Here is a 72,089-nt window from a genome sequence, read left to right on the forward strand (position 1 = left end):
TAGAGCATGGTGTGGGAGCTATGCTGTCACAGCTGAATGAAGAGGGCATAGATCAACCTGAAGACTTCATCAGTAGGAGGTTACTTCCAAGGGAACAGAAGTGGAGCGCAATAGAAAGGGAAGCTTTTGCTGTGGTATGGGCGCTAAAGAAGTTAAGACCCTACTTGTTTCGGACTCACTTCCGGGTTTGGACAGACCACAGGTCCCATAGATGGCTAATGCAGATGAGGAGAGAGAATCCCAAACTGTTGAGGTGGTCCATCTCCCTACAGAGAATGGAATTTACAGTAGAGCATCACCCTGGAACAGAGCATGCCAAGGCTGATGGTCTTTCCAGGTTTTTCCGCCTTAGTGATTGGGTAGTTCTCCCCACTTTCAGGGGGCACGTGTTGGACCTGGCAGCTCTTGGCGTGGTTTCCCTGTACTTTTTGCTTCTGATCCCCTGATTTTGGATCCTGTGCTGTAATTCGTTTTTGCTGGTTTTGATACTCTGGGAACTTTACCACTGCTAACCAGTGCTAAAGTGCAAGTGATCTCTGCCAAAAGGATATTGGTAATTGGTTTTCCTTGATTGGCACAGTTGATTTACTGGTAAGTCCCTAGTAAAGTGCACCTTGGGTGCCCAGGGCCTGTAAATCAAATGCTACTAGTGGGCCTGCAGCACTGATTGTGCCACCCATGAGTAGCCCTGTAAACATGTCACTGGAGTGCGATGACCCCGACCGACGCTGCAGGCCGACACCGCTGCAGCCTCTCATTGGAGTTCCGCAACTCCATGAGTCCCGAAGTGCTGTGTCACCGACCCACTGGATTTATCGACCCCGCTGGATCGTCAGAAACCCACGCCGCATCACTTCCCTGCTCTGCAGTAAGGAACCGACGCCTCATCGGATCCAGCGACGCCTCACCTTCCCGACTCCAGGCCTCAGCTTGTCTCCTCGTTTACCAAAGGTATTGTACTTAAGGGTACATGGGACTCCGTGACCGACGACATTGGCGTCAGACTGTTGGGAACGACTCCGTCACGATGTCGTGATAACACCAAATTGAAGCATTTGTGTTTCTAAGCGCTATCTTGAAGTTTAATCTTTGAAAATTCATAACTTTGCTTGTGTATATTGGATTTTTGTTGTTTTAGTCTTGGTTTACTCAATATTGGCTATTTCTCTAACCCGGTGTTGAGTGCTTTTTTGGTGTTTTCACTGTGTTACTGTGTGTATTGTAACAAATACTTTACACATTGACTCTGAGATAAGCCTGACTGCCTGTGCCAAGCTACCAAGAGGATGAGCAGGGGTTATCTAAACTGAGTATCTCCCTTACCCTAACTAGAGTGAGGGTCCCTACTGGGACAGGGTATAAACTGACTGCCACCTAGAGACCCCATTTCTAACAGTGGCTAATTACCCGATTGGGTATCCAGGAGCTTGCAGGTCCCGGAGGCTTATTCGAACAGCCAGATTTTGAGGGACCTTTGGAATTCTGGAAGTGAGGTGATGGTCCGGAGGTGTGTTGGGAGGCTGTTCCAGGTTTGTGCTGCAATGTGAGAGAAGGAGCGTCCTCCACTTCTGCTTCAGTAGATGCAGGGAGTAAGGGCAAGTGACAAGGAGGCAGAGTGTAGTCTTTTTGATTATTGGTGGAAGTTCAGGTGGTGGTTAATGTACGTGGGTCCTTGGTTGTGTACAGCCTTGTGTGCATGGGTCAGCAGCTTGAAATGGCATCTCTGATGTACAGGGAGCCAGTGCAGTTGCCTAAGGTAGGGTGTGATGTGGGTTCATCGGGGAAGGCAGAGGATGAGTCTGGCTGCGGCATTCTGATTGGTCTAGAGGAGGGGTCTTCAAACTGGGGGGCGGCCCCCCCCTAGGTTGGCCTCAAGTAATCCCAGGTGGGTGCCAAGCTCTGGCCAAAAGAAACATTATACAGATAACAGTGCTTTGTTTTAAGCAGAAACATGTTATTGCATTTTTTAAAAGGTAACTGTACTTAACTGCAATGTTTCAATAAATCTCAACCTATTTAAACATTGCTATTTTAATAAAATAATTGTGGAAAATTCTGAGGAGGGGTGCTGATTTCTATTTTTTCAACTGATGGGTGTGACATTAAAAAGTTTGAAAACCACTGGTCTAGAGTCTCTGTAGGAAGTGTGTGCTGATTCCTACAAAGAGGGTGTTGCTGTAGTCCAGTTGTCTGGTGATGAGGGCCTGTGTCATGGTGCGTCTTGCATGTTGAGGTAGCCACTTGATGATCTTGCGTAGCATCCAGAAAGTGAAGAAGCAGGTGAGGGAGACAGCATTGATCTGTGATTTCATGTTGAGCTTGTTGTCAATGATGATTCTGAGGTTCCTGGCGTGGTCGAAGGGAGTGGGTGTGAGTCCCAAGTCTGATGGCCACCAATCAGCAATGCTTGTCATGCATCAGTGGAAGCTGGTGCTTATGGTGGCGGGGTCGTCGGTGAGTGAGAGGATGAGTTGGGTGTCGTCCGCATAGGAAATTATGTTGAGACCGTGGGATTTGACGATGTTGCCCAGCAGGGTCATATATGCATTGAGCAGCGTGGGGCTGAGGGATGAGCCCTGGGGGACACCGCAGGTGATCTCCTTGGGTTCAGAGATGAAAGGTGGGAGATGGATCTTCTGGGTTCTTCTGGTGAGGAAGCAGGTGCTGATGTGGTGGAGTCTTTCAATCAGCTTGTGGTGAGATAAGGTGTCAAAGGCTGCTGAGAGGTGGAGGATCAAAGCTGCTGTTTGTCCTCAGTCAAGGAGGGTTCGGATGTCGTAGGTGGCTGCGACCAGGGCAGTTTCGGTGCTCTGATTGCTGCGGAAGCCGGATTGGGAGGCATCAAATAGTTGGTTCTGCTCCATGTATCTTATGAGTTGCTAGTTGATCATCTTTTCCAGTACCTTCGCTGGGAATGGGAGCAGGGAGGTTGGGCGGTAGCTTTTGGGTTCGGTGGAGTTGGCGGAGGGTTTTTTGAGTAGTGGTCTCACTTTTCCGTGTTTCCAGGTGTTGGGAAATGTTGCAGTGTTGATAGAGGTGTTGAACAGGGTGGTGAGCTCCTGGCCGATCCTTTGGTTTTCAAGGATGAAGATGTAGTGCGGGCATGGGTCTGTGGGAGCTCCCGAGTGGATGGATTTCATGGTGGAGGTGATGTCCTGGGTAGAGAGGATGTTCTAGGTGGTCAGTATGTGGTTCATGTCGTGGAAGTCCCTAGGTGTGGGTTGGAAGTTTCTGTATATGGTTGTGATCTTGTCAAGGAAGAAGTGGGCAAGGTTTTCACATAGCTCCTGTGAGGGTGTGATGTTGTTTTCACTGGCAGCCAGGTTGGAGAATCCTTAACGATGTTGAAAAGTTCCTTGGTGTCGTTGGTGCTGGTTTCAATGTGTGTGGCAAGGTTGAGGGAGCTCTTAAAGGCTGCTCTGTCGGAGTTGTCCTTGCTGGTGCGCCATCCCCTCTCCAGCTGTTTGCTGTCTTGTTTCACTGTTCTGAGTTCTTGGCTGTACCAGCTGGCCTTTTTGGAGGATTTTCTCTGGATGTTGCTCTTGATGGGGACAATGATGTTGGCGCAATTGGTGATCCAGGCATTGAAGTTTTTCACTCCCTGTTCGAGGTTGATGGCATAGCAGGGTTGGAGGTGTTGAGGGCGTCCGCCCAGCTGGTCTCTGAGATTTTGTTCCACCTCCAGTGGGGTGTGCTGGTCATCTTGGGGGTGGAGATGCGGGGGCTGGAGATGCTGAAGTGGACGATGGAGTGATCAGTCCATGTGAGTTCTGTAACATAGCTGTATTTGATGCAGTTGCTGGAGGTGAAAATGAGGCCCAGCATTTGTCCTGCGGTGTGTGCGGGGTCCTGGATTATCTGGGTCAATCCAAGACTGCTCATACTGTCGAGAAAGTGTGCAGTGTTGTTGTTGATGGGGTCATTGATGTGGAAACTTAGGTTGCCAAGGAAGATGTAGTACTTGGAGCCTAAGGCTAGGGGCACAATGAAGTATGCAATGGTGTTGCAGAAGCTGGAGTGCAGGCCTGGGGGTCGGTATGCAAGGGTGCCTCTGATGGTTGTTTTGTCATCCATGAGGAGCTTGAAGTTGAGATGTTCCATGTGGGTGATGCTGCACTGTATGGTCTCTTTGTAGAAATCCCAAGAAAAGAAGGGCGGGCGACTGCTCTGCCTTGTTGAAAGCTCTTTACCTTTTGTGTAGATCAATCTGGACGAGCCATCCACCAGTCAGATTTCAGGCACTAAGGCAATAAACCACTAAGAGGTGTGCAGAGCTGCTAACTTATCCTCAGCAAACAGTGTTTTTTAGCTTTGCAAACCGAACAGCTCTAAATGTTAAATTACTGGAGAAAGAAAACCCTCAAAAGAATGCTTTGCAGCAAAAAAAAACAAGCAAAGACCCACTTGTAATGGGAAAAAGCCCCTGCAAAGAAAGTTTTGGTGGAAAAATTGTATCAGCAAGGACTCTCGTCCAAAGGTTACTTCTAAAAAACGTTGCAAAATGAGAAGTGCAATGCGAGTAAGCTTTGTAAACCTATGGGGGCGAATTTTAAATTGAACTTTCTCCAAGTAGGGGCTCATTAGAATCATAGTCCAATGGATACCGCTGCCTATATTTTCCTTTGATTTTTTATCTTTTCCTGTGTATTTATGTTTTTTTAGGTGTACTTTTGCATTGTAAACAATTTGTAAACTCAAAAATAACTAGTCATTAGCTCTGACCACAACCGAAACTCCTTTAGTGCCAATGGGATATCTATTTGCATTAAGCACACGCTAATCCATGCATAACCTGTCAGGATGACTAGTGCTATACATTTGAGTTTCTCCAGTGTGGACACCTTTATATATTTTGGGTCTAATTGCAGGGAATGTGCAAGACCTAAGAACTGTAATACTGGCCCTAAAGTCATTGTTTTCATGGCTGATGGTGGAAAGGGTGAGAAAAGAGACATAATACAACAGTGGTGTATATTTGAAAGCTAGGGGATAAGAATGAAGGTCTCGGACTCTTTCTATGGAAGAATTCATGTGTTAAAATGGTTTCTCCAATATCTCTCACAGCTATATGTTTGAAGGAGCAAAAAACTAGGTGCATGGCTCTCTGAGCCATGACTTGCATTCAACTCAGATATGGAAACTGGGCCAGAAGGAGCGTGACACTATGTTCGCCAGGTACGTTTGGGTGCTGGTTGCCATGTTTTCTTTAGAAAATGAAAACTACCTAATCTTGACCTCTGCTTTCTTGGTCAGTGGATCATCCAAATGTGTTAGATGAACACCTGGGGGTGCTGAAAGGCCATGACTGTTAATAGATGCATTTCTCATCAGGAGCAAGGCCACAGCTGGCTACATTGGGTCTTCATCACTCACTTGTCACAACAGTGTGACTCACAAGTACGGTAGGTGCAGAGAGCTCTGAAGTTTCAGAAGTCAACATACAGTAATTTCCATTTCTCCAGTTTTGAGATTTGGAATGGGATTTCTTGATTTGTCTTCCCACTGGAAATATGCAAAGGTTGTTTACTTCACTATTGCTCGACATCATTGCAAAAGTCAAGATGAATGGTCATATGAGTGCACAAGTGGTTGGGACATGATGGAAAGTGTTGGACAACTTCTCTTAAGAGGGCCTATTGGACGTAAATGAATAGGCATTGGAAAGCCAGAAAATGTAAGGTGAAAGAAATGCTTAATTTGAGCCAGTGCTTGACGGTAGGGTCCTCCGTCGCTTATTTTTAGGGACTGGCAATTATTTACCCTCGTCAGACTTTGACCCACAACAAGAGAGAGAAAAACACAAAAGCGGGGAAGAAGAAGGAAGAGATACATGGAAAAACAGTTTCAAGATGAGAAAGCAGCAATGATAAAGAATCTGCAAACGTGAGATAAAGGGGCAGAGTATCTGGTGGTGGATGAAAGAGGCATGAGGTAAAATTAAAACTATGCAGTCCCGGTATTCAGCACCCCAACATTTAATAGCACCAGCTGCGGGGTACTGTGTAAAACACTGGGGCCCAGCACTTTTTCTTTTACAAATGAAGCACTGGGCGGAAGGTGTCAAACAAATCCATGTAGAAAGTTTAATGACTGTGAACAAGCATGAAGACGAAATGGGTACACTTCACGAGGAGGCCAGGTCTCATAGGGACAATGGGGTGATCCAACCTGCCAGGAAAGAAACCAAGAGTGTAAGAAGATGCAAGTAAACGTAGGACAGAAAATCCCTTCGCAAAGTTGGTAGCCGAATGCTCTACATCCCTAAATACCAGGCTGGTTTAAGTGAAACAGTCACCCTCAGCACTGTCTCCCGGGGCCGTACTGCGAACTACAACCCGCTCTGCACTATCAGCCCAACTTCGTCCAATGAGCGAACAAATCCAAGTTTCTCCAGATCAGTTTAGAGTTTCTTCCACGCAATCTGCTTTTTATTTAAAAACTGGGGCTAAGCCAACTGTTCACAAAGCAACTCTCCTAGTGCATTTGTTAAGGACGTCGGTTTTACTGAAAGTGCCGAGGAGTAACTCATGAAATATTTCTGTAGTTCATGGTCTGGCACACAAACAAGGAGCATTGTTTCTCAGCAGCAGCAAACATTGCGGCCCTGCGGGAAAAACACTTCCAATAAAACATAATAGTGTGTTCCCGCCCCCACAGATCTGTGCGGGTCACATATAGTCCACTGCCAAACAACCCCCCAAAATATGATATTAGTTTTATTAGCACTTTATATGTCTTGGTTATGTTGCAGAGTTTTTACCATGATATCATTCATGACTGTGTGAACAGTGTGTTGTTTCCTCGGGTGCTTTCAAGACTGTTGGGCTGAAAATACCTCAGCCCCTCCAGCCCTTACATTAGTCCTTTTCCAACCCACCCGGGTTTTGGCTCGATCCCATCCCGCCTTTATTCAGCCCAGCCGGGTACTTTACACCTGACGACGCTCACTATTTCGACCGCCCAGGCCTGAGACTCACACCCCTCATATTTTGACATAAATCATCTTCTTTAATAAGTGGAACCTTCCAAGTGAGATGAACTGCCAGCTGTTGGCAGAGGAGTCACAAAAGCTCTTTGCTAAAAGCGATGAATCAGCAGGGGGATGTGTGATCTTCCCTGCATCCTAATGGGTTCAGGGGCTGGGCCCAGCCTCGGATCTTTTTCTTTCATAGTAGCTGTTGCTTCCTGCTTTTCATTCCTGGTGCTTTCGTTTTTCTCACATGGGGTGGGTGTCTGCTCGCACAGTGTTCTGTTCTCTCAGCTATAATTACACCTCTCTGTTTGAGATTATTTATCATTCTCATACTGAGTGTGTTCTCCAATATGGTGGATCCACTAACAAACACAGAAAATGTGATGGATTGAAAACTTCAATCAATCATAACCACTGGCGTTACTCTCACTAGTATTACATACGTTTGTGTTTTTGCTCACTGTGCATTAAATAGCCACCATGGTGGCTTTACAGTGCCTTCTGAAGGGTTGGTCCTCTGTGTCTCCTGGGTGGACTGTCTGCAATATTTCCTTGTGGCTTAACAATACCTCCAGTTAGGGTGGGTCTCCTCGCTCCATGGTGGGCTTCGTATAGTATTCCACCGGTGGTTCAACAGTGCCTCATCTGGGATGGAACTTAATACACTTCCAAGTTTATTCCACACATTCAAGCTGGCCACACTGATGCACGTGAACGCCATTTTCTATACATTATAATTGTTGCCCCAATAATGGTAAGCAGGTGCATGCACAGCTGCATTCATTCTCACATCTTGAAGAATCGCATGCTTTAGTCCACACACATTTGACGCACTTTGCTTACATTTGTCTTTAAATGTCACACACCTCATCTAGCTGCGTCCGATATAGGCCAAACTACAAGCAATACCATTTCAACAATGAACTCCAAAGGGTGCCTAGGAACCCAATGCATATCAGAGAGTTTCCTGGCCTCGTTAGGGCGATGAAGCTGGGGCAGTCCTGCTCAGAATGTGAGGCCATTTGTGGGAACGTTTTCAGAAGCCCCACGACAATAAAAGGGTAACTGGAATGAGACTGTGACCATGGGCACCTGTGAACCCACTGCAGTTGATTTATTCCTCACTCTGGGTCTGTAACTACCCTCTTACTGACCTTCTTCGGGAAGCAGGCACACCAGCATCTCAAACCTGTACCTCCGGACACTATGTGAGCTTGCACAGCTTTAAAAGCAGGCCTTTTGAGCCTCCTGTTCCGGCCTGCCCAGATTTGAACCAGCCCTTTCAACTACAAACTGAATCTTCAGGTGTGGTATCGAGGGAGTATTGTCCAAACCAGGCCCAGACGCTGAATGTCAACTCTGCTATACATCAGACGTAAATTGCTTGCCCTAGAAGCTCATTATTCTGTCAAGCCATCAAAGGTGCTTTGGACTTATTTAAATATGTCTTGGTCTTTTGTGATCTTCATGGACCATGTCCCACTAATTTGGTTGGTCTGTAGTCTTTCTAGTTTCGAGCTGACCATTGTAAGGGTAATCTTACTTTCTCAGTATCCTTGCTTTGCTTTGTCAAAGAAACAAAGGACCTCATTACAACCCTGGCGGTTGGTAGAATAGTGGAGGTATTACAGCCAACAGGCGGTACCTACCTCCACTATAATGACATTGGCAGTTTGGTCAAAGCCAAACCGCCAATGTACCACACCGACCGCCACGGCGGTAATGACCACCGGGCTGGGGAATACAGCCTCCAGCCCGGCGGCCGTCACTAGGCCGCCCATGGCATTATGACCCCGCCCACCGCCATGGTTTCAGTGGTTTCCATACCGCCACTGAAACCATGGCGGTAGGCACTATAAGTGCCAGGGAATTCCTTCCCTGGCACTGATAGGGATCTCCCTGCCTCCCTCCCCTTCCCCAGAGTCCTCCCCCGTCTTCCCCCTCCTTACCCCCAGCACATTTCCACACATACACGCACATACATAGACTCCCATACACACATGCATACACACATTCACACACGCATTCATACACACTCGCAACAACACTCACTAACATACATCCAGACATACACGCAATCACACAACACAACATTCACGTACACTCACACCCACTCATGCACACACGCATTACACATGCATGCATGCATTCACACACACTCACACACCCCCATACACGCACACAACACCTTCCACCCCCTCTCCTTTCGGAGAACCTGACTTACCTGCTTGCAGCGGGTCCTTCGCCAGGAGATGAGACGCGGCGCAACAGCATCCGCCAGCAAAACATCGCCAGGTAGGCGGTGTTTTGCTGGCGTGTTGCTGCTGCTGGCAGCAGCGCCACCTTACCGCCATCCGCCGCCATGACCGTCGACGGAATTCCGCCAGCCTTCTGGCGGTATTCCGTCTACGGTCATAATGGCATGGAGGGTTGGTAGCCATGGCTACGGTATGTTGACGGCCGTCGCTGTTGCGGTAGGCAGCATTTGCCACTAATGTCATAATGAGGGCCAAAGTTCTTCGGGTGGTAAGTGACATGTACCAGCTAACCTAGCATTTACCTTTCTTCTCCAGCCTGAAAGGTATTTGACATTGAATACCCACAAAACCTTTCAGATAGAAAGTAGGAATCCAACAAAATGTCTAGTATGATAAATTGATGAGCGGGCTCATCAAACACTCAATGTAGTGATAATTTCCATGTATGGCCTTTAGTTTCTTAAATCTCTATGTGATAGCACCCTATACTAAGGGGTGGACTTATGAAGAAAAGTCTGTGATCAATCTGGGTGGTGTCAGGGTGTGGTCCTAATGGTTATCTGGATATTATGAGTTAGTTGCACGTTATATGCTGAAGAATAAATATGTTAATTGCAAGCTTTGTGTGTGGTGTGTTCTTATGCATGCTACTGGGCTGGGGAGGTCGCAACAAATGGTGAAGAGTAGGGGATACATGCCCCAAAAAAACAGAAGTGCTCTCTCTGAGAGTTTGCAGGAAGCAGCAAACTGCTTGTGCGTGCCATGTGCGCCCAAGTCGAAACAAAGAAAACTGCAGATGGCGCATGTGGAATGCAAGAGCTGTTCCAGCCCAAACGAGGCCTCTTGTAGAAGTTGAAGGGCCATCAAGGAAGCACAGTTGGAAAAGCCCACCAAGACTTTCTGGCCAGGCTGAGGAAACAAGAAGGTGCTGCCCCATAATACTGAGCCATACAAAGAAAATGCTAAAGGTAGTGACAACCATGTACAACATAAAGGGCAGAGACAACCAGATATAACGCTAAAAGGCAGCGATAACCAGATATGAGAAATACATGTATGCTCACTGTCATTACCTCACCTGGTTCCGAACAAGGAGGCAACGCTGGACCGCTTATCCCCCTGGAGGGCAGCTCATGATCAAGGACCCCTAAACCCTTAAATCATACACTGCCCTCAAAGGAACGGGAGGTTGGGACAAAATAAGAAAAGACAGAATTGCAGCACCGGTCCTGCTCTGCTGCCTTACAACACTGCGGAAGAGGTTCTGCACTCTCTGGACCTTTTATGTTGGTGTGGATATAGAGCACTGGAACTAACAAAAATACTTTACCAAAAGTTCTCAGCATACAAAGATTACATAGTTATTCACAATACAAATAACTATGTAATTACAAGCTTCACCATGAGAACAGGTACAAATCAAGATTTAAGGCTGGAGTTTCTGGCACTCCCAAGAATCATTTTACACTCAGTTGTCTGTACAAATTTGTATACATATATGGTGTGGTCTAATAAAATTACAACAATTTGTCATGAATTAATGATAGGGAGGATTTCAATTCTGATATAATTCAAGTCCAGAGCGACCACTCTGTAAAGGAGTTCAGAGCACTAAAGCTATTGAAACACAGGTAGTGCTCGATTTCCAGAAAGCTAGCTTTCTCTATTCAGAAATCAGTCTTATAAATAGCATAAGGCTTAATGTAAGGAATAATGCACACTAACCTGTGATTAAGTACTTAGCCTTGTCTCTCCTACTTAAAACTGGAATCCAGAGGAAGTCTTTGTAGCTGTAGTATAGAGAACTGAAGAAGAGGAGGAATCGCCACACTGGAAGCAATGACGACAGAAGTGTTGATGGCGTCGGGGTCACAGGAGCTGCTGGGAGGCTTTGGCTGAGGAAGGCTAGAGCACTGGAGGAATCTGGTCGACTCAGGAGGTAAGAGCAGGGGTGATGCTTGCTCAAGACAGGAATGAGGCCAAGCACAAACTCACGCTTCCGGTGCCATTTAAATACTCTATGGGTGTGGCTGACTCCTGAAAGGCATTTGGCTCACATGGGAAATAGGAAGGTTCCAACGGGCCCTGCAAGAGAACACCTGTCAGCCTAATGGTTTTGACCTTCAAAGCAAGTAGGTTCAATCAATTAACTATAGCAGGTGGAGTCAATAGGTCATGGCAGTTGGAACCAATAAACAGGAAACATATGTCTATTCCGCGCAAGTGTGCAAACCGAAAAAATAATTGAACATTGGTTCCAGAATGTTCTAATGATCTGGGCAGGGGCCTGCCAAGAGGTTAAGTGTGGTGGGACCATGGGCCCTGAGGGTGTTTATCCTGGTGTCTCTGGAGGTCATGAAGTGCCAAATGGGACATACAACATGAGCCCTGTGAGCCAGACCCACAGTACAGAGGGCACAAAGGGAGGTTGTGACACTCACCAGTAATACAAAAGTCACAATTGAAGCATCAGACACACCAGGTGAGGCCGATACATTCAAAGTAGCAAGTAGCATCCACTACGTTCTGAATCTCGCCTCGAGTGACGTGCCTCAAGCCTATTGCCTACCATTATCAAAGCCACAAGGTGGGTCCGAAAGAGAAAGGTGCCCAAATAGCATAATGAAATGACTCAAACAGAACAAAAAGAGGAAAGCAAAGACCAGGGCATTCAAGAAACAGAAAATTCACTTACTGTCAAGAGTGAAGAGGGTGCAGCACAGCCACTGACACCTGAAGCGAGAAAGGTGAAGTACACAGCAGCTGCTGGTGAAGTACATGGCGGCTGCTTTCCTGAAACCTCCACCGCCATTTGATCTAGCTAAAAAACAGAACATTGGCTCCAGATGGTCCATTTGGATTAAGACTTACGACGATTTCATAGATGCTCTGGAAGAAACAGATGATGAGAAAATCATGAAATACTTTAATAATCTTACTGGTGAAGGAGTGAAAGAAGCAATAAAGATACTCTCACAGACTAGAACAATGTATTACCATAAAAAAAAGGAGCGTTAGGACCCAAATTCAACCTGATGCCAAACGTTGACTATGAAAGGTACATTTTCAATCAAGTGAGCCAACAAGTTGGTGAAACGATGGATGAGTTTGTTGAAAGACTTGATGTGCTCATCAAACATTGCAAATTGAGTGAATTTAATGATCAAGAAGCCATGTGCCTCACAGACATTGATGGTTGTTTGTCAAAGTCGTTCCGAAGACCCATGTTGTGAGAGACCCTTAGTTTAAAAAAGGTATTGATGGCTCCTAGAGCTGAGAAAGGAGCCGATTGTAAAGCAACTGGCATTGAAGTAGGAACAGCAAAAGGCAAATTTGCATTGGTCATGAAGAGTAGACACCAATGTCAAGTAGTTTCCCGTAAGTCGACATCCTCAAATAAGGAAAGACTGTGTACATGATGTGGATTTTCATTTCAACACAAGAATAAATGTCCAGTCACTGGACAATCGTGCAAAGAGTGTGTAAAGAAAAAACACTTTATAACCCTCTGTAAGTCGAAAAAAAACTGAAGTGCGTCACGGCAGGAGGAGAAAATGGACACCGGAATGTTCCGGAAGCAGTCTCACCACACCCACAAAAACAAAAAAACAACCTCAATTGTGACAGGTCAAAACCAAATGAAGTTGATCGCTATTAAGTTCATTCTGCAAGAGTTCCTTGACATCACCACTGAGCAACAGTGAAGAGGGTGAATGTGCAATGACCATAAATAAAGGAAAACAACATAAATGAGTGGGTCTGGCTGCTTTCAAGGAAGACAGGAAAACAGCAGAATCAAGTGAAGTGAGAAAGCAAAAGAACTTGTATGGACATTGCCCAAAAATCAAACTGAAAGTCATTGATGCACTGATCATGGTGCACTGATCAACACCATGCCAGTTGAACACTTTCACAATCTGTCTCCTGTACCACGACTCAAAGCATTAAGTATGAAGGTGTACAAGTAGGCTGCTTACAAACCATTGTGGATTCAAGAATCATCTATAGTGACGCTGCGGCACAAGAAGACATCTGTGCAGATACAGTGTACGTTACAGTTCATACCTACTTAGCTTTTACAACTGCTGTTGACATGGGGCTAATATACATCAATTACAACCTAAATACGCAAATTCAAATTGTGAGTCAATTTCTGTCACTGCTGCATGGCCTAGGAAGGCTTAAAACGATGAAGGTGCAACTTCACATGTATGAAGACACAAGGCCTGTTACACAGCAACACCGCAGGATAGCCTTTCACCTACAAGAAGCAGTCAAGAAGGAGCTAGAATATTTGCTGAAACATGATATTTTTGAGTGCTCTACTGGTCCCACACTATGGTTGTCACCCATCGTAGTATTGCTAAAAAAGGACAGTGGAGGTGCAGTACACATCTGCATGGATATGCACCAAGCTAACAAAGCAATCAGGAGACACAGACATTCTGGTCTGCTTATTGCTGGTATGATCATGCAGTTAAATGGAGCCAAAGTCTCCTCTCATCTTGATCTGAACACGGCCTATCACTAGCTTGAACTGGAGGAGAACTAAAGGTACATTGCCAATTTTCCAACCAAGGTTGGTTTATTTAGATATAAAAGATTAAGCTTTGGAGTGTCCTCTGCTGCAGAAATATTCCAAGATGTCATACGTAGGATTATTCAGCCCGTAACACATGCCTTCAATTACAGTGATGATATACTGGCATTTGGTGCTACGGGGAAGGAGCATGACAAGACACTCAAACAAGTATGTCAATTACCTCTAGGTTCAGGACTCACCTTAAACCCTGAAAAGTGTGAATTTCACAAAATAAAGTTCAAGTTCTTTTGACATGTATTTCTGATGGTGGCATGACTCCCGATCCTGATAAAGTAAAAGCCCTATCAGCCACCAGCCCTCCACAAGATGTCACCATGGTGCGATCTTTCTTGGGCATGGTCAGTTATTGTTCAAGATACATTCATGACTTTGCCACAGTAAGTGCTGCTTTGCAAGACCTGACTAGGCAAAATATCCAGTTCTGATAGTCCGCTGAATGTGACCGCAGTTTCAAGAATATAAAACATGCAATTGAAAATGTGACTGAGATGGCTTACTTCGATCCTAAATTGTACACTGAGATCACTGTTGATGCAAGCCTGGTGGGGTTGGGTGCAATCTTTGCTGAACATAGTGGATATCCGAATGCTCAAAGACACATTGTGGCATATGCCAGTCGAAATTTGTCTGACATGGAACATGCCTATTCCCAGCCGGAAAAGGAGTGTCTGGTGGGGGTATGGGCCTGTGAACATTTTCATGTGTGTCTGTATGGAAAGCATTTCACAACCGTCACTGAACATCGGGTGTTACTCCCCATTTTTGCCAATCCTAACAATACGATTCCTCTGTATATCCACAGATGTGGGTTGTTGCGTCTACAAGACTATGACAACGCAACTGTGCACAAGCCAGGCAGAAATCAAAACCCTGCTGATTATTTCACATGAGTACTTTTACAACAGCACAGTTCAACATCAAAAACTGCTAAGGAGTACATCAACTTCATTGTAAAGTCCAGCACGCCTGCAGCTCTGTCCATTGAGCAGACCATTGGCGTATCAATGATGATAAGGACATGTGTGCTCTTAGAGACATCATTGCAACACAGTCATGGGAATGAAGCGCTCGACCCTTAAGTGATGGTGTTGAATTTCAAAAATACTGCAATGTCTGAAATTAAATGTTTGTGACCAGAGAAGGGAATGTTCTGGGGGATACCGGATTGTCTTACCTGTGATTTTCAGACAGCAAGTGATTGAACTCACCCATGAAGGCCAACGTGGCATTGTGGCCACCAAGAGGGCATTGAGGGATCATGTGTGGTTCCCTTGCTTGGATGAGAAAGTAGAAAGAGAATTGAAAGAGTGTCATTTATGCAACTGTCTGTTTCCCAAGATGATCCAGCATCCCCTGACAATATCCGATCTCCATGCATATGCATGGGAAAGGATTGCTGCTGACTTCTTTGGGCCTCTGTCCGATGGCCATCACTTTATGGGGATCATTGATGAGCACTCCTAGTTTCCTCTGGCAGAAGACATGTAATCCACAACCCATGACAAAGTAATTGAGCGGCTGGATAACATCTTTTCTTTGTGGGGAACACCAGACATTCTCAAGTCTGACAATGGTCCACCGTTCAACAGAAAGGAGTTAAAGGAGCTTATAGCTGGTCTTAACATCAGACATCAGAAAAGCACACCTTTGTCAAAAGTGTCATGGAATGATTTATGTCGACCCTGAAATGGGTGATCAAGTTGCATAAATAGAGGGAATTGGTCTGAGTCAGGCATTATGCCAAGCCTTCCATGCTTATTGGTCAACTCCTCATTCCACTACAGGTGAGAGACCTGCTATTCTAATGTTCTGGACAGCCATGAAAATTAAATTAGCACAGTGGACACCTGAACAAACTTTACATAATGCGACTCATGCCACTGATGCTGCTCAGAAGCATCGGATGGATATGTATGTACATCGACGTTGTCAAACTCGAGACGTTGTGTTCAATGAGGGTGATTTAGTCCTCATCAAGCAAAGTGAAAGACAGATTCCCCATTTGATGCTGAGACTTTAACATGAAAGGGTCATATGATAACGGCGCATCAGCCCGATAAAACCATCACGGGGGACCCATCCCACTTCAGACATCTGTCTCGACAATCATCAGGCCCTACTGATTCAGAGGAAACTGCCTCTCCTGAAGACTCTAATCAAACATTCGACCCTGTCCGCATAGGGTCCACCCCAGGTACAGCTCAACTAGCTCATACAACACGGTCTGGCCGAACTGTGTGACCACCTAGGCAGCTGTTCAAAGAAATATGATGCTGCTATCTGTTTCCATTTTTCTGTTTGTGTCTTTTTATTTAACGAGGGGGGAGATGTGGTGTTTTAGAACTGTACGTGTTAGGACCCCGTACTAAGGGGCAGACTTGTGAAATAAATTACGTAATCAATATGGGATGTGTCAGGGTGTGGTCCTAACAGTTATGGTGATATTGTGAGTTAGTTCCATGTTGTACGCTGAAGAGTAAATACGTTACTTCCGAGCTCCATGTGTGGTGTGTTCTTATGAATGCAGGCTAGGGAGGACACAACACTGAGTATGGAACCGAACCTAGAATCTGAAAAGGAGATCAGATAGGCAGTCAGAGCAAGGAGACCGAGTCCAGCTAGAGCCTACCTGAAGGAGGAAGATGCTGATGAGTTTCAATGTATCCCCACAGAAGACCCCGCCCCGGCAGGCTCCCCTGAAGATTACATGCTAGGACCCAGCTGCCAGGTGCTGCATCCCCATTTGCTGAGGTCCTGAGGCTAGACCATACTCTGAGGTGAGCGCTGGCCAATGGTTTGGTTCAAATAAAAAATACCTTAAAAATTGATCATGCAGGGTATAACAAGTGACCGGCAATAAAATTGGTGTTTCCACTAATTTGAGATATTTTTTGCACTAGACTCTAAGGTACTGCATGTGGGGATCATTTAATATTAACTCACCCAAAGAGGCATGTTTGTAGCCGTGTGCAGTGAGCGACAAAACTAAAGTATTTAAATCTTCAGACTGCGGTCCTCACTGGTTTGTTTCCTAGAGGGGAACCACATAACTTTCTATGGTCCTGCTTTGAACAGAGGCAGGCCTCCAGTGTACTCCCACAGCTTACTGTGTACTGGTACAGTGCGCAAGAATAAACCCGTTTTGTTATACTTAGAGTCCTGTCGGTGTCTATGCACTTTTGTAGAGATATTTTACCATTGGTGTTCTGGGTGTTACCTTATTCTGGAACCAGAGCTGATCACCAAGTACACCTTTTTTAACGCTAGATCCTCGGGAAGGTGAAATCATTGTCCATTCATCATTATACTTAACATGAAAAGGTACATTAATCACAACTTGCAACTAAACGCTAGACATAAAATGTTAGATGGCAATATTGAGCTCTTTTAGTTTGGGGGTGTGGGTGGTGAAATTACTGCGCTGGGGAACCAGCTGGCACTGTGTTTTGCTCTTCCTAGATCCCCTTAGATAAGGGAATTCTATAGTAATGCTCAAGTGCAGTATGCAAAGGCCATTCCTTCTCTTGGTTTTGAAGTTTGGGAGTTCCCTTTGGTAGCTACTTTGCCAGCCCGTGGAGAGGGGACGGAGGAGAGTACCCCCACAAAGAATTTGCCACTGTTTGAAGCAAAAGCCTTAGATGTGATAGAGCGTTCCGACCTAATAAATTACCTGTATTTGGACGCTCTTAGGTCGATGAATCTTTTGACCAAGTGGGGCTCTCTTCACCCGAGAGTAATCAATTTAATCAAATCAATAATCAATAACGAACATAAGCAATACCTTGATCAACATAACACTTCACAATTAATCCAGAAAACATTTCGGCGAACCATGACCTTTCGGTCATGAATAACCACACCAGTTTATTCAAAGTTAATGCATTTATTTCCCTATATTAACAAAGCTAGCACAATGTAAATGTGTCTCAACACCAAATGATATATGTAAATGAACATTAATAGCTGTCCATAACGGCGGAAAAGATGCAATCTATGCAGCATTTGAATAACAATGCCTTCGATAATAGCAACGCAAACCACTAAAACTATAATCTGTAATGGGCTAATTGCATACATTAGTCAGCATAACAAGGTCTCAAATTGCATCGTGCGAAAATGAATCCTCATCTAACCTCAAATTAGCATCTGCATGTGGGATTTCATGCAAAAACAATTTAGCAACATTAATTTGGAAAACTCCTAACTAAGGCTCTTATCAAAAATCAGCAGTTGGTTACCTAAAAAGAAAACACAATGCAATTGTACATATTTCCTTTCATATTTACCAAATTCAATCAGCATTCAAGGAAGTCTTCGTCTCACAGGTACCGGTTTCCGATCAGCATTGGGACGGGGCAAAGGGGCAGGGTGGACGGGGCAATTGCCTCACAGCGGCAAGGTAAAAGGACAACTACTACTTCATGCAAAGGGCAAATCAAAGTTAAAGTCTCTAGGGCGAGAACTAATTAAAGTCTCTTTCTCTCGATTAGAGAAAGCATCAAAGTCTCTTTCAAAATGGCGTCGCAGCAAGATGGGCCATAATAGCTGCAATGTCCTGCTAAATGGCGGGTAATGTCTGCAATGTCTCGTAATGGCTGGTAACGGCAATAATGGCTGCAAATGTCTAAAAATGGCTGCTTTCTTCTTGTGCACCTGGTTTAAATAGACAACAGTTCAAATCCAGTAGGGTCTTCCATTGGAGGGTTCATAGGTTGGCTTCAAATTGTCCAATCAAAAACTACAGTTCACAAGCTTCTACCTAGGCATACATTATCCTTGGAGTCGGGAACGTAAGTTGCAACATATTTTACCAATTAACTCACTTTCAGAGCTTCCATTGTCCGCACCTGCAGATTGACCTTGGAGCAAAGAAGAAGATGCCAGGCTGGCACGAAACCTTAAAGATAAGCATGTGAATGGTCTCACTGGAAAAGTACAGCTTCAAGCAGGAATACACGTTTATTCGCACATTGGAAAAACACGAGCATCTAAACCGTGAGACAAGGCCACTAGGCTAAAGCCTCCACTAAAGTTATGCTAAGCTAAACATTTCAAACAAGCAAATCGTAGCACACGTTAACAGTTAGGTCAGATTGGTACAATTCTAATACATCACGTTATATAAAGTACGCTTATAAATGTTGGCAAACTACTCTGAGGGCACATTTTGTCCCCGTACAATCTTTATTAGTTCGGTTAAAGTCACACTTGATTATTTCAGCACTACGTTTATGCGCTAATAAATGTAAAACCTTCATTTCTGCGTCATCAGATGCAAAAAACCTCCAAGCAGAGCCCATGGCCGACCACAAGCCACAGGTAAGTGCGAGGCGATGCACCCCAACAACCGCAGTATCAAGGGGGTGGTGATTTGCTTGGAGTCAATTTCTGAGGAGGAAAAGCATGAGTCATTCCTTAGAAATGCGTGTCGGTGGCCCCTACCGATAACCACCAGCTCAAATTAAGCACTGTGTGCGGACACAGAAGAGGGGATGCTCTACCAGGATGGCTAGATTTCTAAAAAAAAAAATAGATACTAACAAAATACATAAAATGCAATTTTTAAACCCAGTATCATAACTATTAATTTAATTGATTTTTAATAGCATTTGCTAAATAGCCCTGCTCTGGAAAACATAAAAACGTGCCTCCCACTGTTCTCAGTCGACATTCTGTAAAAAACAGGACACAAGCCAATTTTTTTTAAATCTGCCAGGACAGCTGGTGAAAAACAGCTCAGTCACCCTATGCTGTACTCCACATTTTTCCGATCAGTTAAGTGGGAAAGTCTTTCATAGATCTTCCTCAGACCCAGACACAAGCCCACCAACCATACTTTCAAAATGTAGAGCCCACCCTTGGCCACAACAATAATGAAGTTGAATGTAGAGTTGTATCGCCAAACCTGGTTGCAATCGTTCATAGAGCAAAATCATTTAAGGTGTTTTGTATCTCGTCTGTCTTTCGTAGTGACAGGAGACCTTGCCAGCCACCTTCAGCAGTATTCCACGGACCGATCAGGAATGGTGCTCCAACTGCCTAGATGCAAGCACAGATTCAGGGAGCAGTAAGTCACACTTCAGAGCACAGTGCAGGGAATCCTCGGTCACAGGCCTCACCACACCACACCACCTCTGTGTAGATTCATCCCTGTGCTAGAGCGGGCCAAGTTCTTCCTGCACAGCTACTCATAGTCCTCCTCTTCTAATCAGCCTTTTCTTTTTTGGAAGGATACCTCAAGCACCCCTCCTCAGTAGTCATTTGGCTTGTTCCCTCAATGTGGTTTCAAGGCTGCTGTTCCTGACAGGTTGCAGAGCTTCCAGGTTCCTGTTCCATAAGTTGGCAAGGGAAGTTGGCAGTCATGATCCCCAACCTTGCAGCACAAAAATATTTTTTGGACTTTTGACACAGTCGAAGAGAAATGCTGATACATTTAAAATTGAGATCTGATAGAGATTTCTAGTTGCAGATTACCTTAGAATTTACCCCCAGGCGTCAGACTGCATCTTGAGATTTTTTTCTTCGAGCAATATCCTTGCGCATCTGTAGGTGGTGTCTGTCGACTCCGTGGGCCTCGTTAGCGTCGTAGTCGATGTGATGATGTTGGGAGTAGTACGTAGATGCCGCCTCAGCGCAGTGACGTTAGTTCTTTTCTTTCTGCGCCACGTGCTTGGTCAATTTTTGACTGACTTTTACTCTTTTGTCAATTTTTTTTGAGTTTTTTGGTGAATCGAGTGATGTCCCTGAAAACCAGCTTCAACCCGTGTGAGGATTGTCACCGCATGATGTGGGTGACAGATCTGCATTGGGTCAGTTTGTGGTGCCTGGTGTGCGACCATGACCCGAAGTTGTGCTCCAAGTGCCGGGCCATGCATCCGAAGGCCTTGAGGGAGCAGTCCCTCAAGCTTATGGCGGCACCGGTGCTCGACTTCCCATCGCTCTAGGGGAAGGTCTCAGACTGGTCGCGGAGCCACCACCACTCTTCTTCTTCAAAGTCTTCTGGTCAAGGTAAGAAGAAGAAGTTGAAGAAATCCCGTCATCCTTCGACTTCACTCTATCACTCGGCTGATGCGACGCGGGAAGAGCGTCAACGCTCGAGGCCTCTGCCTTCGGAGCCTGCTTTTGGGTCCGCTTTGCGCCTCCCTGGGTTTCCGGGAGCTAGGGTGACACCTACCCAATTGAAGGAATTTGATGAGGCCATGCGCCTCATTTTTGGGCAGTCTGCCTCGCTACGGTGCCTTTGGACCCAAGGGGTTCGGTTGGGGGGCCTTCAGATTCCACCACCGAAGACCCCTCCTGATCTGCTCTCGGATCTGCACTGGTGCCAGTCATACCATCGAGATCTTCCCCGGTGCCGGTTTAATTGTCGACGCTCCCAAACTGGGTGGTGCCCACCATCAACATCGACCTGATCCTAATCCCTGACAACTCAGTCGGACCATCGTCGGCCAACGCCGCCTCCTTTACCCCAGGTTGGATTCTGACCCTTTTTCTTATGGGTTCGAATTTGGGGAAGGATTGGAGGTGTTCCTGGACCCTTATAAATACCAGGATGACCTTAACTTGGACTGGGCACAGGAGCTGGGCGAGGCCAGTGGTCTGGATACCTCTCCAGATGCTGGCATGCTGTCTCCTCCTACCACGGCTAGGGTGGAGGGAGCAACTTATCCCATGGTGGTCAGTAGGGTGGCTGAGGTCCTCGGCCTTGAGCTGCCTACTGCTCAGGTCACATCTAATCTCCTGATGAAGGTGATTCAACCAGGGGCTTCCACATCTGAGCCTCTTCTTCCATATAATGAAGCCCTTACCGATGTCCTTTTGGGTACTTGGTCCAGACCCAACACAGGGGCTCCTGTGAGCAGGACAATTGCAAGCCGCCATTGGCCCACCCCGAATGAGCCTAGATTCCTGCTTGAACACCCCGTGCCTGAGAGGCTTGTCATCCAGGCATCCTCATCCACGGGCGCATTCCCTTCTGCACCTCCGGATCGGGAATCAAAAAGGCTGGAACAATTTGGGAAGAAGATGTTTTCTTCCTCCAGTCTTGCGCTGTGGTCAGTGAACACCACATGCCTTTTGGGCCGTTATACTCACTCTCTGTGGGATATGGTTGCACAAGTTCTGCCGCAGATACTGGAGGAGGCCCATGCTATCGTTTTCCATGCTGTCACTGATGGGAGAGACCAGCAAAGTTAATTGTCTGATGTGGGCTGGACACAACCAACTCTCTGGATAGATTGGTTGCAACGACGGTGGCTTTGAGGCACCACGCCGGGTTACGTACATCTGGTTTCTCAGGGGATGTCTAACAGACTCTTAGGAACATACCCTTTGATGGCTCCCGTCTCTTTGGAGACAGGGCGGACTTGACGCTGGAGAGGTTCAAGGACTCCAGGGCTACAGCTCGGTCCCTCAGCCTTTCCACTGCTCCTCCTCCTCAACAGTCCGCCTTTCGACCCTTTTGCGGCCACGGAAGGGACTCCCTGTCACGCCCCTTTCCCAGCCACTGAGCCACCCATGCTGTTCTGCCACTGTGAGGCTGGGGATGCAGAATCCCATGTGGTTGTGGGACAGGGAACCAGAGGTCTGTCCAATCCACCCCTGCCCCTGCTACAGCCTCCAAACCCTCCTAGTCCATCCCCTCACTCTGGTCCAGTTGGCGGCAGGATTTGCCATCACCTGCGCCACTGGGAATCCATCACTATGGACAGGTGGGTTTTGCAGATTGTTCGAAGGGGCTACTCCCTCCCCTTCAAATCTGCCCCACCAGCCATGCCTCCATCATTCAGCTATATACCGGAGAATCATTTGGGACTTCTCAGCCAGGAAGTCATGGCTCTCTTGGCCAAGAGAGACATAGAAAGGGTCGCTGCACCAGAAGTAGGTCGTGGTTGTTATTCCCACTACTTTCTGCTGCCCAAAAGAAGACAGGGGCCTACGTCCTAACCTAGACCTTCAGGAGCTCAATCTCTTCCTCAAGAAGGAGAAATTCAAAATACTCACCCTGGCTCAGGTCCTATCTGCCTTGGACCCAGAAGACTGGATGGTAGTGTTGGACTTGCAGGATGCTTATTTCCATATTCCGATCCTGACTGCCCACAGACATTACCTACGATTCGTGGTAGGTCACAAGCACTTTCAATTTACCTTGCTCCCCTTCGGCCTTACCAGCGCCCCTCGGGTGTTCACGAAAGTTATGGCGGTGGTTGCAGCTCATCTGTGCAGGTTTGGGGTTTCAGTCTTCCCCTACCTTGAACACTGGCTGTTGAAGGTGGACTCACCCCAGAAAGTCATCTCCCACCTTCAGACTACGGCAAGCCTCCTGCACACGCTGGAGTTCACTATAAATGTGCCGAAGTCACACCTGACTCCGCCTCAGACACTCCCTTTCATCAGAACTGTTCTGGACACAGTGCAGTTTCAAGCCTATCCTCCCGAAAAGCGTGTCCAGGATATTCAGGCTATGATTCTGATCTTTCATCCTCTATCTTGGGTTTCGGTAAGACTGACTCTGAGGCTGCTGGGCCTCATGGGTTCCTGCATCCTGCTAGTAAAACATGCCAGATGGCATATGTGGGCTCTGCAGTGGGACTTGATGTTCCAGTGGGCGCAGCATCAAGGAAATCTTTCCGACATGGTCCAGATCTCGGATGGGACTGTGAAAGACCTGCAGTGGTGGCTTTCGAATCAGCATTAGGTCAACGGGAGATCCCTCTCCCTTCCCCAACCAGATCTATCCAAAGTGCCGGACACGTAATTTTTGGGAAGGGGCGGCCACATGGGAGAGGCGGAGATCAGAGGCCTCTGGCCTCCAGGGAGTATGGGCTCCATATCAGTCTTCTGGAGCTCCGGGCAATCAGGCTTGCGTTGAAAGCATTTCTCCCCTTTCTCAAAGAGAAAGTAATGCAAGTGTTCAAGGACAACACTACTGCCATGTGATACTGCAACAAGCATGGCGGAGTAGGGTCCTGGACCCTTTGTCAGGTGATGCTAAGCCTCTAAACATGGCTGGCACATCAGGACATCACCCTGGTGGTTCAACATCTGGCAGGCTCTCTGAACGCCAGAGCAGACAAACTCAGCCATCGATGCATAGCCGAACACGAATGGAGTCTCCAGCTAGAGGTTGCGCAATGTCTTTTTCAGCAGTGGAGAGAGTCTTGGCTAGATCTGTTTGCCTCTGCTCATTGGAGTTTCCAAGGCGCACTCGTTCTGAGACGCTTTTCATCTCGAGTGGAACTCCAGCCTCCTTTATGCCTTTCCACCTACACCACTTCTGTCCAGAGTTCTCAAGAACATCAAGAATGACCAGGCTCAAGTAATCTTGGTGGCTCCGGACTGGGTATGGGAGAGTATGGTATCCAGAGCTATCGAGCATGACCACCGATCCTCCACTCAAAAAGCCCCTTCGGGAGGATCTTCTGTCGCAGCAGCAGGGAACGGTTCTCCACCCGAACCTGTCCAATCTCCACCTTCATGCGTGGAGATTGAGCAGCGACAGTTGACGGCTTTTGACCTTCCACCCAAAGTCTAGTATGTAATCTTGCCAGCCAGGCGTCCCTCCACAAAAACAGTATATGTCTGTTGTTGGCATACATTTGTGGCATGGTGTACCAACAAATCTGTTGATCCCCTCTCTGCTCCTCTTTCTGAGTTTTTTTTTTTCATTCTTTCTTTGGCCCAGCAGGGCTCTGTTTTGGGCACCCTTAAGGGCTATTTATCAGCTATCTCAGCCTTTCTTAGGCTGCCTGATCAGCCTTCACTCTTTAAGTCTCCTATTGTTAGTAGGTTCCTCAAGGGTCTCACCCATTTGTTTCCTCCCACTCCGTTTATCATGCCTCAGTGGGACCTCAACCTTGTCCTTACTTAATGTGTACTCCCTTTAAGCCGATGCACAGTTGTCGCTTACGGCTCCTTACTTTCAAACAGTTTTTCTTGTTGCCATCACTTCTGCTCACAGACTGAGTGAGCTTCAGGCTCTATCTTCTAAGCCCCCATTTTTGTCTGTGCATCCTGACAAAGTGGTGTTCCACACTAAGGCTTCCTTTCTTCCCAAAGTCGTTACACCTTTTCATGTAGGCCAGTCCATCACTTTGCCTACTTTTTACTCACCTCCACATCCTTCTCATGAGCAGGAAAGATTCCACCGCCTGGATCCAAAAAGAGTGTTGTCGTTCTATCTCAATCATACTAAAGATTTCTGGGTGGATGGGTGGACGATCAACTCTTTGTTGGATATGTAGGTGCGAAGAAAGGGAAGGCGGTGCAAAAACGTACTATCTCACAATGGGTACTTTTTTGCATCAAGATGTGCTACGCTTTGGCAAAAAAGCAACCCCCTGAGGGCTTGTGTGCTCATTCAACCAGAGCAACTGCTGCTTCCACAGCGTTAGCACACTGAGTTCCTGTCCTGGATATCTGCCAGGCAGCAACATGGGCATCTCTGCACACAATTACTAAACATTACTGCCTGGACAGTCAGGTCTGTAGGGACGGCTACTTTGGTCATTCTGTCCTGCAGGACTTTCTAGTATGATCTTGGTTCGCAGCCCGCCTCCGAGAATGGCATTGCTTGGGTGTCTATTCTAAGATAAGGAATCTGCAAATAGAAGTCTCTATCAGATGTACATGTAAATGTTACTTAAATTTGGTAACAATATATCTGGTAGAGACATATTCTAGTAGCAGATTCCTTACTGACCCACCCATCCTCCCCACTTGCGAACTTATTTCTAGGGCCAGGGCTTCCCCTTTCGGCCTTAGCTATGGTGCACAAATTTCTGTGTTCTTCGCGGCTCTGGGCTTTGGTTTAGAAAGTCGTGAAAAGACACTGATATCACTGAGCTGAGGCGGCGTCTATGTACTACTCCTGACGTCATCACCGTGACTACGATGCAAACGATGCCCGCGGAGTTGACCAACGCCACCTACTGACACAAAAGGGTATTGCTCAAAGAAAAAATCTCCGGATCCAGTCTGACGCCTGGGGGAAAATTCTAAGGTGAGAAATCTGCAACTAGAATATATCTCTACCTGATATATAGTTACTGAAGGTAAGTAACTTGTACATCTGCTCCATATGTCTACTCAATTTACAGGGACTCTGCATTTTAAAGATCCAGCTTTGAACCTGGTTTCTGGCATATTTTGTATTTTTACTTAGTCTTCCCAGATTGGTCAACTCACAGTCTGTCCTCTAGTATCAGAAGGAATGAGGGGTGGGGCTAGGAGCTCCCTGTCAGTAAGACTCTGAACAATGCCACAAATGTGGAACCGGCTTCCTCTCTCACCCTCTTTGTTGGGGGGTAACACCTCTGGGGATGAATGGTGCAGGAAATGGTCAAGAAATGCTCCTACAACTCACAAGCACCTTAAGGTGAGGGCCATTCTAAAATGCCTCACATATTCTTTGGGGGAGTACTGCAATTCACAATGGTGTCTGGTAAACTCTCTTGAACCTCCATCGTATGCATCATTCACATCCTGGAGTACCACAATTGATCCCTGGTCTGTAACAGTTGTGCACAGCACACATGACTCACCCTCACCATGCTACACATACATAGTATATGCACACGCCACATACAAATGTGGCATGTATGTACCACGCAGATGGAACAAAGGACCCTGTTGTAGGTGGCTGGCAGACAAATGAGGGCAGTAGGCAACTTTTTGGATGCAAATATCAAGGCTTGTCCTTCATGTATGATCACTTGCTGCTACAACTACCATTCCTCCACAACCAGGTGATCTGACAGCTGTCACGTCTGGTAAAGGAGATAAGTAAATGGTGTGACCCTTCAGACCACGGATCCCAGCTCTGGGTCTCTTTCAGTTTCGTTGCAGGACATCTGCATACGCTGTGCTGTAAGGTCAAAAATAACTACAGCCTTACTATGAGGAACATAGGACAGGGGTGTATGCTCTCCCAAGCCATGCAGGGAACCTTTTCCTTCCCATTATCATTTCATCTTTTTATGAGAACACAAACACCCCTAAGGCTTGTTTCAGTCTCATTCAGTCTCACCTGTAACGTGCAGCTTGAATTTCTGAGGTACAGAACCCTAAGTGACTGATCATACCTATGCTGTCTAGAGTCTGACTCATTAAAAACAGAAAATGTGATGCATGGAATTATTGAATTGCTCACAACTGCTGGCATTTTGTGTTGGAGGAATCCATGTGTTAATGAAAGTGTGTATTTTTGTATACAGCGCTTGCACAGCACCAGAGCATATGTTGTGCTTCAGATACAGGGATCTTCTTTCTCAACAACAAAGCATCCCCTGCTCCCAAGCTCATTTCAGTGTCTGCACATCACATAGGCAGGGAGCATCTCTCAGCAAAAAAATAATCAGAAGCCAGTGCAGTGCCTCTAAACCAAACTGACAGGGAACGTCTCTCTAACAAGTGGCCCAGACACAAAATCCCAATGCAGTGCCTTCACTAGCTACACATCTCAGAGGTAGGGAGCACTTCAGAGGCCTGGAGCTTCTACCACTAGCAAGCAACCTCTAGCACAAGAGTGCAGTGGATTGTGTACACACGTCACAGGCATGAAGGCTTCTCAGTCACCAACATACCCCCCTAACGCAGTGCCACAGTGCACTGGCTAAACACCACAAAGGCAGGAAGGCTTCTTGGTCACCAACATACCATCCTCAGTGCAGAGTCTGCACACCTCAGAGGCAGAAAGGCTTCTCGGTCACCAACAGACCATCCTCAGCATAGGGTCTCGGTGCGGAGTCTGCACACCTCTTAGGTTATGAGCTTCTCTGCCACTGCAAGAACATCTCCAATATCAACTCGTGATCCAGTGGCTACACACCTCGCAGGCAAGGATCTTCTTTTGTGGTACCCATTGGTGCTCTTTTAATCTTGTGCAGATATTAGAGATGTACTGCTTTGTGCTGCCATCACTTCTTCCTGTCAGCATTTTGTGAAAGGCTTGGTAGCTTGATCCCTGCCCTGTTGTGGTGCATTACTGTACAGTATGCATCGCTGTTCAGTGTACACTGTACGTAGACATGCAGTACTTTGAACAGCGGCACAGATGTGTGCACGCAATCTATACAGCTGCATAGCATAATGACACGTACACAAGAGCAGCACAAGGTGCAGTGCACAGAGTACACCACTCAGCAGTGCATGCAGAGGTATAGCACTGTATATGGTACTCAGGAGCTCCCCAACGGGTCGTGTATACAGGAACGCACTACTGTCTATTGTACACATATTAAAGAGTTGCAGTGGACACAGGAGCATTGCGCTGACTAGCGTAGAAGAAAGCACATCACTTCGAAGTGTATGTTGGTGTATCCAGTACACTGCATCCAGACTCACAAAGGTGGCTCGAAGTATGCTTCCGTTATTGTATTTATTTTATAATAACATCAAATAACACCTATTTATTTTACCTGCAGTTCGGCTGTCCAGATAAATGGTGATCTTTTTTCTGTCTGCTTTTTAGGGTCGAGTCTGGGAGTGCATGCACTTCCGCATGCGTCTCGCTTGCAAGACTCTGTTGTGTACAGTAAAGGGCTTTGAGCCCACATGTCGCTCAACATTTGGTGGACTATGTTGCTTTCTTCTTTGCAGCCTTGTAATTCGTCAAGGCAGGCATGGTATGATTTCCATTCCTCTGTGTGGAGCAGGAACCAAGCACTGATTGATTCAACTTAATGAGTGCCCACCCGCTGCTCCTGATGTGATTGAGATACCATTTTGTTCTTTTTAACTTCTAGTGCCCTGCAAACAGAAGGCTTGTGCCTGGCAAAAACGTGCCCAGCAGGACAAACAAAATTGCAAAGTTTTATTTTTTAAAGTTAACTTTCTTTTATTTTGCCAAGTCGTCTTTTCTCACTTTCCACTCATGTTTTCTTTTGCTTGTTGGTGCTCTTCTCAAAAGATGACAATTAACTTGTTTGAAATATTGCAAAGCTACATTGTTTAGTTATTATGCGTAATTTCTGAAATGGCACTTTAACCCATAAAGGCGGATTGGAGTTTGTGGATTCGGGTGTACTGCACCATAATCGTGCAATACACCCGAATCCACCAACTCCAATCCGCCCCACTACAATCCATCTGATTTTACCCCACACCATTCTGCCCCACTCCAATCCAAACCACTCACCCCAATTCAATCCACTCCAATTCATCCCACTCCAATCCACCCCACCCTAATAGGCCCGACTCCAATTCGCCCCACTCTAATCAAAAACATTCTGCACCACTCCAAAACAATCCGCTCCACTCAAATCCCAACAAATCTGCCCCACTTCAATCCAAAACAATATCTGTTACTCACATCTACCCCTACTCCAATCTGCCCCACTCCAATCTAAAACAATCTTCCCCACTCCAATCCAAAACAATCTGACCCACTCCAATCCGCCCCAATCCAAAGCAATCTCCCTCACTACAATCTGCTGCACTCCAATCCAAAACAATCTGCCCCACTCCAGTCTGCCCCACTGCAATCCAAAACAATCTGGCCCACTCCAATCCAAAATAATCTGCTCCACCAGACCACTTGACTTCAATCTGCCCCACTTTAATCAAAAGTAATCAGCCCCACTCCAATCCACCCCATTGCCATCTGCCCCACTTCAATGCAAAACAATCTGTCCCACTCCAATCCGCCTCACTCCAATCCAAAACAATCTGCCCCACTCCAATCTGCCCCACTCCAGTCTGCCCCACTCCAATCCAAAACAATCTGCCCCACTCCAATCCAAAACAATATACCCCACTCGAGTTCATTACACCTCACCTCACCTCACTCCAAACCAATCCACCCCACTCCCATCCAATCCATTCCACACCAACCCAATCCAACCCACTACAATCCACCTAATTCCTATCCACCCTAATACATTCTGCCCCAATCCAAAACAATCCGTCCCACTCCAATCCAAAACAATCTGTCCCACTCCAATCCAAAACAATCTGTCCCACTCCAATCTGCCCCATTCCAATCCAAAACAATCTACTCCTCTCCAATCTGTCCCACTCCAATCCAGAACAATCTGCCCCACTCCAATCTGCCCCACTTCAATCCAAAAGACCTGCCCCACTCCTATCCATTTCAATCTACCCCACTTTATCCAAAACAACCTACCATACTCCATCCCTCCACACTCCAATCCCAAACAACCAACTCCAATCCAAAAAAATCTGCCCCTCTCCAATCCACCTTAACTCGCCCCACTCCAATCCACCTCCCTCCATCCCAACTCACCTCACTCCAATCCACTCCACTACAATAAAGTCCAACCCACACCAATCCAAACCACCCCACACTAATCCAATCCACCCCAATCCGGCCCAGTCCAGTCTACCCCACTCCAATCCAATACACCTCACCCCAATCCAATCCAATCCACCCCACCCCAATCCAATCCACTCCACTCCAATCAAGTCCAGCGCTCCCCAACCCACCTCACTACAATCCACCCCACTCCACTACAATCCACTTTAATCCAACCCACTCCAGTCCAATAGAGTCCTCATGAATCCACCCTAATCCAGTCCAGTCCATCCCACTCCAATCCAGTCATCCCACTCCAGTCCAGTCCATCACAATCCACTCCACTCCAATCCACCCCAACCCAATCAAATCCACCCCACCCCTCCCCACTCCATGCCACCCTGCCCCAATTCAATCCACCCCACACCAATCCAATCCACCCCACCCCAAAACAACCCACACTCATCCAATCCACCACACTCAAACTAATCCACCCCGCCCACCCTAATCCACTTCACTCAATTTAATCCACCTCTCTCAATACAATCCACTTCACTCCAATTCACTCGATTTCACCCCAGCCAAATCTGATCCACCCCAATCTGATCCACGCCCCTCGAGCCCATCACAATTCCAGTCCTCCCTACTCCAGTCCAATTCACCCCACGGCAATCCAATCCACCTCACATCAGTGCAGTCCACCCCAGTCCAATCCACCCCACCCCACCCCAATCCAACATAACCTACCCCAATTCAATCCACCCCTTCCAGTTCAACCCACCCAATCCACTCCACCCCATTTCAATCCACTCCACACAGCTCCAATCCACCCCACACCATTCCAATCCTCCCCACCCATCCAAGTTCAGTCCACCGCACTCCAATCCAATCCATCCAGCCTACCCAACTCCAATCCACCCACTCCAGTCCAATCCACTTCACTACAATCCACCCCACTCCAATTCACCCCAATTCAATCCACCCCATCCCAGTTCAGTCCAGCCCACTCCAATCCATTCACCCCACCGCACTCCAATCCAGCACACCTACCCCAATCCAATCCACCCCACCCTACTCCAATCCAATCCATCCCAGTGCAACCCAGCACACCCCAATCCAATCCACCCCACCACATTTCAATCCACCCCTCACTCCAATCCACCACACTGTACTCCAATCCACCCACTCTATCCCAACTCAGTCCACTCCACCCCATCCCATCCCAGTGCAATCCATCCCATTCCGATCTATCCCGCCTGCCCCAGTCCAATCCAATCCACCCCATCCCACCCCAATTCAATCCATCCCACTCCAATCCTATCCAGTCCACCCTACTCCAGTCTAATCTAATCCACCCCTCTCCAGTCCAATCTAATGCACCCCACACCACTCCAATCAAATCCACACCTTCCAAATCCACCCCACACCACCCCAGCCCTATCATTCTAACCCAAACCCTTCCCCAATACAATCTAATCCACCTCACTCAAATCCACTCCAGTCCCATCCACCTCACTCCATTTCAATCCACCCCACTTCAATCCAATCCACCCCAGTCTACCCCAGTCCAATCCACCCCAGTCCAATCCACTCTACTCCAATCCAATCAAGCCCCACTAACTCAGTCCACTCCAACGCACTCCACTCTATTACACCCAACTGCACTCCATGACACTCTCTGCCACTGAACTCTACTCCACTCTACTTAACTCTACAACACTCTACTCCTCCTACTCCACTCTACACCATTGCAACAAATCCACTCTACAACACTCTGCTCCCCCACTCCTCTCTGACACTCCACACCACTAACTTTTAGCCAATGTGAACAGCAGCCACAAAGGTATTTAACATGGCAAAACACATTTCCAAAGCTAAAAATGCTTGTATAGGCGAGACCTATTAGGTTTGCCAATGCTTGTTAAAGTTATTGTTATAAAGTTCACATGTGGAATTGTAAAATTGTAACTGAGTGACATCTGAGTCTTTGGTTAGGTGGTGATTTATTTGTGTGTTCTTCATGAACAATAACATTCATGGCACAACTAAAAGGCTTGTTAATTAACAATATCACCAGTAAAGCAGCTACATAAGCAAAGATTTTTCTTTCAAGCACATGGTGGTCACATTTATCTGGTGGTATGTTTTCTTTTTTATTTTCATATTTGAGGCACATCCTTGCATTAAAACACAAAGAAGAATGCAATCATTACACTAGCTTGCCAAGGCCATACCTTTTGTTTTTTCCAAATCGTATATATTTTTGTTGGTTCTGTTTTGGTAACCTATTTCATACACCCTACAGCAGGCTCCTCTTTGTATATTCTTTAGTTGCTTTACTTACATCTAAGGGATAGGCAGACCTAGCACGCATATGTTATATATTTCTTGTACTGCTGTGCCATAGTACCAGTGTATATTAATTTTAGTCCATGGACTCGAATACATGGTTCACAAGGGTGGAATTTCAACAGCATTAATAAAGTATTGAAAGAAAGAAAATATTGGCATTTCTCAAACAAACAAATTGCATAGCCCTTCTCTACAAAACGTCTGAGCAAACGTCAGGTTTTTCAGGAATTTTGGGTCACATAAGAGAGGCCGAAGTTTATTCAATCCTTGCATTCCTGATTTTTAGATGGTGTCCCTGCATCATTTAAAGTCAGGCGAGGTTAGGAATGGAGTTCAGCTGATTAGGCCGAGTTAGATTTACAGGGAATCGTTTCTGAGTCCTTGGGTGGGCAAGAATCTAAGCAGCAGTATAAAGCCTCTGCCTGCACTAACTCGGGGGGCTGGCGACAGATCACGGTGTTATGGCGTATTTGCTGACAAATAGTTAACCACCCGCTTTTGTCCCTGATCTTTTGTGGTGTTTCACTTTGCGCCCCCGCTGTGTGTACCTTGACTTTCCCACTTGCCTGAACTGGCGTGCTGAACCTTGAACTTTCCTTCCCTTGTCTTCTGGATTTCTTAAAGCATGGCTACTCTGCTCAACCTTCTAGGCTTCCAGTCCTGGTTCCAGGTCGGACACTATACACGTCATCACGTCATCACTTCTCCACGCTGGGAACAGGTTAAGTTTCATACTGATGTCACACGTGTTCTGAGTAAACTGATTATCTGTGTTGTGTTCTTTTTCATAGAGTACCGAGTGATGGTTGGGTGAAGGTCCCGAGCTGGTATCCAATGTCTCTGGTGTTTCTCCCTTTCCCCATGTTCCCTGGTTCCTAATTTAGGTTGTTTAATTCCTTGCTTGAACTGGAGCAGACGGAAGAGTGTAATTTTCGGGGGCTGCTTCTTGTTACGTTACATTTCCTCCCAATTCCTGACAGGAAGCTGGGTTTGGAACAGCATTCATAGTTAGTTTTCTCTAAATGAGAAGGTGTTAGTATCCTGGTCCACAAAAGATTTAATTACAAAGTTGTAGTTGGAAAAAAAAATCCAGAAAGAAGGTGATTCCTAATCCTGGAAAATCTGATTGAAAATCTTAGCATTGGCAGTATAGGGCTTCCACACATTAACAAAGACCCGGGCCTAAATGACCTCTGTAACTCATTGATCACAGCAACCTATGCTATTGCAGGAGATATCTACGTTGTCCTCACCCGCATTCTTGATATAAACAGCAATACTAAAATATGAGATCAAGAGGCAATGGTGAATTTCACACGCCTTACAAAACCTTTCCAGTAGTCGAGTAACCTCCGAAGAGAAACGTACATTGATCTTAGAAAGTAAATCTCTTCTTTCTTAATGGATTGATGAAAGCACATCTAAGCCTAGAAATAAAAGACATTTTATGTCAAATTATCAAATCATTGCAGCTAGAAAAGGTGGCAGGTGCACATGGCTTCACATTTTTTTTCCCGTCAAACTTTTCCAAACTGAACTCCTTCCTCAAATACTTAAAGTGTGTTATTCCAACATAAAAACAAATGCTTTTCCCAGTCTATGAAACATGCATAAGTAATTGTTTAATAGTTATGTGCAAATATGGTGAAAATCCCCAGAGCTGTTAAAGTTACAGGCCAATCTCACAATGAAAATACAAATTTAAATCCTAACTAGAATATTAGCAGAAAGACTGCAACGTTTAGATACAAACATGGTTGATGTCAACACGCCTGGTTTTATCGTAGGTTAGGATGACCCCCAACAACCTACGGCCACGAAATGACATTGTTCGCCTGTGAAACTCCCACAATTGACCAGATTTACTGCTCCGTTTGGATGCACAAAAGACATTTGATAGCGTCAACGGGAGTTATCTTTTTAAAATCTTGGAAGCATAAAACGTTAGAGACACCGTTTCTTACAGTATATTTATTGATTTTTCCAATGACAATCCAGGTCACATACGGGTATGTTTACATGATGCTGCACAATTGCTATGACAACAGCAGAACTACTTTTACACGCTACATAAATAGACATGGAGTCGGGCATGTGATGCCGGTTTCACATTCCGCATCTTCACTACAGCTCCTCTTCGTTACATAGCTCCAGGTGACTGCTTACAGGAACCAACCCGTCCCCCATAAATCACAGGGGATCACAAGATTCCTCGCCGCCACCAAAAGTCTATGAATGACTGCAGTGACGTAAAGGCACCTAGATGTCCTTGGGGTCGGTTGACAACGGACATCTCAGCGTACATATGTGCAGAGCTGCCTGTCCACGCCCCCAGGGTCTTACCAGAGACCTCAGCCTCTTTGCCACTATCAACCCCGAGGTCATAAACCTCCTCTTTGTTTTTTTTTTGGCATGAATATTATACACTGCTGGCGTAGCACGTGGAGTTCTATTCCAATCGGCATTCTGATCATTTTGGAGATGGTCTGTCCACACTCGTGCCCACAGCGGTTTATCCTGAAACATGCCCAGGCCATATGTGGAAAGCCTGCCTCCAGCTCGCCGTTTCTCTCGTACCCAAAGGGCCAGATGAAGAAAGCTTGCCTCCAGCTCGCTGCATCTCTGGCACCTAGAGGGCCAGATGTGGAAAGCCTGTCTCCAGCTCGCTGCATCTGTGGTACAGCACCTAAAGGACCAGATGAAGAAAGCTTGCCTCCAGCTCGCCTTATCTCTGGCACCTAGAGGGCCAGATGTGGAAAGCTTGCCTCCAGCTCGCTGCATCTTTAGCACCTAGAGGGCCAGATGTGGAAAGCTTGCCTCCAGCTCGCCGCATCTCTGGCACCTAGAAGGCCAGATGAAGAAAGCCTGCCTACAGCTTGCTGCATCTCTGGCACCTAGAGGGCCAGATGAAGAAAGCCTGCCTACAGCTTGCTGCATCTCTGGCACCTAGAGGGCCAGATGTGGAAAGCTTGCCTCCAGCTCCAGCTCCAGCTCCAGCTCCAGCTCTCTGGCACCTAGAGGGCCAGATGAAGAAAGCCTGCTTCCAGCTCGCTGCATCTCTGGCACCTAGAGAGCCAGAAGAAGAAAGCCTGCCTCCAGCTCAGCGAATCTCTGGCACCTAGAGGGCCAGATGTGGAAAGCTTGCCTCCAGCTCGCTACATCTCTGGCACCTAGAGTGCCAGATGAACAAAGCCTGCTTCCAGCTTCCTGCATCTATGGCACCTACAGGGCCAGACATGGGAAGCCTGCCTCCAGCTCACCGTCTCCCTCGTACCTAAAGGGCCAGATGAAGAAAGTCTGCCTCCAGCTTGCACCCTCTCTGGCACCTAGAGGGCCAGATGTGGAAAGCCTGCCTCCAGCTCGCCGCATCTGTGGCAGAGCACCTAAAGAACCAGATGAAGAAAGCTTGCCTCCAGCTCGCCGCATCTCTGGCACCTGGAGGGCCAGATGTGGCAAGCTTGCCTCCAGCTCGCTGCATCTCTAGCACCTAGAAGGCCAGATGAAGAAAGCCTGCCTACAGCTTGATGCATCTCTGGCACCCAGAGAGCCAGATGAAGAAAGCCTGCTTGCAGCTTCCTGCATCTCTGGCACCTAGAGGGCCAGACGTGGAGAGCCTACCACCAGCTCGCCCCCTCTCTGGCACCTAGAGGGCCAGACATGGAAAGCCTGCATCCAGCTCGCCGCATCTCTGGCACAGCACCTAAAGGGCCAGCTGAAGAAAACTTGCCTCCAGCTCACCGCATCTCTGGCACAGCACCTAAAGGGCCAGCTGAAGAAAACTTGCCTCCAGCTCACCGCATCTCTGGCATCTAGAGCGCCAGATGTGGAAAGCCTGCCTCCAGCATGCTGAATCTCTAGCACCTAGAAGGCCAGATGAAGAAAACCTGCCTTCAGCTTGCTGCATCTCTGGCACCTAGAGGGCCAGATGTGGAAAGCTTGCCTCCAGCTCGCTACATCTCTGGCACCTAGAGTGCCAGATGAACAAAGCCTGCTTCCAGCTTCCTGCATCTATGGCACCTACAGGGCCAGACATGGGAAGCCTGCCTCCAGCTCACCGTCTCCCTCGTACCTGAAGGGCCAGATGAAGAAAGTCTGCCTCCAGCTTGCACCCTCTCTGGCACCTAGAGGTCCAGATGTGGAAAGCCTGCCTCCAGCTCGCCGCATCTGTGGCAGAGCACCTAAAGAACCAGATGAAGAAAGCTTGCATCCAGCTAGCCGCATCTCTGGCACCTGGAGGGCCAGATGTGGCAAGCTTGCCTCCAGCTCGCTGCATCTCTAGCACCTAGAAGGCCAGATGAAGAAAGCCTGCCTACAGCTTGATGCATCTCTGGCACCTAGAGAGCCAGATGAAGAAAGCCTGCTTGCAGCTTCCTGCATCTCTGGCACCTAGAGGGCCAGACGTGGAGAGCCTACCACCAGCTCGCCCCCTCTCTGGCACCTAGAGGGCCAGACATGGAAAGCCTGCATCCAGCTCGCCGCATCTCTGGCACAGCACCTAAAGGGCCAGCTGAAGAAAACTTGCCTCCAGCTCACCGCATCTCTGGCACAGCACCTAAAGGGCCAGCTGAAGAAAACTTGCCTCCAGCTCACCGCATCTCTGGCATCTAGAGCGCCAGATGTGGAAAGCCTGCCTCCAGCATGCTGAATCTCTAGCACCTAGAAGGCCAGATGAAGAAAACCTGCCTTCAGCTTGCTGCATCTCTGGCACCTAGAGGGCCAGATGTGGAAAGCTTGCCTCCAGCTCGCTACATCTCTGGCACCTAGAGTGCCAGATGAACAAAGCCTGCTTCCAGCTTCCTGCATCTATGGCACCTACAGGGCCAGACATGGGAAGCCTGCCTCCAGCTCACCGTCTCCCTCGTACCTAAAGGGCCAGATGAAGAAAGTCTGCCTCCAGCTTGCACCCTCTCTGGCACCTAGAGGTCCAGATGTGGAAAGCCTGCCTCCAGCTCGCCGCATCTGTGGCAGAGCACCTAAAGAACCAGATGAAGAAAGCTTGCATCCAGCTAGCCGCATCTCTGGCACCTGGAGGGCCAGATGTGGCAAGCTTGCCTCCAGCTCGCTGCATCTCTAGCACCTAGAAGGCCAGATGAAGAAAGCCTGCCTACAGCTTGATGCATCTCTGGCACCTAGAGAGCCAGATGAAGAAAGCCTGCTTGCAGCTTCCTGCATCTCTGGCACCTAGAGGGCCAGACGTGGAGAGCCTACCACCAGCTCGCCCCCTCTCTGGCACCTAGAGGGCCAGACATGGAAAGCCTGCATCCAGCTCGCCGCATCTCTGGCACAGCACCTAAAGGGCCAGCTGAAGAAAACTTGCCTCCAGCTCACCGCATCTCTGGCACAGCACCTAAAGGGCCAGCTGAAGAAAACTTGCCTCCAGCTCACCGCATCTCTGGCACCTAGAGGGCCAGATGTGGAAAGCTTGCCTCCAGCTCGCTACATCTCTGGCACCTAGAGTGCCAGATGAAAAAAGCCTGCTTCCAGCTTCCTGCATCTCGGGCACCTAGAGGGCCAGACGTGGAGAGCCTACCTACAGCTCGGCCCCTCTCTGGCACCTAGAGGGCCAGACGTGGAAAGGCTGCCTCCAGCTCGCCCCACCTCTCGCACCTAGAGGGCCAGATTAAGAAAGCCTGCCTCCATCTTGCTGCATCTCCGGCACCTAGTGGGCCAGATGAAGAAAGCCTCCCTCCAGCTCGCCTCCTCTCTGGCACCTAGAGGGCCAGACGTGGAAAGCCTGCCTCCATCTCGCTGCATCTCTGGCACCTAGAGGGCCAGATGTGGAAAGCCTGCCTCCTGCTCGCCACATCTCTGGCACCTAGAGGGCCAGATGTGGAAAGCTTGCCTCCAGCTCACTGCATCTCTGGCACTTAGTGGGCCAGATGAACAAAGCCTGCCCCCAGCTCGCTGCATCTCTGGCACCTAGAGGGCCAGATGTGGAGAGCCTGCCTCCAGCTCGCCCTCTTTCTGGCACCTAGAGGGCCAGACGTGGAAAGCCTGCCTCCAGCTCGCTGCATCTCTGGCACCTAGAGGGCCAGAGGTGGAAAGCCTGCCTCCAGCTTGCTGCATCTCTGTCACCTAGACGGCCAGATGTGAAAAGCTTGCCTCCAGCTCGACGCCTCTCTGGCATGTAGAGAGCCAGATGAAGAAAGCCTGCTTCCAGCTCGCTGCGTCTCTGGCACCTAGAGGGCCATATGTGGAAAGCTTGCATCCAGCTCACTGCATCTCTGCCACCTAGAGGGCCAGAAGAGGAAAGTCTCCCTCCAGCTCGCCCCCTCTCTGGCACCTAGCGAGCCAGATGTGGAAAGCCTGCCTCCAGCTCGTCGAATCTCTGGCACCTAGAGGGCCAGATATGGAAAGCTTGCCTCCAGCTCACTACATCTCTAGCACCTAGAGGGCCAGATGAAGAAAGCCAGCCTCCAGCTCGCTGCACCTCTGGCACCTAGAGGGCCAGAAGAAGAAAGCCTCCTTCCAGCTCGCCCCCTCTCTGACACCTAGTGGGCCAGACATGGAGAGCCTACCTCCAGCTCACAACCTCTCTCGTACCTAGAGAGCCAGATGAAGAAAGCCTGCCTACAGCTTGCTGCATCTCTGGCACCTAGCTGGCCAGATGTGGAAAGCCTGCCTCCAGCTCGCTCCCTTTCTGGCACCTAGAGGGCCAGACATGAAAAGTCTGCCTCCAGCTCACCGATTCTGTGGCACCTAGAGGGACAGATGTGGAAAACCTGCCTTCAGCTCGCTGCCTCTCTGGCACCTAGAGGGCCAGAAGAAGAAAGCCTCCTTCCAGCTCGCCCCCTCTCTGACACCTAGTGGGCCAGACATGGAGAGCCTACCTCCAGCTCACAACCTCTCTCGTACCTAGAGGGCCAGAGGAAGAAAGCCTGCCTACAGCTTGCTGCATCTCTGGCACCTAGCTGGCCAGATGTGGAAAGCCTGCCTCCAGCTCGCTCCCTTTCTGGCACCTAGAGGGCCAGACATGAAAAGTCTGCCTCCAGCTCACCGATTCTGTGGCACCTAGAGGGACAGATGTGGAAAACCTGCCTTCAGCTCGCTGCCTCTCTGGCACCTAGAGGGCCAGATGTAGAAAGCCTCCCTCCAGCTCGCCCCCTCTCTGGCACCTAGAGTGCCAGATGTTGAAAGCCTGCCTCCAGCTCGCCGCATCTGTGGCACAGCACCTAAAGGACCAGATGAAGAAAGCTTGCCTCCAGCTCGCCTTATCTCTGACACCTAGAGGGCCAGATGTGGAAAGCTTGCCTCCAGCTCGCTGCATCTCTAGCACCTAGAAGGCCAGATGAAGAAAGCCTGCCTACAGCTGCTGCATCTCTGGCACCTGAGGGCCCGATGTGGAAATCTTGCCGCCAGCTCACCGCCTCTCTGGCACCTAGAGGGCCAGATGTGGAAAGCCTGCCTCCAGTTTGCCGCATCTCTGGCAACAAGAGGGCCAGATGTGGAAAGCCTGCCTCTAGCTTGCTGTGTCTCTGGCACCTAGAGAGCCAGATGTTGAAAGCCTCCCTCCAGCTCGCCACCTCTCTGGCACCTAAAGCTGCTCTGCAAGGCCTCACTTCCACAGGCTCGGAAGAGTGAAGGAAGGAGAAGTGAAGTTTACAAAGCTTACTGCTTGGAGATAGGGCACCAGTCTGTGAGTAACTATACTCCCATCCTTCTTCCAACACTGGGTGCTGCAAGTCGATGTTTCATCTGTCTCTGGAGCTAGTGCGTGGACAGGAGCCTCTTCCTGGTTTTCAACTTGTTGCAGGCCCGTTATGTGTTTTCTGTTGTGTCTATCGCGGTTCAACGGACTACGCTGACAAATAGCTGTTTGTAGAGGGGCAGGCTCTACATTGCTTTTTCCACTAAGTGCAGCATAAATGCCCGGGGTGAAATCAATAATATATACAATCAACTTGCTTGCTTAAGTGATACAACTCCAGATCAGGGACTGCAAACCCAACCTTATGGTAAGGGAGTATTAATATTTCCCATTTAAGATGTGATTGCTTTCCCACCCTTGCCAACCAGTAGGGATGTCATGGTTTGAAAGAATGATTTGGGTAACAGGATAGGGATATTTATAAAGCAATATATCAATTCTGGTAGCACTGCCATCTTCATGAGCGGAGTGTGCCCTACCCCTGATAATGGAAGCTTGTCCCATCTTCAAGCTTGGATATGATGACACTTAAGTTCTGCATATTTACAGTGTTTTTACCTAGGCTAATCCATATCCCCAAATATTTCACAGAGCTTGCACACAACATAAGGGGGATATCTGGTGTGACGTTCTTACTGCTGGAAGTGAGGGGAGAAATAACTTACTTACTCCAGTTAATTATGATATCTAATAACCAGATACATTTTATGAATTCCCTAAGGATAGGGAAAAGCTCATTTTTGGTACCCTCACACAAAGCGTCATGTGGGCTGCATATGGTGACATTAGGAGATTACACAACGTGTATTTTAGGACAACGTTGAGTGGTTGTGATGTAATTTTGTGGCAAGTGGCTCTAAAGCTATCTCAAAAAGTGTAGGGGATAGCGGCCATACCTACCTAGTGCCTCAAAAAATGGTTATTGGTGATTAAATGAGCCCATTAATTCTGAGCCTTGCCACAGGATTGGTATATAGCACTCTGATCCAGTCAATCAAGGAGCACAGCATTACTATGTGTTGTAATATGGCAAAGAGGTATGGCCACCCAAGGGAATCGAATGCTTTGGTAACATCTAGGGACAGAGTCACCACATCTGTGTTGGGGTCGAACTGTTGTATCAGAGCGAACCGAGTGCATAGATTATTTACTGTAGATTGTCCTGGTATGAATCTCGCTTGGTCTGGCAGGACCACGTCTGTGAGGAGTGGGATCCACCAAATGATAATCAGTTTAGCGGGTATTTTGATGTCACAGTTCATTAATGAAAGTGGTCAATAAGAGTTATAAGTATTTGGGTGGTTTCCATGGTTTATGCAAGGTAACACCTCATAGGAGGTGGAGTACACGTTTAGTGGCTCCTTCTTTGAATAATGTCAGTAAGTGTGGGACCAGCAGATCTGCAAATTCTTTAAAGAATGCTGCTGGTAGCCTATCTGAGCATGGGGCTTTCCCAATACGTAGTCCCTTAATTACCACCCTAAAGTCTTCCCTTGATAAAACGCTGTTCCAAGAATTCTCTGTGCGCATCATTCATAAAGGCTATGGTTGTGTATTCATTATTCTGTGCTAATGTGCTAAAACTTAGAGGTATCGAAGTCAGTGCAGAATTTAGTGAACCCTTTCAGGATATTCTCAGTGTTGCGCATTGTCATTATCTTTGATACAAACAATGTCATTCACTGCCCAAGGATGTTTGATCAGATTAGCTACTGACTTTTCTGGGCGGTTCCCTTTCCATAAATACGTGCAGCGACATATTCCCCCTGAAATTTGATCTCCCTGTCTGTGATTTCTTTGTATTAGGAGATTGTATCAATAAGTTCAACTAGCAGAGTATGATACTTTGCGTGCAGCTGTTTAGTTCCTAGCTCTTCAATTTGATGTTAAAGTCTGGCCATGTGGTCTGTGAGACATGTCAGTACTCCATTACGCTTGGCTATGTAGAGTCCCTGAACTACCATGTTGAATGCCTGCCTGATGGTAGCCATGCCTGCCACCAAGCACATATTATTGCTACTATAGTCTTTCATTTTCTGCCATAGCTCTTCTTGAAACTCCTTGTCAATGAGTGTCCCTTTCGGAAGCCTTCATATTGGGGCAGTTTTTGAGTACCCTTGACCTGCAACTTCAACAGGACTGGTGCTTGCTCAGAGAGAGTGGCTAAATGATGTACATCAACTGCCCAAGAGTACATATTTTGTGTGAATAATGAGTAATCCAATCTCAACCAATTTTTGGGGACTGATGGCATAACTGTTCCCTCTTTCCACCCTGGCTTCCTCATCTGCCAAATACAAATCAGTTGGTCATCCATTGTAATGGCATTGACACATGCTGCTGAAGTAGCCCTAATGAGGGTGTGTTGCTATGTAGGTGTGTGGCATCCAAAAATGATTTTGAAATCCGGACCCCAAACAATTGCTTTAGGGGACAATAAAAGTATGTTATTTCACATAGTATTAAAAACGGAGGATCATCTATATTGGCTCAAAAGTGTTGACCATGATTCTGTGTTTCCCCCCAGAACTCCCTGAACTATAATTTGTCAACTCTGCCCATCCTTTGATGTATGTATATGACTGAACTGGGTTCCATTTCTAATTAGGACTGGAAACACTCAATCATAGGTGAAGGATGTGATACCCAATTCCTCGATAATTTACCCTCCAAAGTCTGTTGAGGTGCGCCTCCTGCAAGAAGGAGTCATCTACTGTGTGCCCATGTTATTTAACCCCCTGGCGTTCCAAGTTAGAAAATTGTAGCATGAACCTTTCATAGACCATTGAATGTGAATATGCGCAGGCGCGTTTGATCTCAGAGTGTGGTGAGAATAACACTCAATGCGACTAATAAACGCCATGTGGAACTGAGACTAAAGCACAACGTAAAACAGCCAACCCAGCCCCACCTACAGTGAAAGATTACCCCAATCCCAACCTTTTAACAACCCGGAAAAAAACTAGAAAGGACCCACATAGATTTCCAAAATACAGCAACACAGCAACCAAACTACATGGGCGCTAGCCGTGGGGAATGCTTTAGATGCCGACCTGAATCCTGCAGCTCCTCTGGAGGTGGCCAGAACTACACGTCAGGTCCCCATTTTTACCCTTCATTGCTCCACTGACGCCAAAGGGACATCCTCTCCAGCAGTGCTAGCTCTATGACTATATATTGCACCCATGTGACTTTTGATAGAACATCGTGGTCCGCTGCGCTCGGGTAGAGTATGCCACGCGCACCCAACATCGTAGAAACGTAAAACCACATACACCGCCGCGATGGTAAATAGATGCCTTATTCAGCAACCACTTCAACTGGAGGGCGAGGCAGTTGCTTCTTCTAAGCCCTGATGCTAGTAATTCGACCGCTGTAGTTGTTTTCTCTTTTGTTTTTTTAGCAATGCTGAGGCTTGTTGTGGTCCATTAAAATGTGCTACTTTCCCAGGTGATTTACATTTAGACTTGCCAGGTATTGCATAGCATACTTCATCCCTGCTTGTTACAGCTTTTTCTTTACTCTGGGTATCCTCTCATGCTGCCTGCGCCGCCATTGTGAAGCTCAGATGTATTGTTGTGCTGTTGGCCTTTTCTTTCTGGCTATTGGCTGTTGACACCAGTCCCGCCCTCTGAAATTCAAGAGCCTCGCAGGTATCAGTCGCGCCAGTGTATCTGGAATACATCTACGAGCCAAAGTCCTCTGGTTCCCTTGTCTGTGATCTCCGTATCCTCAAAATGCGTAGGTTGTTCCACCTAGACTCCCTACAGCGTCTTCGTTTTTAGCCTTTATAAGTGACAGCACTTTTTCAATCTGCCGCCATGTTTCATGTTATGACTTCAGGTCATCTACTGCCTCCGACATTCGCTATGCTGCCATAGTCAGCCATGCCTCTTGTATGTCTATCTTAGTGCCCGCGGTGTGATTGCAATTTGGAATAGGACTTTTTGAGGCGTGAAACATGTTGACTTTCTTTAGTGGTCAAAGAAAATTTCTTCCACTATTTTGGTAGAATGTGGGAACATCATTTCCCTCTCACTCTGCAACGTTTTTAATCTTGACCGGAACCCGTCCTCATTCAATAAAGTTTGTTTTTGAGGGTGTCACCGAGCCAATTTTAAACCTTTTTCTCTCCAGCTTTTTTCTCTCTTCTTTTTCTGCCTGTAGGTTTAAATGTATTCCTACTTACTCCAAACCACGGCATGGATTACTACAAAAGCTCTTTGGCAAAGAGCCCCCACGTGGGGCCCGTCAGACATTGCAGCGCCGGTCTGGCGAGGAGCAAGCCGGAGGGCTCTTGCTTCTACATTTAGAAGTGCCTAGGGGGACTTTTGACTATCTTTTGGAACAGTGTACTGTATTGTTTCAATGTGACTGTTGGGGAGACTGTACACTGGACCATTTAATCTACCTGGCCATCATTTGATTGTATATATCCATCTTGATATCAATGGAAATCAGACTTAGTTGCATAGATTTATGTAGGATTTTGGCACCTAAGTCTTCCTGAGCTGCTGCCTGAATAGAACATTCATTAGGGCTTTGTCTGCCCGCTGAGTCTTCCATCTTGTTTGCATGTTTCATTACACAATGCAGTGTAGTCTGTCTGTTTTGCCCATGACTACCACCGCCACCCAACTGTTGGGAGCCACATGTTCAGTTGTCTCACCCACTCAGTGTATTTTCAAGTATATCAGTATTTGTTAGGCATATACTCCTAAGTTGTAGTAAAATCTATTGTAATGCCCATGGGAAAAACAGTAAGAGATAGTTTATGCAAATGGGCTCCGCTTACTTATACTTAAGGCACTGTATCCTCTACTCTGCAAGGAGGCCACATGCATAGCGGGAATGGCAGGGAAACATCCTTGCACCCAGCTGTGTGTAGGCACGAGCAGACTTGCACAGCAGTGGCAGTGTCGTATGAGTAGTACTGTGGGGCAGGTATCATGCCATATCTCTGATAAAATGAACCAGTCATGGCCTCTTTCCATGTCTGACTTACTGCAAAACAGATTACACAGTCCCGCCAGCCTTTGCACATTACCCAAGAATGAGGATTGCCACGTCACCCAGAGGGGCGTTAAAGGGACAGCCCCTTAGTATTTTCCCATTGCTTGAGGGATAGTATCTTTTCAGTGGCTACCCAGCTAAGCTAACACTAGGCAATGCCAGCATGAGATCACATCCCCTAAACTTGGGGGGACAACACCATGTCCGGCCCAATTAAGGGGGTCTCTAGGTGGGCTTGCTCTCTTGCTCTCCTTCGTCTCGTTGGCAGCAGCATAGGAACTAACCATCCATCCTCCGGATATGCACTGGAGTATGAAATAAAAATAACTGGATTATAGCGTCACAAGTTAAGTTAGTGGGTGATCCTAATGCATAAAGCAAATAATACCCCAAAACAGTTAGAGCTGGAGCCACAAACTATGATATCCTCAGGCCATAGGGGGCCAGGAGAAGAAAGCAATGGCGCCTCCATTATCCCGCAAGGGACGGTTGGTCGCGTGTCAGCTGAGGGTTGGTCTTAATTCACTACATGGTGGCACGGTGCAGCAACTCTAAAATTGCATGGTCTGCAGCCTCAATGTGAAATGCATAGCATTGGATGGCAACCATCACTGTTATTCCACATAGTGCGTTATTCGTTTCAGAATGGTGTCAGCAGTTAGTCTTAAACATCTCTGAACACTGGAATGCCAGTAAATTAACCATACCTGTGTATTGCATAAACAAATTATGAATAAACTTGCAACAATTTTTTCCCAATAACTAGCATGTGGTCTGTGAGATGCAAACTATGTATCTGTCACAGAAGCATGACTGACAATGCCCCCTAGAGGCCTCTGCACAGGACTGGCTTTAGAGCGATGCAATCGGTGTGGCCACATTGACCTGGATGAGAGGCACTGACTTCGGGGGGGAGCTATGTTTAGTAATAACATACTATTTATAAGAATAAAATGCCAAAAGAACTCTTGTGATTAATGTTCCTGCCAGAGAAAGAGATCAGAGTTTTGTCTAGTGGCAGTTTTGACTCGCCATAAAGTAGCCCAGAAGGTTAATATGCCTGCTGCAAAGAACAGGTCTGTATTTTACATGGATAGCTGAGGGAATTAGTAAAGCCAGCCTTTGCCAGTGCTTTAAAACAAACAAAATGTATGTGAGAGAGCTGAGCCTCACTTTTGCTGGGTGGTAGTGAGGAGGAGATCATGGGGAGGCCAAAAAAGACTGTCACACCGGGAGCCACAAGCACTTAAGCTGGCCCTGCGTCTGCGCATTCCATCCAGGGCAGCTCATATCAGTCCAGATGAACACCGGTCTCCTGGAGCACGGATATCACACCCCGCTTCACAGCTCAGAGTGAATAACACAGCAGGTTAACACTCGTTACTGCTGCATCTCTGTTCCTCTCCTCCTCCTCACCACTGTCATGCCCAACAGCCTTGGCTGCTACTGGTTTCTGGCCTCACACACGGTCGATCGCCGGTGTCAGGCTTTACTGGGCTGGGTGTCTACCAAATTAGTCTGTGTGACAGTCTGTCACATTCAGTAAATCTAACAACTGGAAACATGGCTCAAAGTTTCTTAAGTATTCCGGTGCCCAGGTAATGGTGTTAGCATAGCTATGGTGCCCAGGAATCACAAATGTTTGCTGCTGGCCTTCAGAATCCTACTATAGTGTGGCCACCTTGACAGCTGGCACTCCAGTACCCCAACCATAGAGGCACTTTCTGTGGTGTTCTTCATATCCTCTACCAAGCCTCATTTTCAGTCAGTGTGTCTTCCTTTTTGACATATGCTTTCTGTGGACAATAATCTGATGATGTTCTCAATGATGGTTCATTGCCGGAGTTGTCCATAAAACTACGTTTCCTACATGACACCTTCTATGAGCCGCCCTTTGTGGATCTAGTGGCTCCTGGTGCCCCAACAACGGAATACTGCCCCCTGGGCCGTGATTCTGGCAGAGACAACAGATCACGTGTGCTCCTTCCACCTTTTGAACGAGGCCTTTGTGATTTTTATCATCTGCCAAAGTGGGGTCTCTCCTAGATTCCTTCTCCACTGATGGATTCAGATGGTTTTTAATTGGCGCCTTTTCACAAATTGACTTGTCTTATTCGGCCACATGCTTTTGCCTGGTCTGCCTTTCATCATTGACATTTTATCTCTTTAATGTATATATTTTATATTACACTTGCTTTTAAGTTAGCTGTTTTAGAATTTTATTAGGTTTAGGCCCTGGACCCTACACTCCTGTACTGGCAAGGGGAGAGTGTTTTGGGTACTCCTTTGTGCAGGGTTGGACACTCTTATTTTAGCATTAGGCCCATGGCCTGGGCCTTTTACACTTAGACACATTTTACTTGTTCCATATTTTTTTGCACAGCCAGCCTTGAGCTCATTGTTTTTATATTTTAATTAGTTACTTTATTCTGAGAAGACATAGTTGTTCACACTACACATTTTATCAGCCCTTTTCACACATCACATTTCACACTTAGAGCTCTTCCCTCCTTCTCTTTCTTGGTCTTTCCCATATGTGTCTTTTGATCGCAGTAAATGCCTGATGCAGAAATCTAAGTGCCGGCCCTGAAAAATAAGTGCCGGTGCTCTCCACCGGAAACCACGGTCTCAAATTAAGCGCTGCTTCCACTGCAAGTATTTTTCTTTCATACTAGCGTACAGCTAACAAAGCCGCATGGTAGTAGGAAAGAGAAAGACTTGCAGTGGAAACAAACCAAACATTATGGGTTTTACAAATTACATCGTAACACTGCAAAAGCCTCACACATTTGATTTATTTGCATTGCGATTCTTTCTCTTTCATACTACAATAGAGCTCCATTCTAAAGACATTACTTTTAGAATGAAGCTGTATGGTAGTATGGAAAATAAAGAATCACAGTGCAAATAAATCAGACTTGTTAGGTTTTTGTAATGTGCATTTGTGGCTCCGAGTAACCCATGTGGGAATGCCATGTGGGGGAGTTATGCAAGACACACCAGTCGCAGAAGCCCTTTATCGGCTTCATCCCAATTATTTTGAGGGAGAAAAATGGAAGAGCTCCAGAGGCCTGGCTTACATCCCCTCACCCGTAAAAAAAAGAGTGACATAACTAGGAGCCACGGCAAATGGGCAAAAAGTCAAGGAAGCCGCAGGCCGAAAAAGTTTGTGAACCACTGGTCTAAGGCTTTATCAGTTCTATATGAGCCCGCTCACACTGGGTCGTTAACTAAACGCCTGGTACACTCATGTTATTATTACTATAAGTATTAATTGGGTGTTGTTTATTATGGTACATCATTCAGTCTGAGTCACAATACGTCTCAGCGTTTCATAAAGGAAGGTTTAAGAAATTCAGCTTCATGATTGGGAAGTAATTACCATGCAAGTGTCCATGTGTTAATGTTTTGGGATTGTCAGATGAATGGCTAAGTGCCCCGTTTTCTAAATGTTCGCCCCCCCCTCTATGTTTTTTAGGTTTGATCTAACGGCAGCTTTAGCTTTGTCACCAGCCTCGGGTGAAAAAAAATACTCATATAGCCAGGAAGTTGGCAAAAATGGTCGAAGACATGATCAGACCTTTTCCGAAGTCCATCTTATGTAGCTGGTGGAAGGGACAAGATCCGTGGATTCTTCACATCTTAGAACCAGGAGTAACCCATGCAAAGGCTGCTCGCCTCTCACAGAAGCAGCAGAGTCTTTCGATGTGACCCCTGATTATTGTACCTTGCTTCTTCAACCTACCTGTATACATCACTCACAGCCCTGCTCCAGTTCCCGCCCCCCGGCATATTTTGCATCATTTCCTGTCTCTCTCCACATGTTCCCTCCCATTTCTTCTCGCACTCCTTTCACACGTACCTTCTGTTCTATAGCGAAATGAATGGACCTTAATAAGGGGCTCTCTCTGCCTCCGAAGAATGAAGTCCTGCAGAGGAACAGCAGCAGCGGTAATCCTAAAATGGGAAGGTTGTAAACGTTCCAAATCTATAACCCTGGAAAGGCAAAGGATCTCTTTCCCAGTCTGCTGCGTTTTTCTGAGAAAGCGTGAAAGGGAGGTGCAAGGCTGAGTGTAAATTAGCCCCAGGAACGTGGCTACTAAATTTACTCACCAGAAACTAGAGACTCCTCAAATAGAACATCTGGTGCGTCAAGCAAGCTTTTTTTAATAATCATATTTTTTTGGGTCTGGTTTAAAGACGGCTTTAACTGTGTTGCTAGCGTCGTGTGATCAAAACATGTAATAAATAATAATGAAAGTTCGCATATGGATCTAGAGATGGACTTTTGGCCAGGTCACACCTTCAATTGGTTTGTTCAGCTGTCATTCGGTTCCTCTTTGTGGACTTCGCCTGTAATGGACAGCAGTGGCGTAGCGTGGGGGGTGCAGGGGGGGCCGGCCGCACGGGGCGCAACATCTTGGAAGAGACTCGAGTGCTAAAATCCACGGGTTAGTGGGCGCAAATTACTTGCCTTGCCCCGGGTGCTGACAACCCACGCTACGCCACTGATGGACAGATCACGGTGCCTATCATGACACGTGAACCCATGGTACTCTTGGGTCTTAAAATGTTTACGTCAACAATTGTGAAATTGTTTTAAAGCTGTTTGAAGCACACTAAATCCTGAGCATCATTGCACGTTTAAACGTATTTTAAATACAATGTCATTTTGTTATTCTGTGTTGTACATTGCATATATACTGTTTTAATAAGTGTGGTCTTATTCTGAAGTTGTCACAATGAAACAAGAACTGCAGGAGTCAGTGAAGCCGGTCGTTTTACCTGAGCTTACTTCAGCATCTCAAGGTCTTCTCACATTCTTCCAAAGACAAGAGACCAGCAGCTGCTCGTTAGTGCCTACTTGCAGTTTCTGCTTTATCATATGTTCTTCCATCTATTTGTTTCTATTGAGAAAAAGGGCATAGACGAAATGTATGCAATTTATTATTACATGCTCCAACTTGCCAGGAAGCGAAGCTCTAGTCAGTTGAAATGGCAATCTGCACTTAGCTTATTTTTGATGCTTACTAGCTATTTTGTCTAAATTGTGTTGAACTTCTATGACCTTTCTCAGGTATCTGTTTTCCTTTACACTCTCTACACCAAACACTTCTTCCATTGGTCCATTCACCTGCCACTCACACTTTGCATCCACTCACCCCAGCATACAGCATGGGGCAATGGGTCATCCCACTTCCGCCATTGGCGTTTTTCAACTGTGTGTAAAAGTATTTTACCTGATCGCGTGTGCACACCAGCCTCAAAAGAAGTGCACTTCAGTACCAGGGATGATGGGCCTATGTGTTATCTTGCCAATGTATATGTCCCCCATCTTTACCTTTTTAAATATTTTAGTCCACTTGGGTATTTAAATTATGCCTTAGAATACAGTAATTCAAAGCCATTAGTATATTTTCTTCGCATCATTAAGAAACATTTTCCTCTGATGTGCATTATTAATTTCGCTGCCCTTTTGATGTGCATATGTGTCAATAGTGGAAAGGGGCAATGCTCACCCTGATCGGCTCTTGTGCCTGATTCACTCTGGGCATTGGTAAACTCTAGAATAAAGTGGTCTAGTGCACACCTCCGTGTCTCCTCATTAATATGTGTGGGACATCACATACAAATCAAATGGCTTGAGAGGGGTTCCCTTACCAACAAAGGAACAAGCTGGTGAATGGGGCTGTTGGAATGGCTAAGGGTAGCTATTTCTGCCCTCCATCCCTCCCTAGGTATGGTCACCAGCTCAAGACACTTTGTGTGACAGAGGGAAGAGAATTATGGAACAGGAAGAACGGCCCACCTCCAACCACCCTTCGCACTCTACTAACAGAAGAAGCAAACCAGGAATTGGGGATCGAAAGGGGTTGGACAAAGATTGTTCGTATAGCCCCTCACCTTCCAAACAACCCTTCCTGATTCAGTTTCAGGCAGCTCCTTCCTCTCTCAATACTTCTTTCTCTAAGCGAAGCACTAGGTGAAGAAACAGCTGTCTGTCTTGCAGCAGCATTCAGCCAGATGCTGTTCAGAATTTCTTTAGCCTAGAAAAAATCCAAACAGCAACTGACTCCTTTCTGGGAAACAGTTTTGTGTCTCTGCAAGAGCCAGATGAAGTTTGCCTTTCTAAAATCCAAACAGCACCCAGCTCCTTGCTGAGGCACAGCCACACAAGAATGTACCCCAGCAGGGAGCCCGTGTGATGTGTGGGTTTTTAATTATCCTCATAAAAAATCATAATGGTACCTGGCTCCCTGCTGGGGCACAGACACGCTCGTCTGCACTCTGGCAAGGAGCTTAGGTTCAGTTAGAATTTCTCATAGCCTCAGAAAAAAATCCAAACTGCACCCGACACACACACGAACAATTGTGCCCCTGCGAGGAACCCAGATGCTGTTTGCATTTTTGCAACATCAGAAAGAATCTGAACAGCATTTGTCTCCATCCAGGGGCAGAGATACACACATAGATCTGCACCCCTGTGAGGACCCGAGAAACTGTTTGAGTTTTTTTTATTTTTAACCTTAGATAGAAAAGAAACAGTGCCTGACTCCATGCTCAGGTGAAGACATACACACGTCTACTGCCCAAATAGGAGCCTGGACTTTGGCTCAGAAAAAATCCAAACGTCGTCTGGCTCCTTGGTGGACACAGACACAAACGTCCAGCAAGGACCCTACATGCTGTTTCGGTTTTTTTCTTGGACCGAAAAAAATAAACGAAGCAGGGCCAGTTTCCTGCTGGGAAGCACACTAATCCAGCACAGGGCAATGTTTGGATTTCTGCTTAGCCTCAAGAAATATACTGCACCCGGCTCCTTGCTGGTAACCCAAAACACGTATATGGGCCTACGGTCATCCATCACCTAGAAAAACCTACCAATCACATGCTAGACACCGGGAGGATTCCTGGGTGGTGTGACTTGCGGGCATGCAACTACTTTTTTTAGCCAGACTACCAGGCACAGGTCAAACATTTATGTAATGATAAGTTCAAGAATGTATGGAGAACATCAACATTCCCACCACCCAGGGTTCCCACACTTCTACCAATAAAATGTACTTCAGAAGTATGGGTGGCCCCATCGTATCTGACAGGAACAGGTCAACAGTGTCAAAGCTGTTGTCAAATTGACACAATTTTGGCCTATTCCTGACCCATCTAATAGGCCCACACGTGCATGTGGGGCACCATTTTTATCAGAGGCAGTGTGAGAACATTAGATGGTTGGTCTTTTGTCATTTCCCCCAAGCTGTGGAGTTTCGTGTGACAATAACTGATTTTCTACCCATAATTTGATATTTGCAGGGCATTCTGGGTAGATGTATTTCTAGTGCTGGCACGTCACATTATCGTAGACTTGTATTTCTAGGTTTCAGAAAAGTTTGGGGTTAGTAGGGTCCCTGGGTGTTCGCTGGCCCTGTGCCCAAAATAATACAGACATCATCCATGGAAATTCTCCCATCATAAACATTCCCTAGTTTCCATTGTATAGCTCCCAGCTCACATTCATGGAACACCCACCCAGGTCTCAAAACCCTATACTGAAAACACCTTCGGAAAAATGGATTTAAGTTAAATCTTAGAAGACATATGTTTATGTGTGAAACTACCTTCTTTTGGGGAAGAAAATCTTGTATATCTAATAATTTGTGTTTAGCATATTGTCCCAATACAGTATGTTTCTATACAGTCCCTATATCTGTGATCAAAACACAGATGCACTTAACTTGTATTTCACTTGCAACTGATTTTCAAATTTCCAAAATGTACTGCACACAATTTATTGCTTATTGACAAACTCAGTCCATACTTAACCCATACATATCGGATACCCTTCATACACAGTAGAGGAACAACATTAGGAGTTATATCTTGGCACAGGAGGCTGTAGGGAATTAAAGTGCTCAGGGAAAAAAACCTAAAAATATGCCAAAGTTCACGTTTAGTGCAGTCTCCCTTCCAGCGGGGCCAGGTGCTTAGAGATAGAAACCTTAGGTTGTGCAACAGTTTAAAATATATGGATGTGGTATGTTTCCATGCAGACCAGGGATGGTATCTGTGAGCAAAAGACAGGTACTGCAAGAAATTAGATTTTTGCTTGGGTGGGTGGGTGGTTACCTATCTCAAGAAATAATCACATCCCTTGTCAGGGAGAACCCTTAAAGTCACTAAAGTAACCTGAACTCAACCCCCTGGTAGCTATGCTGCAGAGCAGACAGGCTTAACCTAGGGCAATGTGTGAAGTATTTATTCAGCACAAATACTGTAATAAAGTTAAAATGCAAAAAATACAAATCCGAACCTGAATTTGAAAAATAGAGTATACTTTAAATAACAAATGGACACCAAAATGACAACACTCCAATAATGGGAACCAGAAACATGGGTTGTTAGGTTTTAAACAGGAAATAGTGCCAAAAAGCAGAAAGTGCCAATGACAGCCTATGGTTGCAGTAGACCAGGCCCTAGGTACAATTTGAGATTGACCATGACAAAGCGTGGGTTGGATGCACCATCCAGGTTCGTCCTGGTCAGATATTCTAGCTCCTGATTTAGGGTCTGATTTAGCGTTTGCCAGATAGGTTAGTTAATCAAAAGCATGATGGATATCCTGTCTAACTTCTTATAAGTGTCATAGGATTTAATGCACTTATAATAAGGCGGACATGATACTTGTAATGTTTGTGATGGAGTAACCCATCCACCAAACTCTAAATCAGGCCCTTAGTCTTTTAAGTCCGAAGTCACCACAGGAGTACTCTTCTAAAGTCACCCAGGACCTCAGGTGAGGCACTTAGAGACTCACAGAGTGTCAGGCAGTAGCCAACAGCAGGGCCAAGTCCAGGTCCAGTTACAATTAGTAATTTGGGTGCTTCCAGGATGTCTCTTGTAGCTTGTTGTATCCCTGCATTTTTAACAAAGGGTAGTCTCATGACCCTTGGAGTCTACTTCTTTGCCCTGGGTACAAGAGGGAGCAGGTCCAGTTCTTTGGCGCTCCTCTCAGATCACAAACAGCAGATCCAGTCCTCTTCTGATTTTCTACAGGTCACTCTAGAAAGTGTTCTGAGAAGGGTACTGGAGATGTCCCATGTATATCTGGCAACAACTTGTGGATGGAGGTGACTCATAGCTGTTCTCTAATCAGCGGGGTAAACACGCCCAGGGGTTACCCACTCACTTTTGCAGCATTTCCTCTGTGCCCTACTGAAAACAACCCCACACCTACCCTTTGCAGTCCTTGTGCAGAGCCTGTGAATCCACCTCAGAGGTATGCTCAGGGAAATAAGCAACCCCTCCTCTGTGGTCACTGTACACCAGTTCTGGGTGCAGCTCCTTCCCCACTGGGATTAGTGCTACATGACTGGGGGAACAGAAGAAGGGACCTGACATCTGTCTGTGACAGGAATGGCAAAGACTTTAGGCAGGAAAAGGTAACCTTTTAGAAGTAACTTTTCCTTAAAATGTGTTCAAAACTCAGCTTCACCACTACACTGTGCTGTTAATAAACATTACAAAGAGTGCAAGAATAATATTTTTATAGGTTTCTAAGCCAAAGATAGCATTATTAAATTGAATAGTGCAACCCAGTGTTTCTCTATTGAAGCCTTGGTACAGTGAAAACAGCTTTTAGGTGCTAGTGCCTGAAAGGACATGTTTAACATTAACTTTCTGCATACCCCACTTTTCAATACCATCCACCCTACCTTATAGGCTATAAGATCACTTAGCAGTGACATTAACATTTAAAAGTAAAGTTTAGACCTGTCAAATGTGTTTATTTGAATTGGTTGAATTGCATATTTTAAGCTGCTCAAGTCAGGCTACAATGGTAGGATTAAAGCCATGTTTACACTACCACAGTAGTCAAAGGCAAAATAAGCCCTTCAGTCCACTAGTGACATTTAATTGACACACTGAGTACACCTTGTACCATATACTAGGCACATGTAGGTAAGTTAAATAAGCCAAGTATGGTTCTGCCAATTTAAACATGTTAAAAGGGGGAACACAAACACTTCACCATGGGTTAGCAAGAGTAAAGATCTTAGAGTTCTACGGTCCACAAAAATGTGGGGTTACAGCAGACAAAAGATGGTCATTTCCTACGCATACCCTAAACTGGTATCATGCTTTGTAGCTGCTTTCTAAATTTCCAAATTGCACTGCAATTTGTTTATTGTCTCTGGGCCTTCTAAACCCACAGGAAGCTATGCACGTCTGGTATCATCACACTCAGGAGACCTAAAGAAACAAAGCTGGTGTTTGGGATGCACGTGCTTGACAACTTCATGCTGACATTTTTGTAAAAAGATAAAAGCTCTGGCACAGAATTGCAAAAACACCGCAGATGTGAAAGGGATAAAACTAAAAAGGGTTTCCATACCTGTTCTACATAAAGGTGCTTGCTAAGAAGCTGTTTTGTTAAAACTATACTTTTTTTATTTTTCTTTACTTTTAACATTTTAATTACAAGCACATAGTAGTGACACACAACGTTTTTTGCATTATTTTTTCTTTTTCTTTTGTAGCATATGTTTGCAATAAAATAGCTTGTCAGAATTAGGATCAGATTTCTTCAGTCTTAACGCTCTGGTAGAAAAGTTCTGAATATATTGTTGCCTGCTTCTTAGCATTTCTGGACACCCTTGCCAGATAGAGTTACTAAAAGCATCAACAAAGCCAATAGGTAATCCCTTTTGGCTTTGCCAATGCATTTTGTGAACACTGTTCAGCAAAAATGCTGAACAACTTCGACAAGAGAGCCAGTCCATGATGATGTTTGCACTCTCTGGGGTTACCACGCATGCATACGTGTCATGATGTTAAGGTAGCCCCAGAATGGTGAGGTATGTGTGTGCATGTGCAAGAAGCACCATACAGTGGCCATTTTTTACGCTAGAGCCTGCAAAAGCATGCACTAGCGCATGTGTTTTGCTAGCGAGACACTGTTGTATTTAGAAAAGGGCTTGGAGCCCCCATCGCTTATCATTTGTTGGATTGTGTGTCATTCTTCTTTACAGCCTTGTAACTGGTCACGTTCTGTTCCTGTACGTGGAGCAGGAACCAAGCACTGATTGAGTCAACTTAATCAGTGCCATCCACTGCTCCTGATGTGATTGATGTACTATTTTCTTCTTTTAACTTCTAGTGCCCTGCAAACAGAATGGGTATGACTGGCAAAAACATGTCCAGCAGAACAAACAAAATTGCAAAGTTGTAATTTCTATAGTTAACTTTTTTTATTTTGTCAATTCTTCTTTTATCATTTTGCGCTCATGTTTTGTTTTTTAAACTTCTAGTGACCTACAAACAGAAGGCACGTGACTGACAAAAGTGTGCCCAGCAGGACATATAAAATTGCAAAGTTATATTTTCTATAGTTAACTTCTTTTTATTTTGCTAAATCTTCTTTTCTCACTTTGCACTCATAATTTGTTTTGTTTTTGCTCATGGGAGCTGTTCTCAAAAGGAGACTATTATCTTGTTCTAAATATTGCATTCTAAACATTAGAAAGCAACATACATTGTTTCTTTCTTATGTGTAATTTTCGTAATTTGTGCAGTACACCCCAGTCCACCCCACTCTAATACAATCCGCCCAACTGCAATCCAAACCACTTACCCCAATCCACTCCAATCTGCCCCACTCCAATCAAAAACAATCTGCCCCACTCCAATCCAAAACAAGCTGACCCACTCCAAAACAATCTGCCCTCCTCCAGTCATCCCCACTCCAGTCTAATCCGCCACCCTCCAATCCAGTCCACCTCACTCCATCCCAATCCACCACACTCCAATACTCCCAACCCACCGCACTCCAATCTACCCACTTCAACCCAAAAGAGTCATCCCCTCTACAGTACAACAATCTAAAACAATCTGCCCCAAACCAATCAACAACAATTTGTCCCACCCCAATTCGAAACAATCTGCCCCACTCCAGTCCAGAACAATCAGTCCCACTCCATCCTCTCACACTCCAATCCAAAACAACCTTCTCCATTCCAATCCAAAACAATCTTCCCAACTTCTATCCAAAACAATCTGCCCCATTCCCATCTAAAACAATCTACGCTGTTCCATCCCAGTCCACTCCACTCCACTGAATCTAATCCAAATCACCCCACCCCAATACAGTCCACCACACCCGAACCCACCCCTATCTGCCTCACCCCCAATCCATTTCACCCCAATCTGCACTGCTCCAATCTGCTCCCACTCCAATCTGGCCCACTCCAATATCCCCCAGTCCCATGTGCCCCACTCCAATGAAAAAAAAAATCTGCCCCACTCCAATCCAAAACAAACTGCCCCACTCCAATCTATCCCACTCCAATCCAAAACAATCTGCCCTATTCTATTCTAAAACAGCCTGCCTCACTTCAATCCAAAACAATCTGCCACACTCCAATCAAAAACAATATCCCCCACTACAGGCCAAAAAATCTACCCCACTACAATCCAAAACAATCTGCCCCACTACATTCCAAAACAATCTGCCCCAATACAACCCAATAAAATCTGGCCACTGGAATCCAAAGCAATCTGCCCTTCTCTACATCTGCCCCACTCCAATCCAAAACAATTAGCCCACTCCATTCCAAATCCGTCAGCTTCCATTGAGCATCTTCACGTTTTTTCCATCGTGTCCCTGAGTGTTTTCCAAAACAATCTGCCTGCTCCAATCTGTCCCACTTCAATCCAAAACAATCTGCCCCACTCCAAAGCAAAACAATCTGCCCCATTCCAATCTAAAGCTATCTGCCCCACTCCAAACTATAATAATCTGCCCCACTCCCTGTCTGCCCCATTCCAATCTGTCCCACTTCAATCCAAAAAATGTGCCCCACTCCAATCCAAAACAATCTACCCCACTCCAATGCTAAACAATCTGCCCCACTTTAATCTAAACCCATCTGCCTCACTCCAATCCAAGACAACCTGCCCCACTCAAACCCAAAACAATCTGTCCACTCCAATCCAAAACAATCTGCCCCATTCCAATCTAAAACAATCTGCCCCACTCCAATCCAAAACAATCTGCCCCAAACCAATCTGTCCCACTCCAATCCAAACAAATCTGCCCTACTTCAATCAAAAACAATTTGCCCCACTATAATCTGCCCCACTTCGAACAAAAACAATGTTCCCCACTCCAGCCTGCCACACTCCAATCCAAAACAATCTGCCTTAATCTAATCCAAAACAATCTGTCTAACTCTATTCCAAAACAATCTGCCCAATTCCAATCCAAAACAACCTGCCCCACTCCAGTCCGCCCCACTCCAGACTGCCCCACTGCAATCCAGTCCATTTAACCCCGATTCAGTCAACCCCACTCTGTCCCAGTTCACCCCACTCCATCCCAATTCAGCTGCTCCAATCCATCACAATCCACCCTACACCAATTTAATCCAGACCAATCCAATCCACCCCAATACAATCCAACCCACTCCAGTCCAATTTACCCCACTCCAGTCCAGCCCACCCTACTCCAGTCCAATTTATCCCATTCAAAACCACCCCACTCAAATCAACAAATTCCAATCCAACCCACCTCACTCTAATCCATCCCACTCCAATCCAATCTGCCTTTATCCACCCCACTCCAATCCAGTTCACCTTAATCCACCCCACTCCAATCCTTTCCACCCCACACCACATTAGTCCAATCAACTGCACTCCACACCAAACAAATGTAATCCACCCTACTGCAATCCAGTTCATCCCACTACAGTTCAATCCACTGCACTCCAGTCCAATCCACCCTACCCTAACCCACCGAACCCCAATCCAATCCATCCCACTCAATCCAATCCACCTCACTCCATTCCTCTCAACCCCACTCTAGTACACTCCACTCCAATCCAATTCATCCCACGCAATTCAACTCACTCCAGTCCAATCCAATCTATCCCACGTCAGTGCATTCCACCTCACTCCAATCCACCCTACCACACACCAATCCAATCCAATCCACCCACTCCAATCCACCCCATCCAGTCCACCCCACCCTAGTTCAATCCACCCCATTCCATTCCACACCAACCATCCACTCAACCCCACTCAAATCCACCCCACGCACATCCAATACACCCCACTGTACAACCATTCACCCCACTCTAATCCAATCCTACCCACTCTACTCCTGTCCACTCCACTCTACTCCACTCCAGCCCACTCTACCCCAATCCATTCCACACCACCCCAGTTCACTCCAATCCATCCCACTCCAATCCAATTCACCTTAACCCACCCAACTGCAGTCCAACACAGTTCACCTTAGTCTACCCCACTCCTGTCCAATCCACCCCAATCCAACCAAGTCCAAACCACCTTAATCCAACCCACACCAATCCAATCCGCCCCTCACCAATCAAATCCACCCCACTCAATCCAATCCATCCCACTCCAATCCCCCTCCAGTAAAATCCAACCCACTCCAGTTCCATCCACCACACTCAAGTCAAATCCACCACAATCCACCTTACTCAAATCCAGTCCACTCTAGTCCACTCAACCCTCCTAAAAAAAAATCCATTCCATTCCAATCCATCCCACTCCGATCCACCCACCCCAATCCAGTCCACCTCAATCCAATCCACCCCACCCCACCCCAATCTAATTCAATCCACCACAAGCTAGTCCATGCCATTTCAGTCCATCCCACTCAATCCAATCCACCCACTCCAGTCCAATCCACTCTAGTTCAGCCCACTCCAGTCCAATTCACCTCACTTCAGTCCAATTCACCCCACTCCAATCCACACCACCTCAATGCATTCCATCCCAATCCAGTCCACCTCAATCCAATCCACCACACCCCAATACAATCTACCCCACTTCTATCCACCCCACTCCAGTCTACCCCACCTTAATTCAATCCAGTCAACCCCACTACCAGCCACCCCACTCCACTTCACTCCAGTCCACCCCACTCCACTCCAGTCCACTCAATCCACCCCACCCCACCCCACTCTAGTCCAATCCACCCCACTCTACCCCTATCCAATCCACCTCTTTTCAATCCACCCCACCCCACCCCACTCCAATCCATCCATCCGCCCGACTCCAATCCACTCCAGTCCAATCCACCTCCACCTACTCCAGTCAGTCCGCCACACTCCAATCCAATAAATTCAATCCAACCCACCCCAGTCCACTCCAATCCTCCCGACTCCAGTCCAATCTAATCCACCCCACTCCAATATACCCCACTCAAATCCACCCCAGTCTAATCTAACTCCACCCTAGTCACATCACTTCAGTCTAATCTACCCACTTCAATTCAATCTAATCACCCCACTACAATCCACCATACCCCATTTCAATCCACCCCACTTCAATTCACCCCACCCTATTCAATCCACCCTACTCCACTCCAATCCACCCCATTACCTCAATCCACTCCAACCCACTGCACCCTATTCCATCCCACACCACTCTATGACGCTCTCTGCCACTGAACCATTGAACTCTACTCTCCTCCACTCAACTCTATGACACTCGACTCCCCCTACTCCCCTCTAAAACACTCTACTCCCCCTATTTAAGGAAAATGTGGCCTGGTAACAAACTGAAATGTCACAAAACACAATAAAATGGCGGACGGAGTGTTCAAACTTTCAAACACTCACCCCCAGTCACAGAGCTGGATTGAATCCATCGTTATTTTGCTCACCACGTCACCTCAGTTTGGACCCAGCCACATCCTTTTGTGTTGAACAAACTGCAATAACTAGGCCCTTCTAGTAAGTAAATAAATATAAATAAACTGAAATTTTAAAAAATAAACAAGATGCAAAGGGTGGTGGAGCAATGGAGGGGCGGGGATAATAGGGTTAGCAAATCAATGCATTAATGAAAGTGAGCAGGGGAACCCGGGGGAGCAACAGAGGAAGTCAGGGGTTAACAAAAACAAACTGAGCAGGATGGTGAGGATGGGGAAGCAAAGGCTAAACTGGGGAGCAGGAAACCAACATGTAAAGCACAGGGAATGTGAAGGAGAAGCAGCACACATCGAAAGGGGGAGTGAGCAAGAGAACACATGCACTTTAATGGGGTCCTGAAAGAAAATGAAGAAAAATGCTTTAACCGAATATAAGTGGTGGAGGGATGCAGTCCAAAGGAAGCTATAGAAGCTAGGGGCCAAAATAAGAAGGCAAGGGCAAACACAAGAAGAGGAAGGAAAGCCAAAGCCACTAAATAATTAACAATTGTTGTGAAGTGCCCCTTTTTGGATGGTGACCCCCCGCTTTTTCCTGATTGATGCTGTTCTTTTTGACCTGTTAGTGTACTGAGTCCTGCTAACCAGACCCTAGTACTTATGCTCTTTCCCTTAAACTGTGTGTCAAATTGCATAGGCCAATTGACAAGCACTAGACCACCCCTGAGAATCCCTAGTAATTGGTACCAGTTGTACGCAGGGCCAGGGTGGTAAAGGAGTCACCAGGCCTGCAGCACTGATTGTGCCAGCCTGTGTCATCCGAGTAAAAGTAATACTGCAGAGCTGCCAAGCTATCTCAGCCTACATGAGTAGTCTGCTGCTCAAGTGCGACTCTGCCCACCCCAAGTGCAGACAGAGTCCCCTTTACTGCCCTTAGACAGGTCAGTCTCCCCTAAGGCAGGCCTCCCACAGCCCACGAAGCAGGATGCACTGTTCTAAGAGTGAGGACATATGTGCATGAGCACCTATGACCCTGTGCTGCCATTCAAAACGTAATGTTGTCCCGAGTAATCAGCGGTTTTTAGGATGACGTGGGCTGGCGCCTGGGCACTTCCCAGATGTCCAGCTCCATGATAGTCCAGCGAATTCCCCCTGTGTTTGATATCAAACACTTTGCTTTTTAACCTGAGCATGATGCCCATGCTCAGGATTAAATGGCATGTGTCCTGATGACACCCTAAGAGGGTGCCCACCAAGGTACCAAGCTCTCTGCTGTTTTGTGAGTTCTCTCAAGCCTCTGCCACCACAGACAAGAGTCTGCCTTACTGCTAGTTGTGCTAGCATTTCCCACAGGATGGAGGCAAAGGGCCAGCAAGTGGGACCCCTGTGAGCACTGAGAAGCCAAGGAAGACTCCCCTGACTGGTGGTACCAGTCCCCTTGCAGAAGTAACTCCATGCTGAAGTCGAAACAGTGTGACCCGACAGGCTCTGGGTGGGCGAGCCTAAAGAAACTCAGTTTCACGCATCCAAAGAGTGACAGTGAGGTCTCTGCCAAATTTCAAGCCTCTACTCCCTGCCGAATGACCTCCAGCCGTCAAAGTGTCAGTGGGCCACCTTTGCAGCTACCAAGGCTTGTCTGTCGCCAGTCCAGAAATCAATGGCCACTGGGACATCACCAACTCCAGAGCAGACCCCCGGCATAGAGACCAACATCAGCAATGACCCCTCTCCTGTGGTTCTGCATCCTGTAGAGAGTGACCTTGAGAGGAGCAGCAAAGCATCTTTGGCTCGACTAGCTTCCGTGATTGAGAGCTAGAAGCCACCTCTGCACTCGAAGCAGCCGGACGTGGTGGCAAAGTTCCAACTGTTGATTCTTGTCCTGGCCCCCCAAATACCTCCACATCAAAAGTTAGAGTGTGTGTCCATCACCAAGTACCCGTTTGTTAAGGTCTGCAATTTTGACAGGCCATGCGGATTCCGTTAGCACCAAGCAAGCTTCACCAACATTTCCTGGGGGAGAAGAAGCTTGAGCTTGAAGAGAGGAGACTAGCCCTAGAAGAGAGAAGGGTTAGGTTGGGACTAGTTCACAAAGATGGTGGCAGCAGTATAAACAAGGAAAGTGAGGGTGCATTTGACCCTAAGGTCCCCATCAGGGTTGTCCCAGCATACAGTGAAGTTGATGACATCGATAAGTGGTTTGCAACATTTGAGAGATGTTGCAAAATGGGAAAGGTTCATCCATAGCACTGGGGCTCTCTACTTTGGGAGTTATTCCCAGCAAAGGGCAGAGACAGATTTCTGACCCTTCCTGAGGAAGTGGCTGAGACCTATCCCCATATGAAAGAGACTCTCATAGAAGGGTTTGGACTCACCACAGAGGGGAAACATCACTTACTTCGCGGTGAAAGCAACAAAATGCTTTTACAAAAATGCATTTACAAAGCATATGCGTTTACCACGCATGCCTTTACCACGAATATACCTTTACCATGCATGCCTTTACAATGAATTTCATTGTAAAGGCATGAATGTGAAAGGTGTATGCGTGGTAAAGGTTTTAGAGGTAAGTACAGGTAAGTATTAAGCGGGTTGAATGATTTAATATATATATAAATATGTATGTAGATATATATATATATATATATATATATATATATGGGCATTTTTAGATTTTAGGGTGGGCATAGGTTTTGGAGTGGTAAGGGCATTTTTATGTTTTAGAGTGGGTATGGGTTTTGGGGTGGTAAGGGTATTTTTAGGTTTTAAGGTGGGTATGGATTTTGGGGTGGTGAGGGCATTTTTAGGTTTTGGGTGGGCATGAGTTTTGGAGTGGTAAGGCCTTTTTAAAGTTTTAGGGTGGGCATGGGTTTTGGGGTGGTAAGGGTATTTTTAGGTTTTAGGGTGGGTATGGGTTTTGGGGTGGTAAGGTGTTTTTTTTAGGTTTTAGGCTGGGCATGGCTTTTGGGGTGGTAAGGGTATTTTTAGGTTTTAGGGTGAGTATGGGGTTTGGGGTGGTAAGGGGTGTTAAGGTTTTGGGGTGGTAAGGGCATTTTTAGGTTTTAGGGTGGGTATGGTATTTGGGGTGGTAAGGGGTGTTTAGTTTTTAGGGTGGGTATGGGGATTTGGGGTGGTAAGGGGTGTTTAGATTTTAGGGTGGGTATGGGTCTTGGGGTGGTAAGGTAATTTTTAGGATTTAGGGTAGGTAGGGTTTTTGGGTGGAAAGGTGTGTTTGTATGTGTGTGTATATGTTATACTTACCTCTAGTTTTTACCATGCATATGCCTTTACCAACCATGCCTTTACTATGAAATTTGCGTGGTAAAGACATTTGTGGTAAAAGCAAATGCATTGTAAAAACATTTTGTGGCAAGTGCATGCGTGGTAGTGACCATGCATTGTACTTGCTGCGTTGTAAAGGCATGCGTTGTAAGTGCATGCATTGTTCCATCATACACCCTGAGTACAGAATCAGATTTAGAGATACCTGAAAAGGTCAAGACCAAACTTGGGTAGACTTTGTTGACTCCTCAGTCAAAGCACTAGAGGGCTGGATCAACTCCAATTAAGTTGTCACTTATGAAAGGCTATATAATCTTTTAATGAAATAGCATATCCTGATTCATTATTATACAGAGAAATTGCAACAGCATCTGATGGATTCTGAGTTGTTTTCTCCCAGAGAGCTGGGGAAGATAGCTGACAAGTGGGTCAGGTCTAGAGTAACCAAGACCAAGGCTCAAGGTTGAGGTGATTCCAAGAAGGGTGCACAAACTTCTCAGCAGGGAAAGGGGGCTAAAACCGACAAAAGTAAAAAGGCAGATTCCTCATCAGAACCACAAAAGAACTCCAAGGAGGGTGGGCCCGAGACTCTTTCCAGTCCAAAGTGAAGAGGTATCAGGGGAAACACTGGGATCCCAAGAATGCTGGGACATGCTTTCACTGCCAGCAGCCAGGGCATAAGAGGGATGATTCAATTTGCTCCAAGAAGCCCTCCACTAAAGGGAAATATAAGGGTGTTGTTAGCATTGGGATGGGAGTAGAGGTGTGCTCTGTAGAGGCCAGAGGTCACTCTGAGGCTACCTTGGTTTCCCTGGGAGAGGTGGACATTGAACCCTTGGCAGTCTTGCCTCCAAGTCTGGAGAAGTGTAGACAAAGGCCAAGAATCAATGGGACTGAGGTAGAGGATCTGAGGGTTACAGGTGCCAGTGTCACCAAGGTGACAGCCAAACTGGCTTCCCCAGACCAAATGATCCCTGGTGCAAGTCACCTGATTACCAATGCTCATGATGAGATTAAGATTCATTAAGTGGCTTTGGTGTATGTAGAGTAGGGAGGAGTTACTGGCCCGAAGAGGGTGATTGTGTCTCCTGTCATTCCAGTATTGTGTCTATTGGACAATGATTTAGAAACTTCTGCATGGGCAGAGGTAGAAAAGAAGGCTTATGCAGAAATGCTGGGTCTCCCTGGGTGTGTGTGACAAGGGCACAGGCTGCACGTCAGAGTAAAGGAAAGGAGCTGGAGCCTGAAACTACGACCAAGCACCTTCAGACCAAGGGGAAGTGCAAGAGGACTGCTGACCTAGCCTCTACTTCCACACAGTATCAGGGGGAGATCTCATCCCAGGGTGAGGCCCTGATGCCTAAAGAAGGAATTACTTCTGAAGAAGCCTGGCCTGACTTGGCAGAGCTTCTCGGTGCAGGGGGACCCTCCAGGGAAGAGCTTTGCCAGAAGCAGAGGAGGTGCCCAATCCTTGAAAGACTCAGGAAGCAAGCTGGCAGGCAAGAAGAAGGAGACGCCAGTGGTACGCATATGGTCTATTGGGAGGATGGCCTGTGTACATTGAGACCAGGGATCCCAAACAAGGGACAGCCAGGTGAGTGGTGGTCCCTCAAGTGTACAGAGAAGTCATCCTAATTTTGGCACAAGATATTCCAAAGGCTGGCCATCTTGTACAGTCCAAGACTTGGGAACGGTTAGTGGCCCATTTTTATTGGCCCTAGATGTCAGAAAAAGTTAATGAGTTTTGTCACTCCTGTGTGAACTGCCACACCAATGGCAAGACAGGCACACAACCAAAGACTCCCTTAATTCTACTACCTTGTGGCTGGGACTTCCTTTGAGAAGGTAGGGATGGACATGGTTGGTCCTCTTGACCCACCCACTACATCTGGGAACAGATACATTCTAGTGGTAGTGGACCCAGAGGCAATCCCTCTTAGGATGGCAACTGCACCTGCAGTAACAAAGGCCCTCTTGAGTATCTTTAACAGGGTGGGGTTTCTTAAGGAAGTGGTCTCTGACAGAGGGACAAATGGCATGTCCATACTTGAAGGCTATGTGGGACGAATGTGGTGTAACTTATAAATTCACCATATTAACCCCAGAATAATGGCTTAGTTGAAAGGTCCAACAAGACCATTAAGAGCATGATCATGGAACTTCTAGACAAACTCAGAAGGCGATGGGATGTCCTACTGCCATGCCTACAGGGAGGCTTGCATATAGGGAGGTTCTTCAGAAGGGGGTTGGCTTCAGCCCCTTTGAACTTCTGTTTGGGCACCCTGTAAGAGGTCCTCTTAGTCTTGTGAGGGAAGGAAGGGAGAAGCCTCTCGAACAACCCAAGCAGGATATTGTGGACTATGTACTTGGCCTACCCTCCTGTATGGCTGAATACATAAAGAAAGCACACAGGTATTTGCAGACCAGCCAGGAGCTTGTGTATCACTGGTATGACCAGAAGGCAGCCTTGGTTGAATATGAACCAGGTCAACTCGTGTGGGTGTTGGATCCTGTGGCTCCCAGGGCCCTTCAGGACAAATGGACTGGGCCCTATCCCATTGTGGAAAGAAAGGGGGAAGTCATAAACTTGGTTGACTTAGGCACCCACAGGAATCCTCACAGAGTGATCCATGTCAGTCGCCTAAAAACAGACAAGGACAGGGCTGACATGACCACGTTGATGGTCACAGATGGAAGACAGGAGGAGAGTGAGCCACTCCCTGGTCTCCTGTCAACCAGTCTCCAAGATGGTACAGTAGAGGGTGTTGAACTGTGAGACACCCGAGCTGCACAACAGCAGGCTGATTGCAGGTAGGTCCTCAGTCAATTTGCAGAGCTCTTTTTTTGAGCCCTGGTCAGACAACATGGTGTACCCATGATGTTGACACCGGTGACAGCATCACTGTCAAAAACAAATTGTACAGACTGTCTAATCAAGTCAAAGAATGCATTAAGACAGAGGTCAAGTAGATGCTAGAGCTAGGGGTGATTGAACCCTCTGATAGTCCCGGGACAGCCCAGTGGTACTTGTCCCTAAGCCTCGCTTAAAAGGTGGGAAACCTGAGATTAGGTTTTGTGTGGAGGGTTGAATGCAGTCACTGAGACTGATGCACACCCTATCCCCAAAGCAGATGAGCTTATTGATAAGCATGGGGCAGCCAAATTCCTAAGTACCTTTGACCTAACATCTGGGTACTGGCAAATTGGTCTGACCCAGAGAGCCAAGGAGAGATCTGTAATCTTCACCCCTGAGGGTCACTTTCAGTTCAAGATGATGCCCTTTTGGATAAAGAATGCACCTGCCACTTTTCACAGGTTGGTGAATAAAGTCCTATCAGGTTTGGAAGACTTCAGTGTAGCATATCTAGATGATATTGCTGTTTTAGCTCCATCTGTGAGGATCACCTGGTCTACCTAAGAGAAGTCCTGCAGGCCCTGCAACAGTCAGGCCTCACTATCAAGGCCAGTATGTGCCAGATAGGTCAGAGTTATGTGTCTACCTGGGCCACCTGGTAGGTGGATGCCAAGTTAGAACTCTCCAAGCCAAAATCCAGACCATTCTGGATTGGTAGCCTCCCACCACTCAGACTCAGGCCAGAGCCTTTTTAGGCCTGACAGGGTACTATAGGATTTGTGAACGGGTATGGTACCATTGTGGCCCCTCTCACTTCGATAACCTCTAGAAAGCAGCCGAAAAATGTAATTTGGACCACAGCCTGTCAAAATGCCTTTGACACTTTGAAAGCAGCCATGGGCTCAGCACCTGTCCTAAAAGCACCTGCTTACGGGAAACAATTAATTGTCCAGACAGACACTTCTGAACTTGGGATTGGGGCAGTGTTGTCACAGACCAATGTTGAGGGTCAGGATCAGCCAGTAGCGTTTATTAGAAGGAGGCTCCTTTCCAAAGAGCAGTGTTGGGTTGCCATTGAGAAGGAAGCCTTGGCTGTGGTTTGGTCCCTGAAGAAACTGAGACCCTACATGTTTGGGACTCACTTCGAGGTTCAAACTGACCTTAGGCCTCTCAGGTGGTTGATGCAGATGAGAGGAGAGAACCCCAAATTGTTGAGGTGGTCCATTTCCCTACAGGGGATGGACTTTGTAGTGGAACACAGACCAGGGACTGGCCATGCCAATGCAGATGACCTTTCCAGGTTCTTCCACTTAGAAGATGAGGACTACCAGGAGGGAGGTTAGTTCTCATCCCCTTTCATCTGGGGGGGAGGTCATGTTGTAAAGTGACCCTTTTTGGATTGTCACCTCCACTTCTTTCTGCTTGATGCTGCTCTATCTGACCTGTTAATATACTGAGGCCTTCTAACCAGACCCCAGTACTTATGCTCTTTCCCTTAACCTGTATGTCTAAATGCATAGGCCAATTGGAAAGGACTTTACCACCCCTGTAAGTCCCTAGTAATTGGTACCAGTTGTACCCAGGGCCAGGTTGGTAAAGGGGTCACCAGGGCTGCATTACTGATTGTGCCACCCAGTGTGACCCAAATAAAATTGAGACTGTAGAGCAGCCATGTCAGCCAGCACGAGCAGCCTGCTGCTCGACTGCAACTCTGCCCACATCAAGTGCAGGCAGAGACCCCTTTATTGCCCACAGACCGGTCTGTTACCCCTCAAGCAGGCTTCCTATAGCCCACGAGGCAGGGTGCACTGTTCTATTACTGAAGACATATGTGCATGAGCACCTATGAGTCCGTGCTGGCATTCAAAACTTAATGCTATCACTAGTAACTGACGGCCCATAGGATAATGTGGGCTGGCACCTGGGCCATTCCCAGATGTCCAGCTCTGTGACGGTCCCGCCAATTCCTCCTGTGTTTGGTATAAATCACCTTGCTTTTTAACCGTGAGCATGATGCCCACACTCAGGATTAACTAGCATGTGTCCTGGTGGCACCCTAAAAGGGTGCACACCAAGTTACCAAGCTCTCTGCTGTTTTGTGGCGCTTTCTCGAGCCTCTGCAACCACAGACAAAGGACCTGGGCAGGGAAAAGTCACACCTCCTCCCTTCAAGGATGGCTAGTGTGAAAGTTAATCAAGGCAGTGAGCCTCAAAGGCTTCCCACGCTTTTGATATATAATTACTGGTCCTCCCAGTGGAGGAGAAAGCCCTTCCCGCCCTGTCCAGCCTGACAGCTGGGAAAATTAGATATGCAGGAGGAGTACACCTCCAAAAGGCTAGCCACACCTTTAGAGTAGGCTAGGAGGTCTGTACAGCCAAGTAAGGGTTCTGCCACCTTGGTAACTCTTAGGAGTAGTGGGTTCTGGGTAGAAAGTGACATCATCCCGCAGGATGTTGTTATTGCAGGGGCAGACTAGCGGCGCCGGCCAGTAGCCCATTGGTCACTGTCTCACACACCCTTAATGCCCCCTAAACTAGGATTTAAGGGGCTCCCCTGACACCAGACCCTCAGTTATTGCCTGCAAAGAAGAAGCACAAAGAAAATATTGTCACAGACAACAGGCCCTGGACTCCAGCCTCAGCACGAAGAGAGGACACTGAAGTGATGTTAGAAATGGGGTCTCTATTTGGCAGAGGTACACACCCTTGTCCAAGAAGGGACCACAATCCTAGTCAGGGGAAGTCACACACAATCCAAATTATCCCGTGTCCACCCTCTGGTAGCTTGGCACTGAGCAGTCAGGCTTAACGTAGAAGGCAATGTGTAAAGTATTTGTGCAAAAAATCATACAGTAACACAGTGAAAACACCACAAAAATACATCACACAGGTTTAGAAAAATAAATATTTATCGGAATTAAATAAGGTCAAAACGACAAAGATCTAATAAGCACAAATTGAAATATCTCTTTTAAAAGGTTTTAAAAAGTCTCAATCCTTAGACATAAACAGTTGTCTCTTTGTTACACACAGTACCTGGTATGTGTCAAAAATAACGGAGCATGGAGACCGCAGAGGAGGAGATGCGTGGAAAAATAGGGTGTTGCATCAAATTTTCCGAGCGGCACAGACGATGCGCTGTTACTTTACACGCTGCAAGAGTTGTTTTTCGGCACGCAGTCTTGGTTCCTCACTGCGGTGCGGGGATATTTTGACGCCGAGGGCAGATGCGTGGAAAATCCTTGATGTGCTGGAAGAAGGCATGGACGCTGCATCGATCCGGTAGGCGATGCGTCAAATTTTCCGTCACAAGGCAGGCGCTGCTTCGAACTTCCAGTCAGGAAGTCAGGGCTGTGTCATTCTGGTCGGCTGTGCGGTGATTTCTCGGTCGAAATACAGGCTTCGTGTTGATTTCAGCAGGCGGTGTGTTGATTTTCAACGCACAAGGAGTTTCCTGAAGAGATTAAGGGGGTCATTACAACCCTGGCGGTCGGTGTTAAAGAGGCGGTAATACCGCAAACAGGCTGGCGGAGAAAAAAAGGGAATCATGACCCTGGCGGAAACTGCCAACAAAGACAGCCACTTTAACACACCGCCCGACACGGCGGTACAGACAAGCAGCGCGGCGGTAACCGCCAACAGACAGGCGGAAGACAATGTACCGCCCATAGTATCACAACCCGCCAATCCGCCACCTTTTCCAGGGCGGATTCACCGTGGATAAAAACACGGCGGAAACAGTTTCTGCAATGTGAAAATGCTCACCTGAACACATCCCACGAGGAAGGAGGACACCATGGTGCCGGAATTACAAATCCTACCGGCCCTTGTATTCCTACTCATCTACGAAGACCAACGCCGGCGCCAGCGAAGACAACGGTGAGTACTGCACCTACGACATAGGGGACGGGGGAGGCAAAAGTCAGGGGGACACACACGCAACACCCCCACCCCCACCCTCGCATATTACAACACACACACCAATGCATGTAGAAACATCACAGTAACAACCCACAACCCCCCGAAAGAATCCAAAGACAAAACAAAATCAGTTCAAACATTGTAATGTATCAATATACATGTCTCAAATATATACAGATATATTATAAACTCATTCAAAAGTATATACATTACGAGAAGTAGTGCAGATATGTACATATCAATGTCCGTGTACCACTAGTCCAAAAATGCATGGGCGAGGCCCACACAAGATACCTGTCCACAAACGGAGAGAACACTGCCGGGCATCAGAGAGAAATACAACAGGCACCTCAGGGGGAAGGGAAGGGGGGCACCTCAGCCAGATGAGTGCAAAGCCAGATCCACGACTGGGCTCCATGCCCATTGATGTATCCTGGGGAGTGCAAAGCCACAGTCTCTCAAGTCTCTACAGTGTGTGGGTTGCCCACTGGACCATCCTGGGGAGTGCAAAGCCACAGTCTCTCAAGTCTCTACAGTGGGTGGCTTGCCCACTGGACCATCCTGGGGAGTGCAAAGCCACAGTCTCTCAAGTCTCCACAGTGGGTGGCTTGCCCACTGGACCATCCTGGGGAGTGCAAAGCCACAGTCTCTCAAGTGGATAACAGTCTCCACTGGTTCTGGAGGGGGAATGGTGCCCAGACTGGATTAGTCTCCCCGTGACAGTTCCTGTCCCGTCACTGTCCCAGCTGCACATGGGATAACGATGCTTGATGTGGTGGTCTTTTCCTTCTTCAGCGGTGCATGCCCTGTTCAGCGGTGCATGCCCTGTTCAGCGATGCTTTGCCATAGCGGTCTCTGGACTGTTCAGTGGTGCTTTGCCATGGCAGTTCGGGACTGTTCAGCGGTGCTTGCCCTGTTCAGCGGTGCATGCCCTGTTCAGCGGTGCTTTGCCATGGAGGTTCGGGACTGTTCAGCGGTGCTTTGCCATGGCGGTTCGGGACTGGTCAGCGGTGCTTTGCCATGGCGGTCTCTGGACTGGTCAGCGGTGCTTTGCCATGGCGGTCTCTGGACTGTTCAGCGGTGCTTTGTTATGGCGGTTCGGGACTGTTCAGCTGTGCTTTGCCATGGGGGTCTCTGGACTGTTCAGCGGTGCTTTGCCATGGTGGTTCGGGACTGTTCAGCGGTGCTTGCCCTGTTCAGCGGTGCATGCCCTGTTCAGCGGTGCTTTGCCATGGCGGTTCGGGACTGGTCAGCGGTGATTTG

This window comes from Pleurodeles waltl, chromosome 3_1, assembly GCF_031143425.1.
Source record: "Pleurodeles waltl isolate 20211129_DDA chromosome 3_1, aPleWal1.hap1.20221129, whole genome shotgun sequence".
Taxonomy (NCBI): Eukaryota; Metazoa; Chordata; class Amphibia; order Caudata; family Salamandridae; genus Pleurodeles; species Pleurodeles waltl.